Here is a 72089-nt window from a genome sequence, read left to right as displayed (position 1 = left end):
ATGTATAAGCATCAAAAGCATGCAAGACAACAAAATATAAACCTATAACATCCCCTACCTCAGTAGAAAAGTGTCTCTCTCAAATCCAAGGCAAATCAACACAAAATGGCAAACCCTTCTAGGGTTATGAAGAGGAGAGTGAGAGGAACAAAAAGTGTTCCAAGCTTCATGGTCTAAGATGAGTGGAAGGCCCTTAAAAATCAAGGTCAAAGCTTAAGGCTCTAAGCTTCATCCATGGAGGCTAGGGTTTTCCTTACAAGAGAGGGAGAAGAAGAAATAATGTGTGATAGAATGTGAGTGGAGGAATTAGAAATCCTCCACTTACTATGTGGTCTTACACCATGGTCAACACACACTAGTTTGGTCAATTGCATAAAAGCCCTTCTTTAAAACCATAATCCCAAAGTGGCGCAAAAGGAATTTGCAAGACCAAATTTGGAGCATACACTTGTCACAAATCAATGGCTTCATCCTAGGCTTAATCTCAAGCCTACACTTGTCAACCACAATGTCCTCAATGTGCAAAGAGAACAAAAGGAAAGAGTATACCGGTGCAATTAAGGCAAATAATGGCTGGGACTGAAGTATCCAAAGTGGGTGGCATGGCCCCCCCAAACTTGGGATTTACTATGGTCCTGAAATTTGGTACTCGGATAAATTCATCAGAAAACAAAAGGGATAATCAGTGCACAGTGAACATGTAAGTATAAATGGGATAATCAAGTAGTGAGAGGGGTATAAGGGTGGTCCTGAAGATTGTGTGGCATTCTCTCTCACTGTAGTCACTGTGATGCACCTGATGGAGTCAAACAGACAGATATAAAAATATGATAAATGACATCCGTAACAAAAGTATATATAAAGAAAATAAAGTATAGAGTACATCAAAAGAGCAAAGTCGACATATCCGGCTGCAAATAATATATAGACAAAAATGAAGTATAGATCACAGAGGTGTAGTATGAAAAGATAGAAGAAATTAGGAATCTCAGGTGAACGAGGCAGGACAGGCAGGGTGAGCTCCGCGAATATCGTGAGATAAGTCTCAAAGTGCAGTCATGACATCCCTGTGAAATGTAGCAAAATCAACTCAGTGGGCCACAGCATCGGCTCGAATGGCAGTAGTATCAGCTCTGATAGCAACCACTGTATCCTCTAGAGCCTGAAAACGCTATCCAAAGCCGAGGGTTTGACTAAGAGCCTCACGTACGAATGAATCAGAAGAAAGATCCTGAGTCTGCTCCTCCTCGTGTACTGGCAACCCAGCTGGAGAGTGCTACTCTGCATCATCTGCAGGTTGCTCTAAATCAATATCCATACGCTCGATAGCCGGATCAACTGGTGCATCATCCGCTGCCGGGTCTGGTGCTGCTGGCTCCTCAGCCTTTAAACCGTCTAAATCAAAGTCCTCTGCCGCATGAGCTGCAGCCTCCTCTAATCGGGTAATAATAGCGTTATAGCTCTTGTCCCGGTCCTTCTTCAAGAAGTGACAGGAACTTCTCTCAGGGTGCTCCCGAGGATGGAAAGGATAACGCTGATCAATCAGTATCTGGGTGATGAGGTGGCCAAATGGGAGAGACTGAGCCATTCTGGGCTTCTCCTTGCTGATATACTCATCGAAGAGCTTCCTCATCACGCTCCAGATGAGCGCGAGAATAGATACCCAGTGGCCTGTATAAAATGCATAGAGGGCTGTCAGATAGTCTCCTCACTGCTGAATCTTGTGCACAGCCATATATATGTTCCGAAAGAGAACGGAATCAAAGAACCATAGGTCATCTGGAAGATAAGTACGGGTGGCAAAAGTCTCGCCATCGGCATGGTGACCTATCAGAAATACTGCCATGTCGGCATAGGAAGGCCTGTATAGCCTCGGATAAAGCTCCTGTAGCTCCGAAGGGCATCGATGTGGACAATGGCATGATCTGGCTAGTGTATCCACAGTAATAGTAATCTAATGGCCATCTATGGTAGTGACCAGCTCTGCCGTGGTACATGGGGATGGTCAGAGGTTCTGGAAGAACATCCGTAATAGCCGCGGGTGGACTGCCTCAGTAACTGGGGCAAGAATAGCTGCAAGGCCCCTCTTGATAATATTATCAGAAGCTGATCAGGTCAGCACCGATCTGGAGAAGAAATATGTGTCGAAAACTGACTCATGGTCCACTGTCATCTGTGCATATCTAGGCGCAGGCCTGTCACGCTCTCGAGCTGGCTAAGCTGGCTGGTGTGGTGGAGATGGTAATGGTGAATGCTCAGCCTCAGCCTGTGACGGAGATGGAGATGGTGTAAATGCAGGCTGAGCCTCAGATGTAGATGGAATATGATCAACCTCAGCCTCACGAGAAGGTGACTGAGGTAGAGTAGGCTCTAATGGCTCTTCCTGTGCAGGGTCATGGTCATGAGAAGGACTAGCCTAGGCATCGAAAGTGTGCCTGCCCCGGCGGTGATAATGTCCGCGGGCTACAGTCTTACGCTTAGGCATGGCCAAAATCGAGGAGAGAAGTAGAGATGCGAAGGGGGTGATGGAATCCGAGAAAAGAGAGAAGTCAACACTCACCGGATCTTGCCGGAGGTTCGCCGGAGAAGATAATGAAGATGAGTGCACACTGGCGACGGGAATGAGGGACTGACGGTTTGGAAGAGGGTTGGATCGATCTAATGAATCGATCTTGAGACCCTCGGGTTCTATTTTTAAACACTTTTCCCATCCAGTTCGATCAATCGAACTGTGATTTCAGATCGATTTAACTGTGATGATCTCTCTTAAAAGTATTTTTGGAATTTTAAAATTTTTGAAAAATTAAAAACTAAAATTAAAAATTAAAAAAAAAAATTAAAATTGAAAAATAGAAAATAATTTTGGATTTTTGAAAAAGAATAAGAGTAAAAATAAAATAAAATAAAATCTTTTTTGGATTTTTGAAGTAAATAAAGTAAAATCTTTTTTTTTTTTTTGGAAAATAAAATCTTTTTGGTATTTTTCGAAAATAAATTAAAATAAAATAAAATAATAATAAATAAAATAAAATAAAAATATTTTTGGATTTTTAAAATTAAAAAGTCAAACAAAGTTAAAGGTGGTAAGATGAAGAACAGAGATCGACCTGAACAAAATGTTCAATCGATCAGACAAAGAGCAAAAATATGCAGGTTTTTGGTTCAAAAATTTGGCTGTGTTGGAACTCAAGATCGATCGAACTTTGAAGTTGGATTGATCTAAGGCCTTTTGATCGATCTGAGAATAAGTTCGAACGATGGGACAGAGAGGTGATTTGAATGCAGGTTGATGCAGGTCAAAAAAATTTCTAAGTGTTGGATGCAGGTAGAAGTTCGATCAATCGAACTCTCATTTGAGATTGATCGAACTTAAGAAAAATGCTCAATCACAATATAAAAGCTCATGCAATCCTAACCACAGTTCCTAGCAATGCATATGAACCAAAAACAAGTATCTAGACTTCGCAAAAAATGAAATTAAAGATAGAAATGAGGGAGGAATAGGGTTTTGACACCCTATGAACACTTTTGCTAGTTTTTAACGTCTCTAGCAAGACATTGGGCTCTTTTAGCCTAGATCAAAGATCTTGTTGTGCATCTCCTCCTTGTTGGGGTGATAGATGCTTTGAACTCCACCAAACAAATGGTTCTTTGAAGAACTTGTTGAATTTAGCTCAAAAGAAACTTTTGATCCCTTGTCAATGCAAACACAATCTTTAGGCTTTCATGCCCTTTCAAAGCACGAATTTGAAACAACATTTTGAGAATGCAAGGTTGAAGATGATCCTTTTGAAGTTTTGGTCTTACACAAAAGCTCACTTCCTTGACATTGAAGATCATAGCATTTATCTACAACATTAACCTCTCCTTCATATTTGTCAAATGAATTGGGTGTGGGATTGAAGATATTCAACTTCACCTTCATGTGGCCAAATGAGATCTTCATTATCCCCGTCCTATAATTGATGTTGGCATTAGCGGTTGCCAAAAAAGGACGGCCAAGGATAACGGGAATTTGGCTTTTAGGAGTGGGGACCGGTTTTATGTCAATGACAACAAAATCAACGGGGAAGAAAAATTTGTCAATCTTTATCAAAACATCCTCAATGATACCCCTAGGCTTCTCAATGGATCGGTCGGTAAGTTGTAAAACTACCGATGTCGGTTTCAATTCACCTAGGCCCAATTTAACATAAACCAAGTATGGAAGAAGGTTAACACTTGCTCCTAAGTCAAGAAGATCCCGATTAATGATATGATCACCAATTATACATGATGTGGTAGGTGAATCGAGGTCCTTAAACTTGGTAAAGTGTTATGTTGCAAAATTGAGATCACTTGCTCGGTCAAAACCACTTTTCTTAGTGCTTGGCTCTTGTTCTTCCGCTTTTGGGTGCACAAGTCTTTCAAGAATTTGGCATAAGCCGGAATTTGCTTAATTGCATCCAAAAGTGGAAGATTAACTTTCACTTGCTTAAACATTTCCATTATTTCATTGGTTTTTGCCTTTTGCTTATCTTTTGAAGTGGATCCTTTTAAGGCATCCGGAAATGGAACTTTTGGCTCAAACACTTTTTCAGCATTTTCTTTTGAAAACTCTTCAACACAAGAATTTTTCAAATCACTTTGTTTCAAATCATTTTTCAACAAAACTTTTTTAAATTCATTTTTTGGCAAATCTTTCTTCAAATCATTTTCAAAATCATTCTTCAAATCATATTTTGAAACTTTCTCATTCACAAGATCATGTATATGCAATGAAGGAGGAATGGGATGTGAAACGGGACGGGTGATAACTTGAGGTTGCACCGGTTCACTCTCTTCATTGAACTTTTGGACTTGATTGTCCACAATCCTATCACTTCACAAGGTAGTCACCGCATTAACATGTTCAATAGTATGGCCTTCCGATGAGGAATAGGTTTCCACAACACATTGTTGCTTAGGTGGGACATTCATAGGCATATTTCCCTTCTCTCTTGCATTAAGGGTGCTTGCTATTTGCCTTACTTGGGTTTCTAGCTTAGCAATGGATTGAGAGTGAGAATGAGGCAATTGTGTGTTTGCCTCAAAAGTGCCCAAAGCATTCAAAACTTTTTCTTCAAAGGCGGGACTTCTAGCATTTCCTTGGGAATAAGATTGGTTGGGAAAATGAGAGTTAGCAAATTGATTCCCTTGTGATTAATAAAGTCTATAACCTTGGGATCCTTGGTTTTAAAGTGGAGGTGGAATGTACTTCCCTTGAAAACCGCCTTGGGAAGGGTTTGAGCCCTCTCCTTGGTTTTTCCAAGAGAAGTTCAGATGATTTCTCCAACTTGGATTATAATGAGTACCATAAGGATTGTTCCCTTGGTTCACAAAAGCTGCATTGACTTGTTTATTTGGTTCATTTTGCACTTGTCCGCGAGAACAATGAGAAGTAGAATGAAGAATACTAGAACAAGTCATACATGTTTCATTTGATGCACGATGAGAATGGTTAGGGAAGGAAGATACTTGGTTCACCGAGTTTTGGTTAATCAAAAATTGATCAAACCTTTGAGATAAAGACTTCATTTCGGCAGCTATTTCATTTGAGTGGTCGACTTGATATAAGCCAACACTCTTCCTACCTTGTGAATTTCTATCATTCTTGGATGATAATGTTTTATGCAAAGAATTTTCACTCATGCTCTCATAAAGACGCCACACGTCACCCTCATGCCTATCAATGTAAAAGCCACCCATGGAAGTATCAACCATGCTCTTATAATTGTCCAATAAGCTCTCAAAGAAATATTGAACTAATTGCCATTTGGGCATGTCATGATGTGGAAACTTCCTAAGCAATTCATTAAAGCGTTCCTATGCCTCATGAAACGTTTCTCCATCCCTATGTGTGAATTCTCTAATGGAAGTTCTCATGGCATTGGTCTTAGAAACCGGATAGTACTTCTTCAAGAACTCTTGTTGCATTTCTGCCCAAGAAGTTATTGAAAAAGGCCTAAGATTGTTAAATCAATACTTTGCCTTATCCTTTAAGGTGAATGAAAAAGTTTGAGCCTTAAGACCTCTTCCGGCATATCCGTATATTTTACGGTGGAACATACTTCAAGAAACTCATCCAAATGCTTGTAGGGTTCTTCACTTGGAAGTCCATGATAATTAGGAAACATTTCAATGGTTTGTGGCTTGATTTCATAATGATGTGCTCTAAATTGAGGCAACTAAATGCATGTTGGTGCATTATATTCATTAGGCACATAGTGATCTCTTGAAGCAAGTGGAGGATTAGCAATTTAAGGTGCAACATGGACACCTTGATTTTGATTTCCTTGAACGATGGGAGGTTGTGGAGCATAGATTGGCCTCGGCATTCCAAATGGAACTTGGCCTTGTTGTTGTTATGGTTGGTGAATGAATGGCCTTGGCATGCCTAATGGTGCTTGAATGTTCTTATGATGCACATTTGGATGGAAGATACCTTGTTGGTCTATGTGACCAAGGTCCTCTACATGCCCTTCATTATGGCCTTCCATTGATGTAATGGATTGGGTAGAACTAGAACATCCTCTTCCCCTAGGATTTCTAACTACGGATTCAAGATGCAAATCAAGAGGGACAAGAGTTGGTCTTAGTGATCTACGACCATGTATGCACAATGTAAAACACACAAACACACTAAATGAACAAGCACTTCAACTTCACAACAATTCAATGAAACTTCCTCCACAAACACTTAACCCATACTCTTATGCTTTAACAACAATGATGCAAAGAACAATAATGAATGCCTCCACGCGGGCCGACGATTTAACAAAGGGATTGAATAAAGAAAGTCTCACAAAGGTCCTTTAGCACTTCAACTCCAAATTTAGCTTAGCTTAGCATTTTTTTTAATTTTTAGCCTTTTTCTTTTCTTGCTTAGCTCCTTTGTTTGAATGCTCATTTGCTTGCCTCCTAGCTCAATGCTCTTTGTCAATGATGAACAAATACAATAAGTAACAAAAGAAAAATAAAAACAAAGTAAAGACACGATCAAAGGAGCACTAATTCCTAATTGATTCCACAAATACGACGTTGCCTCATCCCTGGCAACGACACCAAAAACTTTGGTCGTCGTCCTACACCATAAGCTTAAGAGTGTGCATTAAGGCGAGGGCCGAGTTTTACATTTATGAAAGCCACTACTACCTTCACTAAAAATATAGTTAGGGTGAGTAGGGATCGTCCCAAGGGACTGGAGTTGAATTTGGTTGTGGAATCACAATTAGGGTTAGTAGGTCGAGTGATTAAACAAATAGTTGGTTGGTTGATTAAACTAGAGAGCAAATTAAACTAAATAATTGAATGCAATAAAGAGTAAGTAAGAGAGAGAGATCTTGGGGTTTATAGGTCACCACCAAACAATAATTTTCTACACCCTTAACAAGTGACTAATGAGGGAAATGTGTGTTGCAATATTGATATGTGTGTGTGTTTAGTTGATTCAATTAGCAAGGGTGACCAATTAAGTATATATTGTCTAAGCAACATGTGAAAAGCACAATATATCTAGCAAGTCATTAATCCTTTCATTAAGCTCACAAGCCAAATACACCACAAGGTTAGAGACATATGCTACTTGTATTCAAAAGTATGGAACATCAAACAACAAGCATGGATTGTCCTCCCATCTAACAACTATACTACCACTACACTACAATTAAGCTAATAACATGAAATTAAACTAATTAAGCTAAGGGAGAGGCACAATCCATCAAGAAATAAGCATGAACCATCAAGAAAATTACAAGAGCCTTCCATTAAACACTATGTTTTGACAATCTCTAGATCTATGGCATTAATACACATAGACATGCATCAATAACATAAGAAATAGAGACAAACACATGAACATCTATTCTAGCATACATAGACATATAGATAGAATGAAATGATCAATTGTAGTATTAAACCATATAAATCATTGAATAAACAAGATTTTTATATATATATAAGTGCCAAAACATGTATTACAACACTAATCCCTCAATAATACACAAAATCAAAATGTAGAAAGCATGTTTGGGGCTAACTCTAGCCCCAAGAGGATGTCTAGCCACTCATGGTAGTGCTTCTCCAACCCTCAAGGGCAAACTCCATGGAAGTAATCTACTCCTTGGTTGATGAAGAGCTCCCAAGCTTGTGTCTCTAGCCTCCTCCTCCCTAAGAATAGCCTCTATTGTGATAAAATCAATCTAAGTGTGTATATGTCAAAAAGTGTATCATATTCTATATATAGGTAGGTCAAGTGACACACAAAATGAGCTGGGGTCGTGCACAAAATATTCCACAATGATTGGATAAGGATAGCTTTCAATGAGCTGAAAATTTAACTTTTTTTGCACTGGAGGAAGTTCGATCGATCGAACGTTGGACTTGGATCGATCGAACATAGCTGAGATCTATCGAACTGAAGTTGGATCGATCCTCAATGGCGGCGCTTTTTGGATAAAAACAAATCTAAGATATTTCGAAGATATTTTTGGGAAAAGGACAAAAGTAGTTGGTAGGGTGGTACAACTAGATAAGATCAATCATTTGGATAAGGACAAGGTAGTTCGATCGATTGAAGAATGATGTTGAATCGATCGAACTTTTGAGATCTCTAAAAATGTCATCATAGCTCTGATCCATCTTGAAGTGCTGAGATCGATCATGTTAGATCGATCGAACTTTGATCTGAGATCGATCGAAGATGTTGAATTCCACCTTTTTCTTCCTTTTGCTTCCACTTGGCTCCTTTCTTTGATTAATCTTAGAATTGCTTCAATTAAGCTCTTATTTGGTTGAGTTAGCTTATTTTGGAGATAAGTGCCTGAAAATGGAAATAACACGAAATCAATCTAAAATGGTAAAGTAAGATAGATAAAGGTACTAGAATGCCTAAGCTTAAGGGATTTAAATACGCACATTTCAGCGCTCATCAGTTGATTTTGTGTTCAAGATCGTGGATGAAAGGAACAATATCATCTCTTTCATTCTTTTCAAGTCATTCTTTTGGAGGATGATTTCATTGTTATAAGTGAGGCATCAAATGAGAAAATGGAAAAAAAGGTCAATAAGGATGTTTCATATCCGGTTTTTTATTCTTTTAATTAGTGAGTTGGCCCAACGTCTTGCTAGAGACGTTAAGCACTAGTATTCGTAGAGTTTTCAACACTATTCCTCTCCCATTTCTTTTTATTATTTACTTTTATTTTTCATTTTTGGGTACATTATTCTATCCATTTTTCAATCTCTATTTTTGTTACCATCATTGGGGCTTAGCATAGGATTTTCTGCACTTTCATGTTGAAAATGGACATTTTGTATCTGTTCAATCGATCTCAAAAGAAGTTCAATCGATCAAACTCCATACCTGCTCCAAATCATCTCTCTGTTTGATCGTGCGAAGGAAACCTGCATATTTTATCCCTTTGTCCCATCGTGCGAACTTGTTCCTAAATCGATCTTAAGTTCTTCGATCAATCCAACTTCATCTTGGATCGAACTGCACTCTCAACACTTAGAAAAAAATTTGAACCCAGAAAACCTGCATATTTCACCTCTCTGTCAGATCGATCGAGCATTTTGTCAGATCGATCGAACATGTCTGCAGGTTTTTGCATGTTCAATCGATCGAATCCTTCTTAAGATCGATCTGTGCAATGTTGTTTTGACTTTTTCTTCCCTTTTTGAATTTTGAACTTGTTTATTCAAAGTGGCATTCCGTCTTGCTAGAGACTGACGAGGCCGCTTGTATACGTCAAAATAATGTAGTGAATGTGCGGTTCAAGAAAAGCCTTTTAGGTCAAGTTTATATTTATAAAAACCACTACCACCACTATTACTAACGTAGCAAGAGTGAGTAGGGATCGTCCTAAGGGATTATACGTGTTGGAAATTAACTTCGACTTTAGTGGATCACAAGCTTGCAAATGAGAGATTGATTGTTTGAATTAAACTAAAATTCAATTAATTAAAATGCAAGAAAAGTAAACTAGTGAGATATAGGGATTTAAGAGATATGAAGAGAGGACTTAGGGTATTAGAATTACCACTAAGCTCATGTAATTAACTACTTGCTTTCTATTAATGAGGACTATATTGTTGTGAACAAAATGCGACTACCAATTGCAATATTAAGCATGGATCATCAAATTCATATATGAATTGTCTACCTAACCGACAAATAAACTAAGTGTAGAACAACCCATCAAATCTAAGCATGACCCATCAAACTAGTCACAATTGTAGCACACATCAATCTAGAGAATCATGGAATTCGTAATAATAAGCCATGGAATATCAAATCAAGTATAGATTGTCTACTACCTACAAGCATGAATTAAATTGTAGAACAACCCATCAAGCATAAGTATAATCCATCAAATTAATTGATAAACCCATTCAATGAAAGCCCACGCTTAGCCATCACTAGATCCTTAATTAATTACACACAGACATGCAACCACCATAGAGAAACTAGTGTAGAGATCAATTCCTAAATAATCACACATAAGACAACATGTAATCAAATAGAGAATTAATAGGAATAATTAAACCATAGAAATCATAAAAATATACCAAGATTCATTAAATTCACAAGGCTAGAACGTTAATCACAACAATATATATAAATCCCCAAAAATAGAAATACAAGGGTTTAGATTACACAAGACTTAGGGCTCATCCAAGCCCTAAGTGTAAATCTAGCTAATCATGGAAGAGGTGGATGTGGTCATGAAACCCTCAAGGGTAAGCTCCAAACATGGCTCCATCTTCTTTTTCCTCTTCTTCTTCTTCTTCTTCTTCTTTGAAGTTCTAGAGAGAGAGAGAAAGTGGATCTAGAGATGGATTCTTGAGATGAGTCGCCACTTCCCTCTTTTCTTCTAACCCTAATCTCTAACTTTTTTAGAGAGAGAAATTAAAATCACAATGTAAAAGTAAAATAATAAAAAGCTCCTTTATAAAATGGGTCACTTCCCTATATATAGAAGGTCCTTTTCTTAGTCATTAAGTCAGAAATATAGCCCCAAAAATATCTAATCCCGTACTATGTGGTAGGTAGGAGTTCGGGAGTGCGCGGAAATAAGACAGCTCGCTGCAAGCACATTTTCGATCGATCTCAGAAAAGTTCTATCGATCAGAGAAAAGTTCGATCAATCAGAGAAAAGTTCGATCGATCGGCGTTCGATCGTTCTTACTTTTTTCGATCGTTCTCACTTGGCAGCTTTTCAACATCAACCTCTTTTTGCTCCAGATCAGTCTCCTTTTGCTCCAAATCATCACTAAGACTTAGTTTGACTCCAAAAAGGCCTTAAGAAATCATTTTTAGCCCGTTTTAACATTATTGACCTAAAATAGACAAAAACACAAATAAGTACTAAAACGGGTAAATAAAAATAGATGAATGGACTAAAATACCCTCGCTTAGGGGGTTTAAATGTGCACTTTTCAGCGCTCATCACACCCCCAAACTTAAATATTGCTAGTCCCTAGCAATGAACTACAAAGTAAATGAATGAAATGAACAACTAACTAACTATAAACTAGAAAGCAATAAATGGATAACGCCACTTTCGTAGGGAACATGATTGCATTTAGCAAATGCAACAAGCCTTTTAAACTCCTAGGTTACCCCTACTGGACGAGTGAAGTCTCGTGAGGGTTTCCAGAAATGATACCCACAAACATTAAACTCATTCTTTCAAAAGAGGCACCAATATTGCAAACAAGCATTGGGAGAAAACTACCTCAACTATGCAATTTTTCAACCATTTCTAAGCAATCTCCCAAAATTTCAACATCAAGCAAGCAAGTTTGGTCCTCCACACATCAAGAGAATGATCATGTAAATCAAAACAACTCTAGAATCCTTTTTGAGTGGACCGGCATCAAATATGTTGTTATCTTAGCTAACTAAAGAAATTATCACATCCTTACCCTCAAACTAGCACACAAATCTAGTACCGATCATCAAAACAAATAGTGGACCTTTTATTAAAACTTTATTCATCTAGGTGCGCTTATTTTTTTTTTTTTTTTGGGATCAAAGATGGAAGTATGGTGCAATGTGTTGATCTATTAAGCTTTCTAGCGATTCATGAGGTCGAACGTTAGGTCAATGACTCCCAAACTAGACGACTTTAGGGCACTAGGTATTTAAACACCCCTAAGGAATTACAAGTTCAAATCAATTAGGCTACAAATCAAGACAACCTCCATCTAATTATTTCCCACTTCTCACCTTTTGAGAGAAGTCCTTACTTTTTTATTACTTTTGTAACTTTTTCTTTTTCCCCTTTTTTTTTTTTTTTGAATAAACAAGTTCAATTATTAACCTAGAGTTTGGGCCCTCCACCTTTCGGCGTGAGAAGTTCAGTGCTTGATGAGGCTAGAATCCCGGCTACTTAGTGAAAAGGGGTTGTTATTTACCTTTATCAAGAATGAAAGTTTTCAATGCACTACTAGCCCAATTGGGATATAACCAATTCAATAATCAACAAAGCATGTACCCCACAAATAAATGCTAGTGTGCGCCTGTGCTAGTGTAAAATCCTAGAGTGAATCTCAAAACAATCACAAAATCAGGATGATGTAGACCACAAGTGCAAGCAAGATATTAATCTTTCGAAAAATTTACTCCTAAATGGCATCCACAAGGCATACAAGGAGTATTGGACTCTCAAGTCAAACAATTTTTGAATTTTAAGCAATATAGTCCTCAAAGAATCAAAATCATCGCTAAAATGGATCCCAAATCTCAATCATGCAATTAAGTCTCAACTTAAGTAGAATGCAACAAAGTCACCTTACCCCCAAACTTAAACCGCACATTGTACTCAATGTACAACGAGAACAATGGAAAAGATAGAAAGAGTATACTGTGGTGGTGAAAGACATGAAGCCCGGTAATGATCCAATTCAAAAGACGTCTCCCCCAAACTTGGAATCAACAACCTACTTGAATAACCACACTAGCAAACTCACATCAAATATCAAATGGGATAAGAATAATTAAATCATGCATTTTAAGGCAATATAATACAAGATGAAAGAGAGATATGAGAAAAAGCCCTAACTTAAGCATAAAAGTAGCATGACTACACATAAGGGCACAATGGTGAAAAGTTTTTATATTTTTCTTTTTATGAAAACAAATATATACAAAATGCAAGAACAATAAAGAATAAAATGCATGAACAAAATGCAAAAAGAAAAATAAATAAAGAAAAATGCAATGAAAGAATATGTACAATGCAAGTATATACAAAATTTTTTTACTTTTTTTGTTTTTCCATATTTTGTTTATGGCATAACAATTATGTACACACACACAAAAATAAAACAAATAAACATGCAATGAATGAAAATGCAAGGAAATAAGGGATGCAATTTGTTTTTATTTTTTTGAAAGTATGTACAATGAAACAAAATAAAAGAAATTTGCACAATGATTGTTAAGTTTAACGTCTCTAGCAAGACGGAATGTCACTTTAAAAGATTGTTTTTTGTTTTTGATTATTATTTTTTTTTTTAGACAAAACAAATATGTACACAAATAAAAATGAAAAGACAAGTAAACAAAAATGCAAGGAAATAAAGAATGCAAAGAAACAATAATAATAATAATTAATTATTAATTTTTTTTTTTAAGAAAAGTAACTAAATAAAATAAAACAAAATGTAAAATAAAACAAAATAAAAATAGAAAGAGGAAAAAGTCAAAAATTCAAAGGGGTAAAGCTGTGATCGATCTTGACTTGGATCAATCACACCATGATCGATTTATGCTCGCACGATGGGATAGAGAGTATGAAATTTGCGGTGCTTTGAAAAATTTTCTAAGTATGGAATCTCGATCGATCATGAGGGCTCCTGGATCGATCAAATTTACTTGGATCGATCGAACATAAAGTTCAAATGATGGGACAGAGAGCTGAAATATGCAGGTTCAAAATTTTTTTCTAAGTGTTGAGACTGTAAATCGATCCAAGATGAATTTGGATCGATCGAAGAACTTACGATCGATCAGACAGAGAGCTGTAATATGCAGGTTTTCTTTGCTCGATGGGATAGAGAGGTGATTAGATGCAGGTTGGATGCAGGTATGAAGTTCGATCGATCGAACTTCTTTTGAGATCGATCGAACAGATACAGAATGTCCATTTTCAATATGAAAGTGCAGAAAATCCTATGCTAAGCCCCAATGATGGTAACAAAAATAGAGATTGAAAAATGGATAGAAGAATGTACACAAAAATGAAAAATAAAAATAAATAATAAAAAGAAATGGGAGAGGAATAGAGTTGAAAACTCTACGAATACTAGTGTTTAACGTCTCTAGCAAGATGTTGGGCCAACTCACTAATCAAAAGAATCAAAAACCAAAATATAAAACATCCTTATTGACCCTTTTTTCCATTTTCTCATTTGATGCCTCACTTATAACAATGAAATCATCCTCCAAAATAATGACTTGAAAAGAAATGAAAGAGATGATATTGTTTCTTTCATCCACGGTCTTGAAAACAAAATCAATCATGGTTGGGCTTGCCCCTTTGTTGTGTTCTTGAAATACATTCAAATGATCATTCACTTTGGTAATTGGTGAAGCATTGTCTTTCAAAGACTCATTTGGAATATCAAGAAACATCTTCTTTTCATCCTTCTTCTCTTCCTCAAAAATAACCATCTCCTCACCTTCCAAGTTAACTAAGGAGTCCATTAAAGAGTTCACTTCATTTTTGGAGCTTTCAAGGTCAAAATCACAATTTTTATACATTTCAAAAAGGCATGTCTCAATAGGGTCTTTGGAGAAAATAGAAGGAAGGTCCTCTTTAACAAGTTACTCCTCCTTTTATTCCTACCTCAAGTGTGGTCAACATCTCCTCACTTTCTAAAGTAGCAATGGTGGAGATAAAATCATAATCAAAACAAGGAAAGTCCTCATTAATCATATTATGCTCTATTGGATTAGCCACCAACTCACTTGCCACTTCCTCCTCTATACAAGATAGAGTGCTAGGCATTAGCTCACTTATTTCATTTTCCTCTTCACTTTCATCATCCTTATCTGTATACATTAAAGTTCTTGCTATTTTTTCATTTGCCTCTTCCTCCTCCTCTTGATGAGAAATAGTACTTGCAATTTGCTCAACTTGAGCTTTTAACTTGGCTAACATTTAAGAATGAGAATTAATAAGTGGAGCTTGTGAAATATGCACATCAAGTAAAGCTAATACTTTTTCTTCAAATCCGGGTGAGTACCTAGAAGGTGGTGGAGTTGGTTCATCATAAAATGGTAGGGGAGGGTAATAGTCATAAGAAGGATTAAATGAGTGATCAAGTCCATAATAAGATAATGCATTAAATGAATTGGACTCAATCTCATAAGGATTAAAATATGATAGAGGAGCATAAGGTGAAGGGATATAATTTCCCCCCAAACTTCGATCAAACAATTCCTCCATTCACAATTAAAATCCAAATGCAAGAAAATATTAGCCTTAACAAAGACCTATGCTTGAACTTAAAATAAAACAATATAATGAACCTCAACAAGGGTTATCTCAAGCATGCAAAGAGTGCATAATTAAAATACAAGAGTTCCAAGAATTTTTCACAAAGGTCCTTAAGCAACTTTAAATTTTAATTTTAGCTTTAAGCTCCAATGATTGCTTCAAGTTCCAAAGTTTGCCTTCCTTGTAATCAAGTACCTAATTGAACAAATAATAATTAGAACAAGAGAAAAGAATATACACAATGAAAAATAAAATAAAAATAGAAGCAATCAAATGAACACTATTGTATAGTTTAATTCCAACAAAACCGTTAATCCCCGGCAACAGCGCCAAAATTTGACGAGGCCGCTTGTATATGTCAAAATAATGTAGTGAATGTGCGGTTCAAGAAAAGCCTTTTAGGTCAAATTTAAATTTATAAAAACAACTACCACCACTACTACTAACGTAGCAAGAGTGAGTAGGGATCGTCCCAAGGGATTATACGTGTTGGAAATTAACTTCAACTTTAGTGGATCACAAGATTGCAAATGAGAGATTGATTGTTTGAATTAAACTAAAATTCAATTAATTAAAATGCAAGAAAAGTAAACTAGTGAGATATAGGGATTTAAGAGATATGAAGAGAGGACTTAGGGTATTGGAATCACCACTAAGCTCATGTAATTAACCACTTGCTTTCCATTAATGAGGAATACATTGTTGTGAACAAAATGCGACTACCAATTGCAATATTAAGCATGGATCATCAAATTCATGTATGAATCGTCTACCTAACCGACAAATAAACTAAGTGTAGAACAATCCATCAAATCTAAGCATGACCCATCAAACTAGTCACAATTGTAGCACACATCAATCTAGAGAATCATGGAATTTGCAATAATAAGCCATGGAATATCAAATCAAGTATAGATTGTTTACCTACCTACAAGCATGAATTAAATTGTAAAACAACCCATCAAGCATAAGTATAATCCATCAAATTAATTGACAAACCCATTCAATGAAAACCCATGCTTAGCCATCACTAGATCCTTAATTAATTACACATAGACATGCAACCAACATAGAGAAACTAGCGTAGAGATCAATTCCCAAATAATCACACATAAGACAACATGTAATCAAATAGAGAATCAATAGAAAGAATTAATCCATATGAATCATGTAAGAAATAATTCCCAATTTAATCACACATGGACATATAAATAAACTAGAGTATTAATAGGAAGAATTAAACCATAGAAATCATAGAAATATACCAAAATTCATTAAATTCACAAGGCTAGAACATTAATCACAACAATATATATAAATCCCCAAAAATAGAAATACAAGGGTTTAGATTACATAAGACTTAGGGCGCATCCAAGCCCTAAGAATAGATCTAGCCAATCATGGAGGAGGTGGATGTGGTCATGAAACCCTCAAGGGTAAGCTCCAAACATGGCTCAATCTTCTTCTTCCTCTTTTTCTTTGAAGTTCTAGAGCGAGAGAGAGAGAGAGGGGGGATCTAGAGATGGGTTCTTGAGATGAGCCTCCACTTCCCTCTTTTCTTCTGACCCTAATCTCTAACTTTTTTAAAGAGAGAAATTAAAATTACAATGTAAAAGTAAAATAATAAAAAGTTCCTTTATAAAATGGGTCACTTCCCTTTATATAGAAGGTCCTTTTCTTAGTCATTAAGTCAGAAATATAGCCCCAAAAATATCTAATCCTGTATTATGTGGTAGGTGGGAGTTCAGGCGCGCGCGGGAATAAGATAGCTCACTGCCAGCATATTTTCAATCGATCTCAGAAAAGTTCGATCGTTCTCACTTGGCAGCTTTTCAACATCGGCCTCTTTTTACTCCAGATCAGTCTCCTTTTGCTCCAAATCATCACTAAAACTTAGTTTGACTCCAAAAAGGCCTTAAGAAACCATTTTTAACCCGTTTTAACATTATTGACCTGAAATAGACAAAAACACAAATAAGTACTAAAACGAGTAAATAAAGATAAATGAATGAACTAAAATACCCTCGCTTAGGGGGTTTAAATGCGCACTTTTCAGCGCTCATCAGAGACGTTAAACTTAGCACCCATTTTGCATATTTTTTGCATTTTTCGTTTTTCTTTGCATGTTTTCACATAAATAAAAAAATAAATAAAAAATAAAAAATAAAAAAGTTTTTATTTTTTATTGTTTTGTTCTTACATCCTTTCTTACTTTTTGTTTTTCATTTCTTCCATTGTACATATTTTTTCATTTCATTTTATTTTCTTTATTTTTCTTTTTCTTTTTCTTTTGTTTTGTTCATGCATTTTATTCTTTATTTTTCTTGCATTTTGTATATACTTGCTTTTATTAAATGAAAAATATAAAAACTTTTCACCATTGTGCCCTTATGTGTCGTTATGCATACTTAATGCTTTAGTTAGGGTTTGATCTCATATCTCTCTTGCATCTTATGTTACATTGCCTTAGATTGCATGTTTTGGTTATTCTTATCCCATTTGATATTTGATGTGAGTTTGCTAGTGTGGTTATTCAAGTAGGTTGTTGATTCCAAGTTTGGGGGAGACCCTTTTCATATTGGATCATTGCTGGGTTTCATGCTTTCACCACCGCAGCATACTCTTTCCATCTTTTCCATTGTTCTCATTGCACATTGAGGATAATGTGCGGTTTAAGTTTAGGGGTAAGGTGTCTTGTTGCATTCTACTTAAGTTGAGTTTTAAATGCATGATTGAGATTTGAGATTGATGTTAGCTATGATTTTGATCTTTTGAGGACTATATTGCTTAAAATTTAAAAATTGCTTGACTTGAAAGTCCAATACTCCTTGTATGCCTTATGGATGCCATTTAGGAGTAAATTTTTCGAAAGATTGATATCTTGCTTGCATTTGAGGTCCATATCATCCTGATTTTGTGATTGTTTTGAGATTCACTCTAAGATTTTACACTAGCACAGACGCACACTAGCATTCATTTGTGGGGTATATGCTTTGTTGATTATTGAATTGGTTTTATCCCAATTGGGCTAGTAGTGCATTGAAGGCCTTCATTCCTGATAAAGATGGATAACAACCCCTTTTCACTAAGTAGCCGGGATTCTAGCCTCATCAAGCACTGACCTTCTTGCACCGAAAGGTGGAGGGCCCAAACTCTAGGTTAATAATTGAACTTGAAAAAAAAAAAAAAAAAAAAAAAAAAAATATGTGAGGATTTTTCCCAAAAGGTGAGAAGTGGGAAATGATTAGATGGATGTTGTTTTGATTTGTAGCCTAGTTGATTTGAGCTTGTAAGTCCTTAGGGGTGTTTTAACGCCTAATGCCCTAAAGCCGTCTGATTTGGGAGTCATTGACCTAACGCTCAACCTCATGGATCACTAGAAAGCTTAATAAATCAACACATTGCACTATGCTTTTATCTTTGATCCTTAGGATTAAAATAAAATAAAAAATAAAAAAATCGAGTGAAAAGAATAAGCGCAACTAGATCAATAAAGTTTTAATAAAAGGTCCACTCTTTGTCATGATGATCGGTACTAGATTTGTGTGCTAGTTTGAGGGTAAGGATGTGATCATTTCTTTAGTTGGCTAAGATAGCAAACATATTTAATGCCGGTCCACTCAAAAAGGATTCTAGAGTTGTTTTTATTTGCATGATCATTTTCTTGATATGTGGAGAACCATATTTGCTTGTTTGATGTTGAGATTTTGGAAGATTGCTTGGAAATGGTTGAAAAATTACATACTTGAGGTAGTTTTCTCCCAATACTTGTTTGCAATATTGGTGCCTCTTTTGAAAAAATGAGCTTAATGTTTGTGGGTATCATTTCTGGAAACCCTCACGAGACTTTATTCGTCCACTAGGGGTAACCAAGAGGTTTAAAAGGCTTGTTGCATATGCTAAATGCAATCGTGTTTCCTACGAAAGTAGCGTTATCCATTTATTACTTTCTAGTTATAGTTGTTTAGTTGTTCATTTCATTCCTTTACTTCGTAGTTCATTACTAGGGACTAGCAATATTTAAGTTTGGGGGTGTGATGAGCGTTGAAAAGTGCGTATTTAAACCCCCTAAGCGAGGGTATTTTAGTCCATTTATCTATCTTTATTTACCCATTTTAGTACTTATTTGTGTTTTTGTCTATTTCAGGTCAATAATGTTAAAATGAGCTAAAAATGGTTTCTTAAGGCCTTTTTGGAGTCAAACTAAGTGTTAGTGAGAATCTGGAGCAAAAGGAGGCTGATGCTGAAAAACTGCCAAGTTGGATAGATCTCACCCAGAACAATCAGAAGTTGGATCGATCTCACCCAGAACGATTAAAAGTCTGATCGATCGAAAATGTGCTGGCAGCGACATATCTTATTCCCGCGTGCCCGATTTCTACCTACCACATAGTTGCGGGATTAGATATTTTTGGGGCTATATTTCTGACTTAGTGACTAAGAAAAGGACCTTGTATTTAAAGGGAATTGAACCATTTTGTAAAAAAGCTTTTTATTATTTTACTTTTACATTGTAATTTTAATTTCTCTCTCTAGAAAAGTTAGAGATTAGGGTTAGAAGAAAAGAAGGAAGTGGAGGCACATCTCAAAATCCATCTTTAGATCCACTATCTCTCTCTCTCTCTCTCTAGAGCTTCAAAGAAGAAGAAGAAGAAGATGGAGCCATGTTTGGAGCTTACCCTTGAGGGTTTCATAACCACATCTACCTCCTCCATGATTGGCTAGATATACACTTAGGGCCCTAAGTCTTTTGTAATCTAAACCCTTGTACTTCTATTTTTGGGGATTTATATATATTGTTGTAATTAGTATTCTAGCCTTGTGAATTTAATGAATCTTGATATATTTCTATGATTTCTATAGTTTAATTCTTCCTATTAATTCTCTAGTTTATTTACATGTCTATGTATGATTAAATTAGAAATTATTTCTTACATGATTCATATGGATTAATTCTTCCTATTGATTCTCTATTTTAATTACATGTTGTCTTATGTGTGATTATTTGGAAATTGATCTCTATACTATATTCTCTATGTTGGTCGTATGTCTATGTGTGATTAATTAAGGATTTAGTGATGGTTAAGTATGGGTTTTCATTGAATGGGTTTGTCAATTAATTTGATGGATTATTCTTATGCTTGATGAGTTATTCTACAATTTAATTCATGCTTGTAGGTAGGTAGACAATCTGTACTTGGTTTGATATTCCATGGCTTATTATTGCAAATTCCATGATTCTCTAGATTGATGTGTTCTACAATTGTGACTAGTTTGATGGGTCATGCTTAGATTTGATGGGTTGTTCTACACTTAGTTTATTTGTTGGTTAGGTAGACAATTCATACATGAATTTGATGGTTCATACTTAATATTGCAATTGGTAGTCGCATTTTGTTCACAACAATGTATTCCCCATTAATAGAAAGCAAGTGGTTAATTATATGAGCTTAGTGGTGATTCCAATACCCTAAGATCTTTCTTCATATCTCTTAAATCCTTATCTCAACTTAGTTTACTTTAATTGCATTTTAATTTCCTTGCATCTTAGTTTAATCAACCAATCTCTATCTTTTGCAATCAATTGATACATTAAAGTTGAAGTTAAATTCCAACACGTATAATCTCTATGGACGATCCCTACTCACTATACTTCATTAATTGTAGTAGTGGTTTTTATAAATGTAAATTTGACTAGAAAAGTTTCCAAAACCACATTCATATTTTAACCTTGCGAAGCGACCTCTCGCATTAAAAAGTCCATTTTCTAAACACTTGGAAAAGGGCTCATCAGTATATAGCACATGGTAGCTTACCTACCCTTTGCCCCAAAACAACACCCATTGCGAAGTCAAAAGCATCACACATAATCTCAAATGGTAAGGACCAATTTGGAGGTTGCATGATGGGAGCGGATGATAGAAGAGTGCGAAGTTGATGAAAAGTATTTAGGCATGCTTTATCAAAGACAAATGGAGTCTCCTTTGCAAGAAGGTTGCACAAGGGTCTAGCAATTTTGCTAAAGTCTTTGATGAATCGGCGATAAAAACCGGCATGTCCTAGAAATGAGCGGGTTTCTCTCACTGTAGTAGTTGGAGACAATTCGGAAATCAGCTCAACTTTCGTTTTTATCTATTTCTAGTCCTCTTTTGAAAATGACATATCCAAGCACGATTCCTTCTTGAACCATGAAATGGCTATTTTCCCAACTTAACACAAGATTAGTCTCACAACATCTTTGAAGTACTTTTTTGAGATTTTGGAGACACGAATCAAATGAGGACCCAAAAACCGAGAAGTCATCCATGAAGACTTCTAAATACTTCTCCACCATGTCCGAAAGAATTGACATCATACACCTTTGGAAAGTGGCAGGAGCATTGCACAATCCAAAAGGCATCCGTCGATAAGCAAATGTACCAAAAGCACATGTGAATGTGGTCTTTTCTTGATCCAATGGATCTAGGGCCACTTGATTGTACCCTGAGTAACCATTTAGGAAGCAATAATATTGTTGCCCTGCCAATCTTTCCAAGATTTGGTCAATGAAAGGCAATGGAAAATGGTCTTTCCTAGTGGTAGAATTCAGTTTTCGGTAATTTATGCAAACACGCCATGAAGTGGCGGTGCGTTTCGAAATAAGATCACCCTTAGCATTTTCAACAACTGTGATTCCTGACTTTTCGGGAACCACTTGAGTTGGACTAACCCACTTGGAATCAGAGGTACGATAAATGATTCCCGCATCTAGAAGTTTCACAACCTCCTTCATGACAACTTCCTTCATATTTGGGTTCAATCTTCTTTGAATATCCCTAAATGGCCTTTCATCCTCTTCCATGTTTATGCGATGCATATAAATAGAAGGGTCAATGCCTTTTAGGTCATCCACACTCCATCCAATGGCTTCTTTGTTAACTTTAAGTACTTCTAAAAGATCATTCTCTTGGTTATTTTTAAGATTTGAAGCAATGATGACCGAAAGAGTCTCTTTTAGGCCTAAGAAGGCGTATTTGAGATTGGATGGAAAAGGCTTAAGCTCAAGAGTAGGAAAAGAGATGAGAGAAAGAACTGGTGGAGTACTAGAGAGTGAAGGAAGAGGTTCTTTCTTACTTTTCCAAGGTGGGAAATCCAAAGTGGCCACAGAGTCCATCAAAGCATTCACCTCACTTATGGATCCTTCTATGTCAAAACCACAACTTTTAAACATTCCACAAAGCCACATCTCAAGAGGGTCCTTAGATAGAATAGAGGGGAGAGTTCCTCTATAATTTCATCCAAAACATCCACTAAGAAATACTCGTCTTCATCTTTGGGATGTTGACTCGCATTGAAAATATTAAACTTAACCATTATGCTGCCAAAAGAGATGTCCATAATGCCAGATCTACAATTAATGGTGGCATTGGTAGTGAAAGAAATGGTCTTCCTAAGATGACTGGAATGTGATTGGTAAGATTAGGGACTGGTTTAGTACCTAGTACCACAAAATCAACTGGGAAAAAAAAATTTATCGACCTTAATTAGAATGTCCTCAACAATTCCCCTTGGTTTCTTAATTGATCTGTCGGCTAATTGGATTACTACCGATGTTGGATTTAAGTCCCCTAATCCTAATTGTAAGTAAATAGAGTATGGAATGAGATTGATACTTGCACCTAAATCAAAGAGAGCTCTACGAATCTCTTGGTTTCCAATAATATAAGAAATGGTTGGAGCACCCGGATCCTTGAACTTAGGAGGAGTGTTAGACAGAATGATGGAACTCACTTATTCTATTAAAAGCACTTTCTTAAGGTCCTTTCCCTTGCTCTTCCTTTTTTGAGTGCACAAGTTCTTCAAGAACTTTGCATATGGTGGAATTTGCCTAATTGCATCTAGAAGAGGAAGATTGATTTTCACTTATTTAAACACTTCCATCATATCATGAATTTTTCCTTTTTGTCTCCCAAATGATGAAGTCTCTCTCAAAGCTTGAGGAAATAGAGCTTTTGGCTCATAAGGCTTCTCTAATTGGGGAGATGATGATGAAGATGATGGAATGTCTTTTTTGGAACCACTAGCATCCAAGGGAGTAAAAATAGAATTTTAAATGGGATGGATGCAACCACTTGGTTATATCAATTCACTATCCTCTTTAGATACCTTTACCTTATTGTCCACTTTCCTACCACTCTTCAAGATAGTAATTGCTTGAACTTGCTCATTTCCAAAAAATCCTGATGAAGGACTTGTTTGTGCTATAAATTGCCCCTTAGGATTGGTCTTAGTTTGACTGGGCAACTTACCTTTCTCTCTCACATTTAAAGAATTAGCTAATTGCCCGATTTGAGCTTCAAGCTTTGCAATTGATTGAGAGTGACAATGAAACAATTGATTATCTTTTCGAATATCACCTAAAGCTTCCAAGACCTTGTCTTCAAAAGCAGGACTCTTAGGAGGTACTTGATTTGGATTAGAGTAAGATTGAGAATGTGATGTTTGAGGATGAGAATAGGATTGAGAATTTGATGCTTAAGGATAAGAATATTGATTCACATTTTGAGGATAGAATGAAGGACGGTAACCTTGAGAATTCTAATTTTGGAGATGTGGAAGAACATACTTTGCTTGGTAACCTTGAGTTTGAGGAGGGTTTGCACCATCTCCATGATTTTTCATGCAAAGTTTGGATAATTCTTCCACCCCAGATTGTAAGTATTATAATAAGGGTTATTCCCTTGATGAGGGTTTGCACCATCTCCTTGATTTTGCTTGTTCTTGAGACTTACTTCGGATGATTTATCCAAGAGGACAATTTGAAGTATGGTGAGTGTAATTAGAACAAGTCATGCACATTTCATTGGAATGGTGAAGATAAGATTGAATTGCTGGACCTTGATGCAAAAGGAATTTATCAAAATTTTTAATAAGATTTTTGACCTCCGTAACAATTTCCATGGAAGAGTCTATTTGATTTAGAGCTTTCTTTCCTCCCACATTTGCTAGGTGACCACCCCTAGAAGATGAAGATCTATGCATTGAGTTTTCACTCATTTTTTCGAAAAGATGCCAAATTTCATCTTCATTTCTTTCTATGTAGCTTCTGCCATAGGAAGCATCAATAATGCCCTTATTAGCATCAGATAAACTTGAAAAGAAATATTGAATTAATTGCCACCTAAGAATGTCATGATGCGGACACTTCCGTAACAAGTCATTCAAACGTTCCTATGCTTCATGAAGGGGTTCTCCTTCTTCTTATTTAAATTCACGAATGGAAGTTCTCATGGCATCGGTTCGACTCGCGGGATAGTACTTTTTTAGGAATTCTTGTTACAATTGTGCCCAAGAGGTGATTGTATTTGACCGCAAGTTGTTAAACCAATATTTAGCTTTATCCTGAAGAGTGAAAGGGAAAAGCTTCATTTTAAGGACTTCACTACAAGAAAAGTGGTTATTAACTACGTGCTTTTTACCACGGGCCCATATAGCCCGTAGTAAATGTCACTTTATACCACGGGCCAAAAAAAACCATAGTTGAAAGGCATTGAAAGTCACTTTATACTAGGGCCCACGTAATCCGTGGTAAAAGACACTTTCTACCACGGGCTATATGGGCCCGTAGTAAAAAGGGAACTTTTTACCACATGTTAGACATGTGACAGAAAGTTATATATCTACTACTCGCTAAGCCCTTTGTAAAATGTGAAATTTTTTTTCCAAATATATTTTATATTTTTTCTACATTTGTTTTGAAATATTCATCACCCCTTCCAAAAATTTATAACTAGCGGGAAACCTTCGCGCCTTGTATATAATTTTTTTAAATGAAAATATAATTAAAAATACTCTTTTAGGACTGTAACTTCAAAAAAAATAAAAAATAAAAAATAAAAAATTGACTTAGTTTAATTTTTTTATATATATCAAGTATAGACTGTATCATATAACTTGAGGAACCAAAAGCTTCCTTTTCTGATCAAGCCCTAGTTTTCTCTCATTGGTATTGGATGTGTTAGGTTGTGCCGAAATCCCACTCCTCCGCCGCCGATTCTCCTTGTCCTTCTTTCTTGTATGCAGGCCGTCTTTTTTCCAAGGAATCTGTTCCACCCGGTTACCAAGCTGGGGATCAATCCCAACTATCTGCAGCCGAGCACGTCAACAAGAAAATGACTAAAATCTGCTCAGTTTCCACAGACGCTCAAATAGACGAATAACTCTGGCATCCCGGAAGCTTATAGCGCAAAGGCAAACCTTCTTGTCAGCCCGTCGCCATAGTCGTTGTCTCCATCGATCCCCTTCATCCCAAGGATTCCTCTTCTCCCCAGGTACCCCTCTCTCTCGCTTTCTCTCTCTCTATATATATACATATCTATATATCCTATAAAATTGTATTCAATTTTGATTTTTTATATACATTTTAATCTAATTTACAAAAATATTACCTTTCTTACTCCATACACAAAATACAATACCTTTTTAGTAGAAGAAAATTCCTCTCAACAAAGACTCTTGGTGACTCTATTGGATAATTCTATTTGATAGGTAACTAACTCTTGTTGAAAAATAAGATAGGTAACTGACTCTTGTTGCTTCTATTTTCACTTTCTTTACATCAAGCCTTATTTCTAAGTTGGGTTTTCATCTTTTGAATCATGCCCTAGTTCTTATTTTTGATTGTGTAAATATTACTGTATTATTTAGATGCACACTGCAATCTTCCCTTATTCATACTACTTCATAGATAGGAGCGCCAATTCATTAGGTAAGAAGTCATCACTCTATTTTTATTTTTTAATTTTTGGGTGTGTGTCTCTTCATCTTATATTTCTTTATAAATTGTATGATGCCTTATTGAAGCGGAGTGACAGCACCGAGAGTTCTTATTTTATATATGTATATATATTTCCTTTCTTTCTTATTTTTCCCCGAAGAGTTCTTATTTTAAATAAATTTTAAATTTTAATTTAAATCAATCTTACACTCTAAATTCTGGATTTCTTTATAAAAATATCAACTTTAATTATATACCATGAAAAAAATAGTAACTTCCTGCAACAGAGTCTGTTATTCCGTTGGCTAGTGAATAAGAATGAAATTGATATTGCAGTGTCCAATTCAGTTTTAACTCAATAATGCCAGTCACTATATTTATGTTGACATTGCCTGTTGAAGAGAATGCAAGACTGAGTTATATAGGCATGTCACTTTTAAAGTTTGTGATTTCTCACCTGAAATATATATATATATAATTCAATCAGTGTACATGGTTAATTAAATCGGCCTAGAGGTATGTTGTACTTAAGGCACCACCTAGAGGTTCACATGATGTAGAGGCTTTTGAAGAGAATGATGATGTGCGTTATCCTCCTTTAGATGTATCAGGACTTGACTCAGTTATCCATGATGACGATCATCCATATGTACGAGATAATTGTGACGGCATAATAGTGTAAAATTTAGAAAATTTAGGGTTGCAATATTTGGTGTGTTTTTATTTTATTTTATTTTTATGGCCCTTATTTTGTTTGTAATCTGGTCTTAAACATTAGCAAAATATGATTTTCATTGCCGGAGATTGTCAAATTCATTATTATTGCTTTTACCTTTATAGTGACATGATTATTGACTTGCCTCCTATTATTTTGTTGTTGTATGCACGTGTTTGATATTGCAGATTTTCGAGCTTGTGCACAAATAGTTTCATTATGTCTGGACTTATTGGGGTAAGCATGGATGCATTCAGTTAATGTTGTTATTATAATTTCTTTAGTGTTTATGTTTAAGTGTCACCCGATTTTAATTTCTTGTTTTCTTTTATTAATGTGCATGTATTTGAAATGAAGTCATCCAAAAGGGCTAAAAAAAGCCAAGCAATTGAACGTCAAGCGATTGAGGCTTCACTAGAGCGTACACCTTCAGGACTATGCATTTTTTATGGGGATTCAAACTCTTCACAAACACCTACTTCTCAAGTCCCTAACAATGAGAACCGAGCAACAGGCGGTACTAGAAAAAGAGGTAGGGGGGAGTCTACATTAGCTGGTATTATAGGTTCAAAAGATAAGAAGCCTCGTGTGGAGTTTGACGAGTTTGGGGAGACAATTGGGGATGTTGGGACAAAGTACAGTTCAACCCTTCCAATATTAGCACGTGGGATGGTGCCCATAACAATTGAAAAATGGAACCAACTGCCAGAAACTTTGCTAAAAGAGCTATGGGATGCCGTTCAGGTTTATTTCTTAATTTTTACTTTATAAAGTGCCACAAACTACTTTATTAGACAGTCAATTTTTGTTCATTTAAGGACAAGATTTCTGCTTAATTTTAAATAAGCAAAAATTACTCTTTTTAAAAGGCAGATTTCTGCTCAGTTTAAAGAGCTTTTTATGAAGTTATTTATAATGGGCAAAAATAGCTTTTTTAAATGACTAGAAACACCTCTTTAAATGAGCAGAAACAGAAATAAAATTTAGAAAAATAGTTTAGCAAAGTGCCACTCTTTAAGTTTCAAGTTATGGCTTGTTCTTTATATTTCTGTCATATTATTGCAGTTACTATTTGATGTTGACAATAGTGCGTCCTATGATGCATTTAAAAAGATGGGAAATGTCTGGTGCTCCAAAAAGTCCGAACTAACAAAAAAGGTGCTGGAGGTGAGAAATAATCCACGAAAAATACAACTCCTGAAGCCCGGAAATGTACCCACAATGGAGGAGTGGTTAAGATTTGTTTAGCAACGTTTATCAGAAGATCATGCTGTGAGTATATACATCGAATTATATTGTCCTTTTTACCTCTTTCTTTTCTTAATTTTTTTCATGATGTATTTGAATTAACTAAACTTTTGTATTTACAGAAGGTTAGACAGCAGATGCAAGAATTGTAGGCTAAGAATACAACCCCACACAAAATGAGCCGAAAAGGCTATGCTGGAACGGAGAGAGAATTGGTAATGTCGAAGCTTTTAATGTTTTTTTTCGTCACTGTTTAAGTTCACAATATGCTCAAAACTATAATAAAGAGAGATGATATCTACATTGATGAAGTATTATATATATATATATATATATATATATATATATTTTTTTATGTTCTTATGCAGAAAGAAAATTCGAACACGCCCGACACCATTTCAAGAGTAGACGTGTGGATTAAAGGGCACACAAGGAAGAATGGAACTTATTTAAATGACGGTCAAGGAGAAAGTGGTAACAAATGTCTCTTTTTTAATTCAAATAGTTGATCAATTATATATTTATTAACCTAAATAACGTGTTTTACAAATATTGTTGTTACAGGAAAGAATGCGAGAATTTACCGAGACTACTGAGAGTTCAGAAATTACAAATGATGCACTCACAGCAATACTTGGTGATTCACATCGAGGAAGAGTGAGAGGGTATGGGTTTGGAGTAACAGTGACAAAATTAAAATTCCAGAATGGTGCTTCCAGAAAATATGAGAAGACGATTGATGAAATGCAACAAAAATTGCAAAGGCAAGAGCAAAGGCAAGAGGAAATGCTAAAACAAATGCAAGTGTTTCAATCCATGTTTGTAAGTAATTTCTATAAATTTGATGCAATCTCTCTCATTAAAAATGATAATGTTTAATCAGGAAATCGTTATTTACTCTTTTTTTTCTTTTCAATATTGTGGTAGGCACATATTGCTAACAACCAGTCTTTTCCCAATGCTCCACCTCAAGTCTCACCTACAACAAATATGGCCAGGAAGAGGTATGAGTTATTGCATTATAATGGAAGAGGATCATTTGTTGTTGAGGGTGAAGTTTTTGAAACAAATCCTGATGAATTCCTAGGTCATGCTACTCTTGGTTTCGATTGTTGGCAAGTGTCGATCAATGAAGTCTTTGATAACGATTTATCCTTGTATAGGGCTCAGCCTCCGTATAAGGATTTAAAAGTTGTTATTGGATATAAAACTGCATGGCCTATCAAGTTTATCAAATTTGTAAGTTTCGTAGAAACATGTTAGCTATTATAAAGGAAATATTTGATATGCTTTGATTTCTTTCTCAAATGTTTTTCATTTAAGTATGTCTTTTTTTTTTCCTAATATGTGCAGGAAATTTGGAGCAGACCATACTAGTGCAGTGGACTGGTGGGCCCTTTATATCTTGCTTTTGGTAAATTGACATTTCAAGTTCTTCTCCCCTTTGTCATATATTTTTTTATTTTGAAATAATAGATTTTCTTGCATAAATGAGTTTTTTTTGATGTGGGAGAGCCTTTTCAATCCTAAACCCTCTTTCCCTTTAGTAGAGCATACCACACTCCGGGCATGAGTTTTTTTTATGACTATCTCTAGATCCCTAAAGTAAATCTCTAACCTTCTTCTCAATCAAGGCATCAATAAAATGTAGTAGAGTAAACATTGAACACCAATAATAGGAGTCAGAATAAATGATAGTAGGGTTGCACACGGTTTGGTTCGGTATGGAACCTGTCACAACGGTTCCTTAAAAATGGAACCGGAATCAAAATCATGTGTATATGCATGGAACCGAACTGAACCAGTCTTTTATTCTCGTAGTTCTTGCCCAAACCACCATTATAAACCTAAATCACACTTCATGAAGTTGGCACATCTCAGTTGGTTTAATTGTTGTCCATTTAATAATGTATATTGTTATTTATGTTCAACAAGTTCTATTGATAGGATAAGTCATTAAGTTGTATGATTTAAAAAAAAATGTTTTCTATTGTGGTTGAGAAGTTGCAAACATGCACTTTACTTTGTGGTTCTATTTGAATATATGAGTTGCACATTTGTTATTTTCTAAGAGGTTACTTTTTTATGTGATAGGGAAAAATGTAATGGCTGGATTTAGTTTCTTTCTACGCCTTGACAGTGAATGAAGATGGTTTGACAAGCTTGGCGGTGCTACTTCTTTTTGCAATATTTTGTTAGCATTTGGTTTTTTTTTTTTAGCAATGATGGAGACTTTGTACTCCAAATCATTCAATGAATGTTTTGGATTAATTATTGGCGATTGTTGTTTTTTTTTTTTAACAATGATGGAAACTTTGTACTTCAAATTATTTAATGAATGTTTAGGATGAATTTTTGGTGATAGTTGTATATATATGCCTCTGGTTGCAATTTGGTTGTGTATGTGGAGTAGGATATGAGTAATATATGTTGTTGGATGACAGGTTATCAATTTAATATATATATATATGGACACACACACACACACTTTATACCACAAGCTTAATGTGAGGCAGAACGTATCACATTAATTCTACCACGGGCTTAAACTATGGTAGTATAAATATTTTATACTATATTCAACTACGAGCACAGACTGTAGTAATAAAATGACTTTTTTACATTCAAATGAAGTTTTTACAAGGGGCAATAACCGGATCATAACTGTGGTAAAAAATGACTTTCTACTACGGGCAATACCTTGGGTTATGTCCGCGGTATAAAATGAACTTTCTACTATGGGCAATACCCAGGCCAAGCCTGTAGTATAAAAGGTACTTTCTACTACGAGTCATGTCCGTAGTATAAAAAACACTTTCTACTACGGGCAGGGCCCCGTAGTAGAAATCATCCAGAAAAGACTACGGGAGAAACTACTACGGGCGAAAACCGTGGTGTAATACTTTTTTGCTCGTATTAAAAGGCCATTTTTCTTGTAGTGCTTCTTCCGATACATCCGTGATTTTCACAGTGGAACAGATTTCCAAGAACTCATCTAAATGTTTATAAGACTCTTTATTGCTCAACCCATAGAAAATGGGGCAAATGTTAATGGTGGAAGCCTTAATCTCATAATGATGAGCACGAAAATTTGGCAATTGAATGCAAGTGGGTGCATTATATTGATTTGGAGTGTAACGATCCCTAAGGACCATTGGAGGATTGAGAGGATTGAGAAGAGGCTATGGCATTTGACCTTGCTGATGATATGCCATTTGACCTTGTTGAGGGTATGCCATTTGAACATATTGTTGTTGTTGCTCACCAATTGGGGGAACAACATTTGGCCTTGGCATCCCTAGATTAGGTTGTTGCACCACAGGATTAACTGGTCGTGGCATTCCCAAGGGTGGATGAACACCTTAAGGATTCACAATATGAACTTGTGGTGGGTGGTGCACACCGTTATGATCCACATGTCCAAGATCTACAATGGGATCTTCAATTGGATCTATTAGGTCTTCCATTAAAGGTGATGGAAGATCAAAATTTGGAAGATTAGGATGACTATCCCTAGTACTACCTTTTAAATGCCGAAGAGAAACTTTGAGATTTTGATTTATAGAAGCAAGAGGACAATTAAGTGATCTACGACCATGCATGCACTACAATAAGTCAATACACCAACACTTCAATTTTTCAACCTCCACATACGATGTTCCCAAACTCCTCAATAATATCAATGCACTTAAAACAATTAAATGCCTCTACAAGGGCCAATGCCTTCTACAAGAAGGTATACTTGGACTTAGAAATAAAACAATTCAATTTAAGCCTCTAATTGGGCTGTCCAAAGCATGCAAGGCAGTAAACAATTAAGCACAAAAATTAAAGAGAAACTTACAAATGGTCCTTAAATACCTTTAAAAAAATTTTAATTGCTTCTAAGTCCAGTGTTTGCTCCACTTTGTTTCAAGTACCTAATTAACAAATCAATTGAGAAAATAAAAATTAAAATGACTTAAAAGTAGACAATCAACAAAGAACTAATGTCTAATTCAATTCTTTAAAACCGTTAGATCTCCGACAACGGCGCCAAAATTATGATGCGACCGAGCGTGTGCACAAAATAATGTACATCACTTTAGGTTTAGAAATAATGTCAAGTGGGCATCATATTTTATAATTTATAAAACCACTAAACACTTATACTATGAAATACGAAGCGAATAGGGATCGTCCCAAGAGATCTAAACAATTATTGGTTTTCGGAATTGAATTCTACTTTAGTGCTTTTGTGATTGCTAAAAAGGGTTTTGTTTGTGATGAAAACTAATTTTAAACTAAATGATTACAATAAAGAAATAAAGTTTAAGAGATTGGAAAGAGACTTAAGGTGTAGGATTCACCACTAAGCACATTCCTTAACTCACTAACTTTCAACTAATTGGAAAAATAATACTATGTAATCTATATGTGGCTAACAATTGCAATGAAAAGTGTAAACTATCAATTTCAAGCATGAATCAACTACCTAATGACAATTAAACTAATTGTAGTGCAATTCACCAATTCAAAGCATGATTCATCAATTCAAGTTACAAATTTAACACACATTAATCTAGAGGATATGTAATTGTAATAATAATTATGGATTTGAAATAATTGTATGGATTGTCTAACTGCCTAATAATTAAATTGCAATTAACTAATTTACCTTAAATTAAACTAACCAAACCTGAAATTAACCTATTTAAACTAGACATTAACCTAATTGTGTAGTACAACCCATCTAATATAAGCAATTTTTATCAAATTAGAACACAATTACATCAAATTAATACAATGCATAGCCATCACATGATTCAATTCACAAAGAAATCAAGTGTAAAGATCAATTATCATTCAAAAACATATAAGACAATATGAGATTGACAAGATAATCATTTGAAAGAATTATTATATATATATATATATATATATATCAAGGCTATAACAAAAATTACATAAATTAAATCCCCAAAATAGGAAAAGTGAGAAAAGTTAGGTTACATGCTTAGGGTTTATCCAACCCTAAGTTGAAGAATTAGCCGCTCATGGTTGATGGATGCAAGATGTCAACAAGCCCCATCCTTCGATTCATCTGGCTCCTCTTCTTCTTCTCTGAACTTTTCTCAAGAACCTTAGCTTTCCTCCTTTTTGTGTTTTCCAGAGAGAATATCGATATATCGATTACAGAAAATAAAAACTTAATCATAAAATAGTAAAAACTCTCCCAAACTAATGGGTATTGGTTTTCTTAAGTATAAGCCTTATTGGAGACCAATAAGTTACAAAATAAGCCCAAAACAAGAAAATCTCGTAGCCAAGTAAACATAAATCCCGCAATGCTGCCAGGGGATGGGGGATCGATCCCCCAGCCTTGGGGATCGATCCCCTAGGGGCATTTTTAGTTCTGTGAATAGTGGGGGATCGATCCGTTGGAAACTTCCTTCAAGCCTTATTTAGCTCCATATTGGCCCCGGGCTAATCCGTTTGATTCTTGATCTTTGGGAACATCATCAAAGGCCCGAAAAAGGTAGAATTGACCGTTTTTGATGGCTGTGGCCTCTTTTTGTCATTTTCTGAACTTTTTCCAACTGTCATTGCTTGACTCCAAAAAGGCTTTAGTGAACCAAAATTAGTCCGTTTGAACCTTATTGACCTGAAATTAACAAAAACATAAATTAGAACTAAAATATGAAAGTAAGATAGATACAAAGACTAAAATACCCAAGCGTAGGTGCTGTTTTAATGTGCAACATTTAAGAACTTATCACCGCCCATCTGTAATGGCAAACACCAGTCTCGGTGATCTCCTGCAGATGAAATGGGTAGTGTTGATCCCGAAGGAGCTGTGTAATCAAATGAGTGTAAGGGAGGAATTTGGACCTCTGCGGGTCACTCTTACTGATGAAATCATCATGCCACTTCATCATGACACTCCAGAGGAGCGTTAGAATTGAAAACCAATGCCCTGTATCAATGGTATATAAAGTTGCTAGAAAATTAGCCCGCCGCTGGGTCTTGTGCCTAGCCATATATACATTTTAGTACTAGACCGAATCAAAGAACCACATGCAGTCGGCCAGGTAGGTCCGAGTGGCATAAGCATCGGTGGCAGTGGTGGTGCCATGGAGAGCTATGGCCATCTCTGCATATACTGGCCTCTGTAAAGTCGGGTAGTCAATCCCCGGAGGACATGTATGTGGGCACTGAGATGCTGTCGATAGTGTCTTGACAGTGATGCGGATAAGGTGCCCATCAATAGTGGTGCGCCCCTTTGCTAGGTTACTCAGACTCAACCTGAGGTTCTGGTAGAAAAGCCGAACCAATCTCGAGTAGACCGAGTTGGTTACTGGGGCCAAAATAGGAGACAGGCGGCTACAGTAGATCTCGTCGTACAACCACTTGGTCGTGGATGCCTGTGAAAAACATCCTCATCTATAATAAACTTATGCGCCACTAAAAAGCGCACAAACTTCTGAGCAACCTTGTCTTGGACAATAGCTGGTTGTGTCGGCGGTGTCATGGGAGCAGGTGATGGAGGTAGCTCGGGCTCACTCTCTGAAGAAGAAGAAGAAGAGTACTCAGAATTGGCCTAAGACGGCTCCTCAGTCTGGGGCCTCACCCGGCGATCATAAGTCCAGTTGGCAGTGCTCTTAAAGCTAGGCATGGCCTGCAAAAAGAAAGACACTTGCAATTGTTGTTAGTAACAGGAAATGGTATATGAGATACAGAAATGAAAGCACGAAAGATAGAAACATGCTTGTCAGATTAAGATAGACAACACAATTCTGAAAGGATGCAAATATCACAGTATAGAAACACATGTATCTATCTATGCAAATGGTAATGTAAGCCAAATATACGCAGTGAACGAACAAAGGGTATACTCTGATTCATCAAGTATTGTGAAACATGCTTGACATGACAAGTAAAGAATGCAACCAACATGGAAAACACAGGCATTGGGCATAGATGTGATAACATGGAACATAAGAGAGAGTACAAGAGTATCAATATGCAAGACAGTGAAGTTCGAATGATCATAGAAAAATGTGATCGATCCACGTTGGATCGATCATGACATATATTGGATCGATCGTGCTCTAATCGATCAGCCCACTGGTGTGATCGATCGAACCTGCTGAAAGTTGAAAAGTCACCCGTTCGTGACGTGGAAGACATGAGGCGAATCCCAATTGTCACTTGAAGGCTCGTGACCCCCTATACATCTCAACAAAGCACAAGTGGTCACTTGGAACGGCATGTGACCCCCGAACCAAATTCAGAAACAAAAATGATATATACAAATATATACACATGCTCACAATCTAAAAATGAAAACAAAATCAACTTGAAAATATTCGAATCTAAGTGTAGCAACAAATTAAGACATGTATAAACAAAAAAGAAAAATGAAACATGAACTTACCTAAATCTGAGGAGAGAAGTGGAGAGAAAGAAGAGAGAAGATCGGAGATGGAGGTTTTGAAGCTTGGAACTCGCCGGAGTCTCGCCGGAGATGAGGAAGATGGAGGAGAGCTTCGGAAGAGAGAGAAGGGCTTTGGATCGATGGAATGAACGATCTAAATGACCCTTGGGTCATTTTTTAAAAACTATTCCCGACATGTGTGATCGATTACGAGGTCCATTGGATCAATCGGACCTCGATCGTTCATGAAAGTGCTTAGATCGATCGAGCATGCAAAACGACAAACTATTTTTAAAAATTATTTAATTTTTGAAAATTTAAAATCTTTTTGAATTTTTGAAATTTGAAATTTTTTTTTTTAAATTGAAAATTGAATTTTTGAAAAGTCAAGGTCAATAGGAAGAACTCTGAATGATCGGACACTGATTGATCGAACCTCGATCGATCCAAAGGTTCAAACGATGGATAGAGACCTTAAATATTCAGAGAATTAACTGCAGAGATATTCGATCGATCGAGGATGCTCTTATGATCGATCGAACAGGCACTAAATGCCTAATTTGGAGATGAAAATGCACACATTCCCTATCAAAACCTCAAAACAAAAATGGATGATCATAGATTGTATCTAGATGACGTAATAATAGAAAGTAAAAAGAAATGAGGGAGGAATATGGTCGAAAAACCCTATGAAGCACCAGTGTTTAACGTCTCTAGTAAGACGTTGGGCTCTTTTAGCCCGGATCAAAGATCTTGGTAGGCATCCCCTTCTTAATGGGGTGAACGGAACTTTGAACCCCACCTAACAAACTATTCCCTAAGGAACTTGTTAGATTTGGTTCAAATAGAGTTGATAGCCTTTGGTTAACAAAAATTTGGGCTTCTATGCTAGTTCAACACTAGATTTGAAAACAATTTATTTTGAAATCTTTTTGTAAGGCAAACCATTTGATTTTTTTACACCAAGCAATGACTCGTTTTTTTTAAATTCATTTACAAAACATTTTTCAACAATACATATGTAATGACACGAACCCGTGGGTCCAAACCATTAACCGGGTCCTTACCCGAACCCGAGGACACCTAAGTCAATCCACTTCATGCCCAAGGTCAATACGTCATTATTATGACTTAAATATGTACCAAGAAGGCTTTAGTCAACTTTCCAAGGCTTGGGATTAATTGTACCAAAGAAGGAAACAAAAAGCTACCAGCAGCCACAGTTCGGTCAGCCGGAATGGAGAACCGGTCGACCTAAATAATTCCCCCAAAATCGGTCGACCGAAATGAGGTTTTGATTGGCTGGAGTACAAAGTCCCGAGGCTGTGAGATGAATCAATCGACCAAAGTACACATTTCGGTTGACCAAAATGACTCTACGAGCTGGTTCTTACTACTGGACTTGCTAAAAAAGTAAAAAATGAAAAGAGGCTTTGGGTAGGAACTTTGAAATTGATTCTAAAACTTGCTCTAACAACTGAAAAGTGACTTTTTACATTGCATGGATAGAAAACATCAACATTTTATTACAATGCAACATCTTTAATCCAATTCATCCAAGAAATATAAATAGTCTTTATAATTAGCTCAAAATACATCAGAATAGAGCCAATTACTCATAGTTATATTACAATTTGAGACTTTACAAAATATACATCAAAATACAATGTAGTACAAGGAAGATCCTTTCCAACTCAGCCTAGGCTCGTGAAAGATCAACACCCACCAACTCAACCCCGTGACCTAAAAAATGTTAAATGAAGGAATGAACTAAAAGCTCAGTAGGTAGTGCCTAAGACACACCTCTTGTGACCCCATGAATCCAAACAGAGTATAAAAATGAGAAAAACGGGATCATGCCATACTGGGGAAAAGACTTAACAACAAAATTAACAACAACGAGTCCAAGTCGTAAAACAAGCCATGCCAACATTTACCATCATACATCTAAATTCAAGCTTAATCACTCAGCATACTTTACAAGAAATTCCATAAAAATACACTTTCATTCAACAATAGTCTAGCATGTCAAACATATAATCTATGAAACAATTTCACATAAACATGCTTCCTACATCAAGTCTACTGGCCACTTACACATTCATCATCCACACATATAGTATCACATAGAAGTTCATATCATTAACAATAATATAATGATTTTTCATGGATTAATCACAATTAAGCATGTTATACACTCAATGTAGAGAAAACTCACAAAAATCAAAGAGTATTTGTGGATTAGGACATCCCTACCTCAAAGTGATGAAAAATCCCCAATTTCCAAGCCTAAAACCCTAAAATTCAAAAATTCTATGGTGGCCAAATAAGCAATTGCTCCTATCAATGCGTAGATCTCGCCGAGCTTTCCGTTTTGCCGCAAATGGCACCAAAAATCTGCAAATGGTTAGAGAATAATCAAACTTTGAAGTTTTGAAGGAAAAGGAAAAAAAAAAAAATGAAGAAGAGAGTGAAAGAGAGATATAGCCAGGAGAAGAGAAAAATGAGGCCAAAATGGCCCGCCCACTAAAGGAATAAGTGGTGGGTCCCACCACTTTAAAATATCTTTTCTTTTTTCCTTTTAACTTTATTTCCCCACCACAAACATATGTATACACTAACCATATAAAATACCACATAAACACATTAAATAAAAAAAAATGAAATGCAAATGGACCTAACCAAAATCCCCGTACGCGACAATTCTGGTAGCGGGTCCCACTCGGGACCGTCTGGCCCGAAAATAGAAAAATGCCGAAATGGCAATCAATGCATTTTCAAGAGTCCTGAATTCAATGGAATTGCCCAACCAACTCTCGAACACACCTGGCACACCCCACTGTGTCCGGCACGCAAAACGAGAAAAGACAAAAATACCCTCGAAAAATCAGAAAACTGTAGAAAATGAAAAATGGAAAAAATTGGTAACATTACAACATATATCTTCATGTTTGTCCATGGAGTTAGGGATTGGATTAAAAATGTTCAACTTCACTTTCATATGACCAAATGAGATTTTCATTATCCCCGTCCTACAATTGATGTTGGCATTAATGGTAGCCAAGAAAGGATGCCCAAGGATAATGGAAATTTGGCTCTTAGGATTTGGGATCGGTTCCGTGTCAATGACAACGAAATTGACCAGGAAGAAGAATTTATCAATTTTAATCAAAATATCTTCGATGATACCCCGGGGCTTCTTAATTGATCGGTCGGCTAGTTGCAAAATTACCGACGTCGGTTTCAAATCACCTAAGCCCAATTGAATATATACTGAATAGGGGAGAGGATTCACACTCACTCCTAAATTAAGAAGAGTCCGATTGATAACATGGTCACCAATAGTGCATGAAGTGGTTGGTGAACCAGGGTCTTTAAATTTTAGGAGAGTGTTGTGTTGTAAGATGGAGCTGACTTGTTCGGTTAGAACAACTTTTCTTGGTGCTTGGCTTTTGTTTTTCCTATTAAATGTGCAAATATCTTTCAAAAATTTGGCATAAGCCAGAATTTGTCGAGTTGCATCCAAGAGAGGAAGATTGATTTTTACTTGCTAAAACACATCAATGATTTCATTTGCCTTGCTTTGTTGCTTTTCAAGAGAGGTGGATGCTTTTAAAGCATCCAGAAATGGAGCCTTAGGCTCAAAAGCTTTTTCAAAAACATTATTTGAAGCATTTTCAACATTGGGGTCTTTCACATTCAATGAGGGAGGAATAGAATGTGAGACGGGACGGGTGTTAACTTTGGGTTGCACCGGTTCACTTTCTTCATTGGAAACACCAACTTGGTTGTCAATAGTGTATGACCTTCTGAAGATGAATTGGTCTCCACAATAAATTGTTGCTTTGGTAGGGGATTCAAAGGAATTTTTCCTTTCTCGCTTGCATTCAACGTGCTAGCTATTTGCCCGACTTGGGTTTCTAGCTTTGTAATCGATTGGGAGTGAAAATGAAGTAATTGAGTATTTGCCTCCAAAGTACCCCAAGTGGATAAAACTCTCTCTTCAAATGTGGGACTTCTTGAATTACCCTGAGAATATGATGATTGGTTTGGAAAATGAGAGTTTGAAAATTGATTTCCATTTGATGCTTGGTAAAATGAATGATAACCTTGGGAACCTTGGGTTTGCATAGGGGGTGGAACATACCTGCTTTGGAACCCACTTTGGGGAAGGTTTGAGCTTTCCCCTTGGCTTTTCCAAGAAAAATTTGGATGGTTCCTTCACCCAGGATTATAGTGAGTGCCATAGAGATTATTCCCTTGGTTAACAAAAGCGGTATTTACTTGCTCATGGTGTTCACTATGCGCATGTCCATGCGGACAATTGGAAGTAGAATACAAAACACTAGAACAAGTCATGTATGATTCATTGGAAGGATGATGAGCATGATTAGGGGAGGAAGACACTTGATGGGCCGAATTTTGGTTGTTCAAAAATTGATCAAACCTTTGGGATAAAAACTTTACTTTGGCGACTATATCATTACAATTATCAACTTGATATAAGCCTACATTCTTCCTTCCACCTATATTTCTACCATTTTTAGATGATAAAGATCAGTGCATTGAGTTTTCACTCATGCTCTCATATAAGCGCCACACATCATCTTCATGCTTATCAAGATAAAAACTACCAATAGAAGCATCAACCATATCCTTATGGTTGTCCGACAAACTTTCAAAGAAGTATTGAACTAATTGCCATTTAGAAATGTCATGATGAGGACATTTCCTAAGCAAATCATTTAATCATTCCCATACCTCATGAAACATTTCCCCATCCCCTTATGAGAATTCACGAATTGAAGTTCTCATTGCATTGATCTTAGACACCGGATAGTAGTTCTTCAAGAACTCTTATTGTATCTCTACCTAAGTAGTTATAGAAAAAGGTCTCAAATTATTGAACCAATATTTTGATATATCTTTTAGGGTGAAAAAGAAGAGTTTTAACCTCAAAACTTCTTCCCGCATGCCCGTGTATTTCACGGTGGAATAAACTTCAAGAAATTCATCCAAATGCTTATAAGGTTTTTCATTTGGTAGCCCATGGTAATTGGAAAGCATTTGGATTGTTTGTGGTTTAATCTTATAATGGTGTGCTCTAAATGGAGGGAGTTGAATGCTTGTTGGTGCATTGTACTCATTGGGCACATAATGGTCTCTTAAAGCAAGGAGATGATTCACAATTGGTGGCTCTACATGAGCCCCATGATTTGCTTGAATAACGGAAGGTGGGGGTGGTGCAAAGAATGACCTTGGCATTGCCATTGGAACTTGGCCTTGTTGTTGTGGAATAAAGGGTCTAGGCATACCTAATGATACTTGCATATTATCATGTTGTTGATGCACATTTGGGTGAAGAATGCCTTATTGATTGATGTGACTAAGGACCTTAACATGGTCTTCATTATGTTCATCCATTGATGAGATGGAGCCACTTGAATTACCCCTTTCCCTTGGATTAGGAACAATTGATTCAAGATTAATATTCAATGGGACAAGAGTAGGATTCAAAGACCTACGACCATGCATGCACAATGCAAATCAAAATAAGCAACAAATCAACGAATAGCAAGTAGCAAACACTCCTCCTCCGCAACAAGTCAATTAACAACAAACCTTTATATATATCGATCCCATACTCCCATGCTTTCAACAAATGTAAGAAATAATTTGCCACCACGCGGGCGATTTAACTAATGAAAATAAGAATTGCCTCCACAAGGGCCTACGATTTAACTAAGTAAAGGAAGTTAGAATAGCTCACAAAAGGTCCTTAAGCAACTTCAAAATATTTTTAACATTTGCCTTGCTTTGCTTTACAAATTTTTTATTTTTAGCTTTTAATGCTTTGTTTAGCTTAGCTTGCTTCTTTGCTTTGAAGTTCCTTTGCTTCACTTTCCTTGGCTCCAAGTACCTAGCCAATCAAGAACAAATACAATAAGTAAACAAAGAAAAATGAAGTAAAATCAAGATCAAAGGAGTACTAATTCCTAATTAATTCCAAATACGGCGTTGCTTATCCCCGGCAACGGCGCCAAAAACTATGGTGTCTCCCCGAACGTGTGCACAAAATAATGCACAACACTTTTAAGTTTGAAAATTAGTGTCAAGTGGGCACCATACGTTAAATTTATAAACTGCTTAACACCTATACTATGTAGTATGAATGAGAATGGATCGTCCCACAGGAAAAGCAAGGTACTTTGAAATCAATGTTGGATTAGTAAGTCGAATGATTAAAAGAGTGGTTTGTTGGTTATACTACAATTTAAGCTAAAATAATGCAATGCAAAACAACTAAACAAATAAGGTGTAGAAAATGAGAGAGGATTCTTGGGATATAGAGTTTACCACTAAGTCTTTTCTTCCTAGACATTCAATATTTGATATATTAGGGGGATTAAATGTTGTAAAAGAAAGTGTGTGCCATTAATTGAAATATTAAACATGGATGGCCAAAAAGCATACATTGTCTAATAAATCTAGTGAATAGCACAACATATCAAATTAAGCCATTAATCCTTCCATAAGCCCACAATTAATGCACATTCAATAATTTAGAGAAATATACTACTTGTACTCATAAGCATGGATCATCAAACAACATGAATGGATTGTCCACCTATCTAGGAAATTAAAGTAATTATACTACAACTATACTAATGACATGAAAATTAAACTAATTAAACTAAGGAGGTGGCACAATCCATCAAGAAATAAGTATGAACCATCAAATATACCACAAGAGTAATCAATTAAGCACTCTGCCTTGACCATCACTAGATTTATAATATCAACACACATAGACATGCATCAATGTCACAAAATCTAGAAATAAGCAGATGACCATTCATTTTAACATACATAGACATACGAATAGAAGTAAAGGATCAATTGGAAGTATTAAACTACACAAATCATATAAAAGTAAGATTTATATAAATATGAGGTCAATACAAGAATTATAACACAAATCCCCACTAATTACAAAGCATCAAAGTCTAGGAGGCATGCTTAGGGCTATCTCTAGCCCCAAGAGAATAGTTTAGCCACTCATTGATGCTACCATCCAACCCTCAAGGGCTCTCTTCATGGTTGAATTCATCCTCCTTCCTTGGTGTTCTTAGTAGAAACCTTAGAAAAGTGGAAGACCTTTCCCAAAATGTATGTTCTCTCTTTAATCTCTAGCCAATTCTCTCTCTCACTCACCACCCCTTACTAAAAATAGCCAAATTCCTTATATAAGTAGCTTAAATGTCACACCCAATGGTCAGACCTCTTGCACTAGGGCCTCCAAATGATTGCACCACGAGCACACTTTTAACTCGGCTTGAAATTTTTTTTTGCGCGTAATTTGAGGCAGTTTGATCAATCATACTGTTGCTCTGAGCAATTAAAGTATGGTGGTACAATTATTTGGATAAGGACAAAGGCTGAAATATTTTTGGAAAAAAAGACAAAAATAGTTGTTGAGGATAAGATCAAAAAGGTTCGATCGATTGAATAAAATGTTGGATCGATCGAATAGGAAATTTTCCTGAGGATAAGGACAAATAGTTTGATCCATCATGGTAGGGTTAGAACGATCACAATGTGATCGATCATAGCTTGGTTCGATCGATCGAAGAGGAATTTTTCACCACTTTGCTCCTTTCTTCCACTAGACTTTAGATTGCTTCTTTCAATGCTCTAATTCAGCTGATTTGACTTATTTTGGGGATAAGTGCCTGAAAAGGAGAATAACATGAAATTAGACTAAAATGAAAAAATAAGATAGAATAAGGTCCTAAAATATTCAAGATTAAGGGGTTTAAATACGTGTTTTTCAACGCTTATCACAGAACAACACCCACTATGCTTTCAACTTTGATTTGTAAGAGAACATCATGTTAGAGAAGTTATGTTAGTAAGGATAGTTTATTTATATTTTTTAATCTTTGGTGAGTTTTGGTGTTAGGCACTTAAGAAATTTTCACGTTTTATTTTACAAAGTGCACTATCACACCCGAATTGGTCGCACTTTAACGCAAACGGCTGCAGTTTTTGTTTCCCAAATTGTGTTTATGAATAAAATGTCACAGGCGTAGTAGTACCAGTCACGTTTAAAGTAGAACCGATTACACTGGTCAATTTTTAAATTCACGTTGCTAAATTTAACACTAGTCTCATGAACCGATTGTGCCTAAACGGAACCAGTTGCATTCTCCTAGAACCAATATAAAAATTGCAATTATAGTCCAACTTGGTTTTCTTTTTGATCAATTTTTGGGGAGATATTTTTTGCACTAATTTGTTTTGGTTTCCAATTATTTTTAGGTCTTCCTAACATTTATATAATCTGTTTTTTACTCCTAAATTTCCATGGCTTTTTGGAAATTAATTTATTGAAATGAGCCTTTGAGAGAGATTTTTTTGGTCACAGCCTTTATATAGGTTTTGCCCCTTTAAATGTCAAAATATTGATTACAAGTTCATTACTATCACAATTTACGAATTCTGGTGTGCTCGGGGCACTTTAGAATTGATCAAGGGTAGTATAGTCATTTACCATGAGTAAGAGCTCAATTGATGTTGAGTATGGAAGGTACATTGTAACACAGATCATATTACAGGGCTACATTAGCCATTTTCTGGTGCACTATATGTATTCTGGATCATAGGGCAATTTAGGGGCATTTCAGTCTTTTTACGGGAGTGCATGTACATTTTATATCTATCTACAATGCTGCATTGCATTTTACAGCACATAATTATAAATTGATTGTGTATACACAAGTTGTAGTATTCATTTCTCTATATATTGACAATTGCCCTACAGAAGGGTATTTTGGTCAATTGTATATGAAGAACAATTGCTTGACACATGTCCAGTGGTCTTAGAGTTAGAGAATGAGGTCTGATATGCATTTCTTAGGCATCAAGTTTGATTTATATAGCCGATACATGTATATATATATTAATTGTCATTTGTCGGTGCACTAAAGGACAAAAATTGCAAAGGTGGCAAGGGCATTGTGGTCCTTTCACAAATGATTAGTTGGCAGTGCTATGTGTATTTACTTTTTAGGGTAGGATTTCAACTCTATGTATCCTATATATATTCTGTTATAGCAATTGAGCCTCTAAGCCTTTTGTGAGCACCCTAATAATCTACATTGTGACATACACACGAGACACTAAGAACAATGACCATTTCCTAATATTTGAGAACAAATTTGTGAGCTAATTCATCTCAGAGATCTATATAGTGTGTGTGAATATTTGAAGATGATGTACACGGCTGTGTGTTGTTGGTTTGCTGGTGCAAAATGCTTGTTCAGAGGGTCAATTCAAGCTTGAGACCATTTATGAGGTTCCTAGGGGTTGAGGCAAATTTGTTTCACTATTATACATCTACATAAACCATTTTTGTATCTGTTTTATTGATGCAGTAGCTTTTGATGTCTCAAAAGACCTATGTTTACTTGTTGTTTTCTAGTTTAAGCCTTCTGATATGAGCTTATATATTTGATATCTTGCTATAAGTTGCACTCCTATCATCTGAGCAAGTTTATATAGTTGAATCAAGGTTGTTCAATTTGATTTTTGCACTGAGAAATGGTTATTTGTGGTTTTGACATCTCAAACCTTCGCCATTAGGGTTTTCTGCAGAATTAGGCCTTATTGAGTTATAATTATGTTATACCTTGCTATTATCATTACGATCATCATCTAAGTATGTGTATGTTAAAGATATAAGGTTGAGGAAACCAAATTCTCGTCTATGTTGATACGAATTTCCAATTTTACCCCTCAGATCACAAAACTTGCAGAATGAAGTCGTGTTGCTGATGTTTGATACTTTAAACTATTTATTCACTCTGATAATTTGTAATAGCTTAATTATTGTTGTTATACATCTCTTATATTGTATGTGGTAAGCTATGAGAGCTTATAGGGTTTAAGCAGAGTTACTTAGTACAAGGGGAGTGCTTGTGAGCATATGTATGTGAGCTAAGGTGTGTGCAGAGAGTGAGACAGTTAAGTGCATTTCTTCATGCATTACAACTAGTGGATTTGCACTGGCAGATGCCAAGAACTAAGGTTTTTGATCCCTATTGAGAGGGGTTTTCCTTATAAACATCTTTTGCCACTATGGTTGTGATTATGGCTTGCATACACTATATCAAACAGGTTTCATAAGTACTTGTGAAATCATAAAATTAACTCAGTATTGTGAGAAGTTTTGTAAAAGAACCAGTTCACCCCCTTTTTTGTTCATTAATTGGTATCATAGCTTTGATCTGTTGTTCAAAGGTTTTAATCAACCTGCAGAAAAGATCTTGAAGAAATGGATGAAAGGCAAGTTACAAACAAAACACTAGGGTTTAATGAATCAAACTATGATTCTTAGAAAACCATAATAGAGGCCATCTTGATGTCTCAATCTTATGATGTATGGCATACTAAAATAGCTAGAATTATGGTTCTCAATCCAAATAATCCCTCAGCTGATGATAAGACAACCTTAGAAAATGATAGAAGAGAAATGTACGTTCTATTTTGTGCTCTTAAGCAGTAACAGTTCACTAGAATCAAGAACTACAAAACAGCTAAGGAAATGTGGGACTCTTTAAAGGTTGCTCATGAATGAAACAATGTGATCAAGGAAAACAAGATTTAACTTTTGAAAGTTCAATATGAAGCTACAAGATGGAAAAAAGGGGAAGCTGTATTTGAATTTGTTCAGGATCAATGAATTTGTCAACAATATAAAGGCTATTGGTGAAGATGTAAAAGACTTTGATGTGTGCAAGAAGATCCTTAGGTCCTTAACTCCAGGGTTCAATGCAAAGGTCGCCATTTTTGAAGATAAAGACATGTCACATATAAAAATTAATGACCTACAAGCTTCTCTCACAGCTTGTGAAATGAGAATTGGAGTTCTCACTCAACAAAGAAGAGAAGCAACTCTTAAGACTAAAGAAGTTGTTGAAGAAGGTGAACATAAATCTGATAAAGATGATCTAGAAGAAGATAAAGTGGTTTACCTAGCCAAAAAGTTCAAAAAATTCAGATTCAAAAAGTAAGCACAGTCTCAGAACCAGACTTACTATAGTTGTGGCAAAATAGGTCACTATATGGTTAACTGCCCTAACAACAAAGGTCAAAATCGAAAAAAGCCTGATACTTTCAACAACGTACGGAGGCAAGTTTGAAAGAAATGAATTGATTTCAGATTGGGATACAGCTGTAATACACCTAATTTTTAGAGAATTTAATTTATTATTTTAATTTCTTTTTTAATTATTTTATTTTGCTAATTGTTATTAAATGATTAAGTGACTATTTGATTAATTTGGTTAATTAGATTATTTTAAATTATTTAATGTGCATTACTTGTCATTATTTGCTTATGTGCAATTTGCTTATTAATTAATTAGTTTATTTTATTTTAATTAATCATGGTTTAGGCTTGGAGTTATTTGACCCAAAAGAATGGGTTTGGGCTAATTGGAGAAGGAATAGATAAGTCATATAGAATTATGACCCATGTGAAGGTGTATATATAAATATATATGTGTATGTGTGTGTGTATGTTAATATATATATATATATATATATATATATATATATATATATGTATGTATGTATATTAAGTGGATATTGATTTGGTAAATTATACGTGGTGGGATTTATTATTATTATTATTATTTATTTTAGTTAGACTTAGGTTAGGATTTGGTAAATTATACGTGGTGGGGTTTTATAACATGAGAGTTTGTGGATTTTGGTTTGCATTGCTGACTTGAGGCCTTAAGTATGACGGTACCTAGGACATTGTTGTCAGAGTTTTTGGATTGGCTAAGATGGTCTGGTCAGACGTCTCTAAACTATGCCCCAACCCTCATAGAATGTCAGGTTACTACAGTACTTTTGGTAATGATTATTTGCGACGTTGATGCCATTTGTATCGAGGAATTTCACGGGTAGACTTAGTGGGGGGATATGTCATGAGCTAATCCTATATACTATCAATGATACCGTATCAAGTTGTGTGTTGTGGGTGGGTGCTAGTTACCGGTAATGCTACCTTACTGACAAGTATGTTGTGGGCGGGTACTAGTCACTATCAATGCTTTCATACATTCGAGTACAATGTCGGCGGGTTCTAGCCACTAGTCATGTTACCATGTTGTCGTTAGCCAGGTGCTTTGATTCGACGTGTTGATCCATTTGAAGATACGTTAAAGATTAGATGTTCGGTCTTGTTCTTCTTCCTTCATGTGGTTTCACGATGTAGGGTGTTATATCTTGAGGCTTGATAATGTGTCCTAGGGATGATGACTTGTGATTGTGTCCTAGGTTGGTTCTCCTTGGGATGTGCCTTGATTTTAGGGACGAAATCTCTTTAAGGAGGGTAGGTTGTAAAAACGGGTTCCTTTTTTTGATTTTTTTTCCTTTTTTTTGTGACATTGGGATACATGTATGGGATTCTCAGGATTCTTTTGAGCCTTTCTTCGAGTCCTGGATTCTTAGAAATGCATTGCGGACATTTTTCCCCATTTTCAGATTTTTGACCCGGGAGGTCACCGTGTGGGTCCAGGATGGATTTTTTGGCTCTGGATTATTTTTCGATGCCGTTTCTTTTGTTGTATATTATTTTAGACACTGGTATTTTTACTTGAACGGTTTTTATCCGTTTGAGCGTGTTTTGATGACTTTTGCTTTTCAGGATAGTGTGGGGCCACTCGTGGGATATTTTTGAAAAGTATAAAGGTGAGAGGAGAAAGAGAAATCAATTTTTCTCTCCCTTTTGGCCGGATCCTCTCTCCTCCATTTCTCCTCTTTTCTATTCTTAGATCTTCTTCTTCTTCTAGCTTTTGATCACTTTCTTTCAGGGATGAAGCCAATGAAGGGGGGGCAGCCTGGTCCCGTCCTCTATAATATATGTAATATTTTTTTTATATTTTTTCTACATATATGAAAAATTCTATGCAGTGCCCCCCCTAAATTTTGTGGTTTCTAAAATTCTCTCTTTATTTTCTCTTTTACTCTTCAAATTCTATAAATTTTCTTAAAAAAAAGGTTGAATTTTCATTCATCAATTGAAACTCTTAACTTTTTCCTTGTAAAATTCTCTCATTTTTCTTTCCTTTTTCTATTTCTAGTTCTTAAAATTCTTCTTTTTAACATGCATATTTGAATAATTTTATTCTTCTTCTTTTGTATTTTATATATGTTATGTTTATATATATATATATATATATATATATATATATATATATATATTTACACGGTGTCCCCCCTGACTTGAAATCCTAGCTCCATCCCTGCCTTCCTTTGTGATTCGGCCTTTGCCGTATAAGCGCTTTGTGTTGGCATTGGTAAGGCTTTGCCTAGCATCCGATTAGTTTTCCGTTTGGACCATTCTTTAGTTTTTTGTTTGAGCTCGGGTTTGGATTTGGAAGGTACCGCAAGAGGATTAGTTGTTCTCCTCGTTGTCCCCAATGTAACCCCGAAGTTTCGTCCCATTTGGAGAGTTTTCGTTTTGGCATTAGTTGAGGTTTTCACATCAAATTGAGATAAGGGTATCTTATGCTAGTAATTTACACTTTCTTTGAGTCTTATGGATGTGGGGAGGTGTAAAGCATGCTTATTCGCTAAATGTATATGTGAGCCATTGTTATTTGATCATATATGTGATATATGCAATGTTAAATGATTAGAGATGTGATCTTTATATTGTCTTGGACTTGTATTGAGTTTTAAAGATGTTGAGCATGATAGGAAGGGAGGGAAATTGAGTATTTGGTTGTCATATATTTGCCTAGACATACTCTATGTGGAAATTGTGACTATAGGGATATTTGGGTGCATATGTGGTTATATACACTTGGAGGACTTGATTAAATGTCTACTTGAGTAATTAGACATTATTCTAGCATTGTGAAATATTGAGTTTATTTTCATCATGCATAGATCATGGCGTGTGTGCCACTTTGGCTATAGGTTCATTATGGTATTCATTAAGTACATGAGTGCATGGGTGTGTAGCACGATATTCATGATTTATTTGATGGATAGATGCTACCTAAGTTTTAAAAAGGGGGCTTGGTGCCCAAGGGCTGTGAGCCCCTATGTACATTGGTCAATGGGGTGTGGTGGTGCACCAATTCGTTCTCATGTGCGGAATATGATTTCCAACATGCGTTACAACAAATATTGGTATTAGGGACACAACTTTTTATTGCTAAATACGAACAATTTGTTGTAAAAAACTTTTTGCAACAAAAAAATTTTGTGGCGAGGTTGTCCCTATAAGCCCGTCACAAAAGGTTTTATGCAACAAAAACTTTTGTTGCAAAAAAGTTAATCTTTTGCAACGAGAAATTTACTTGTCACGAAAGATACGATGATTAGCAACAAATAATTTGTCTCCATTTCTCCAAAAATTTGTTGCTTAATACAATTCCATTCCAAGAACTTTTGTTGCTAAAGGACTTTTGTTGCTAAAAAGTTAATCTTTTTGCAACAAGAAATTTACTTATCCCTAAAGAGATGACAATTGGCAACAAACAATTTGTCCTTATTTCTCCACAAATTTGTTGCTTAATACAACACCAATCCAAGAAATTTTGTTGCTAAATATACAATAATTTGCAACAAAACTAGGTTGTTTCTAAAAATATATCTATTTGCAACAAAACTAGATTGTTTCTGAAAATATATCTATTTGCAACAAAATTGAATTTGTCACTAAAAGATAAAACAATTGCAACAAAAATATATTTGTTTCCTAATATAATGCAATTTGCAACAAAAATATATTTGTCACCTCATGTAGTGCAATTTGTAACAAAACTACCTTTGTCACAAGTGTTGATATTTAACAACAAATATTTTTAATTACCAATTTTTTAAAATTTGTGAATAAATGCATTAAAAATCATAATTTGGTTTTTATTTTTTTTTTGTTTTCTATAATGTTTTTCTTCCTCACAATAAACTAATTTATAAGACATCTTTTTTTTTTTTTACTACTACCAAACATGTCAATTAAACAAATTATCAATTACAAAATATACAATCTAATATTTTACAAATGAAAAGGTAAAATACTATTTCATATATCCAATCATCCATACATATTCTAAATATGGGATCAAGACGAAATTCATATACATAGAGAATGATTAAACCTATATCCAACAATATTGGGAGATCCAAAAGTGAATTTTTCCTAAGCCCATATGAAACAAAAAACATAATCAATGGGACAATAACAAAAACTAATACCTCTACATGTAACCTGCCAACAATGGGGAGATGGGAGATCGATAAATACAATCCCTTGTAAGAACCAAAAGTACAAAAGTGAGTTTGTTTTGAGCCCAATGAAACAAAAAAATAGTCACTGGGTCTACAACAAAAAGATGTCAAAAAGCTAATAAGCCCAGCTACCTACAATCTGCCAACAATGGGAAGATGGGAGATCCATAAATCCAATCCCATGTAAGAACCAAAAGTACAAAAGTGAGTTTATCCTGAGCCCATATGAAACAAAAAATATAGTTAATGGACCTGCAACAAAAAGTCAAAAAGATAATCCCAACCACATGCAATATGTTAAAAAATATAAAAAAATTATGATTAGTTCAAAACACTACAACAAATTTAAGTTTCTACAAAGTCTTCTTTCAAGGCCTTTTTTACACACTAAGAATGCAAAAATACAAACCAAATAACAAACCACAAGATAACAAATAATTATTAAAGAGCACAAAAAAATATCTTAAACAATTCACATTAATACAAAAGCCAACATGTTTGGAATGATTACAAATACATTAACATGTTTGGTCTTCAACTATTGATGGACTTACAGTAGGTGTTTGTGGGTTCGATTATCTTCTTCCTCTTTTTACACCTAACTTTACTCTTTAATTTAGAAAATGGGCACCTATTTTGGCTTCATCTTCTTCTCCATCACCATCAACACCATCTCTCTTTCTCACACACAGAGTCAATATAAATATACACACATGCTAATGGTGTAATGATGAAGGTTGTGATATTTCTCTAATTTCATGTGAGCACACATGATTCCTTAATTAGCTAGCTGAAAATTAGCTCTCTACATGTGCTCCATTGCAAATTGAGAAATATTTCTATATTTTTGGGAGGAGATTAATGAATGTAAGGTTGAAATATGTACCTAGCATGACAGAACCCACTAAGGAGCTGGTCCACTACACCTACTACAGAAATTGGTCCAATGCCTCACTAATTTCTTTGTAATTACTACTATTGACCTAACAAAATTTAAAAATCTAATTTATTTATAATTACTACTAGCGACTTGACACAATTCAAAAATACAGTTCACTGTAAAGTATTCAAGTCTTTCTAAAGGCAAAGTGAGCTTGGAAGTGAATTAAATTTTTTACTTTTTTAAAAAAAGGACTACTAAACTAAGAAAGAGCATCAAAGTTTATGAACCAACTATTTAGTAATACATCAAGACAAAAAAAAAATAAAAAATAAAAAGAAGAAGAAGATCAGTTGTATTAAAGAACCAATCGTAAAACAATGCCTTTTGCTATAGTTCAGTTCATTGTATTACATTGAAAGGACAGCACAAGCAAAGTCTCATGCATGCTCCTTCCATAACTAACTAAAATAAACTTGACTAATCCATGATACTCTTAAAAGACTGATGTTAAACAAATCAGACTTCTCATGTAACCCCCATCATTATTCAATTAGAAATTTCTGTCCTTTTCTTTCAAGTTTAGCTTTCTTTTTCAATTCTTTTAGAACTGTCAACAACATTGGCACTGGGGATTTTTGTAAAATTCAACCAAAAGTTGTAAAAACAATAATATACAACAAACAATTCAAAGTAGCTGTTCTCAATTTTGAATCTGTACACCTACGTTTGTCACCTAGAACTTTTGCCATTGCACCAAGTAATGGCCCCTCTATGTAGACTATATCTTCTTTCAAATTGCAAAACAGATTTGTCTTATTCATATTTTTGTTAGTGGTTCTCTTTGGTCTTCTCTAATTGGTGCTATAACTTTTTCTAAATACATTCATTTCTCATTCAGCCATGTCATTTTTCCCCCCAGTGGTCTAAATCAAATTATCAGTTCAAAAGTATGCTGAATTTGTGGACAAGTTTCTTAATGGCCAACATTATTAGGCTTAGGAGACTTTAAGAAAGAGATACTATCATGCCTCAATTTTCAGTAGAATCTAATATTTTATTTTAAGTGAACCTTCTACCAGTCATCTATTTTGGAGACATAACAAAAATTATCTGCAGATTCTACTTTACTTAGAATTTCTGATTGCACTTTGAGTGAACCTTCTCTAAATCATGTGTCTAAGGCTTTCTGGAAGGTTCAATATTTGGCCTTAAGAGATCTCATGTGCAGCAACTCTTAAAAAATATGGGTCTCTAATCTTTCTGGAAGGTTATGACATGTCCAATTATAATAATGAAAATGTCTTAAAACTTCCTGGTTGTAACTCATTTATTATTCTTATGGATATAACATTTAGGTCGTTGACAAGGTGAATGGCTATCTTTTCCCAAGGGAGAATATCAAGGCTCTAACAAATCTTGTATTGCAAGTGGTATCAAAGGGAAGATTATCACCTCTAGCTCACAATGTTGCATTGCTTGGAAAATATTCTTCTAAAAACTTAATGGTTCAAGAAACTGTCGAAGTTTATGCTTCGCTATTAGAAAATGTTCTCAAGTTCCCATCTGAAGTTGCAACTCTCAAGGATGTTAGCGAAACTTATGAAAGATAATTTGTATATATATATATATATATATATATATTGACAGTTAACCCTAATTTCATAAGAAAAATGATAAGGAAATGTAAATTAATTATGCTTACCAAATATAAATAAAAGGAATTGTGGTTTACATTCAATTATTCAAATCACTTACCCAAAAAAAAAGAGGTAGGTAAAGTCGGACTCTAATTCTAAAACAATGCATGAGCGGTCAATAGGCTCAAGGATTTCCATGCGTATTACTAGGACTATATATGTAACAAGATCACAAACACCACACATTACAGTTAATGGACACAAAAGAACATCAATGCTTGTAGTTTAGTATTTAATATTTATGCTCAAGAAATAAGTATAATGACCTAAAATTTAGGAAAGTACTCTAGATACAATCATGCTACATATTATTTAATTAGAATTCTCTTTAATGGAATGCTTGAAGCAAATGGTGATTTTGCCACCTAATTAATGGAAAAGCATTTCACTTCTATGGCAATCAACTATAGAAAAGTACCTTATTGTTAACTAATTAATTTCAACAGTATATTTCATTCAAGTATTTTGAAAGAGACAAAACTAAAATTAGAACTTAGAGAGATACAATGACTGGGCTGCTAAGTGTTGTTTATTCTGGGATCTGATTCAAGATAAGTGCAGCATATGGGTTCCTTGCCTGAATAGAGTCTACCAAACTAACACTAAAACAAGAAAACAACCATCCAAGCATAATCAATCACCACCAAAGAATCACATGCACAATTTTCCCAATACCTCAACCAGTAAACAAAACTATTATCCTTCTAATAACACAAAAAAAAAAAAAAAAAAAATGCATTCTAGCAAATATCAAATTCAGTGTTTGCAGTAAAGTTTTTAATTTAACTTACTAAGCAAGATGATAAGCCTCCCTAGTTGATGAGTCCCCTAGAGCTTGTTGCACCAATGCTGTTAAAGATGTGAGTTGAGCCTGCAAAGAGCTTATTTGGTCCCCCATTCTCTCTTCTGTTACTTTGGACAAGTTGATTTGATCCCCCAATCGCTGTTCTGTTGCCTCAGCCCTTCGATTTGCCTCTTCAGCCCTTTGTGTTGCCTCTTCAGCCCTTTGATTTGCCTCCTCAGCCCTTTGATTTGCCTCATCAGCCCTTCGATTTACTTCATCGGCACTACGCCTAGCATCAACAACATCTTCACGACTTCCCCGTAAAGAGACAGTGGACATTTCCCCATGACCAAGCCCACGAACATATGACAAGGTTGAACCAACTATTTGAAAGTAAATCTCGTTACGGGTCAACTGTGTAAAGGAATTGGATACACTATCTGAATTTTCTTGTTGATTGACCTTTTGAATCATTTTATCCTGCATATCTATACAAATTGGTACGTAAGTAATTAATAAATACAAAATAATAAACTAAAATTTACCAGTTATGCGTATACATACATAGAGACCCTGACAATGTTGGGTAACCCTGTAAACTCTAATTAAATTTGTGTTAGGCTTTAATCACAAATTATCATAAAACCCTAGATCTTAGAACTTCAATTAATTTCACATCCATATAACGCATAAATAAATATAGTTAGATATACATACCTCTATTCATGATATCAAACCTTGTTGAGATTAAATCCAACATCCAGATCCTTTAACTACGAACCAATCTGCAACTCTGATCAACAGCAAAGACGGAAACTAGTTTCTCTCTCTTGGCCTTTTGCACACAATAACCTTTTACATGTTGTTTCAATAATCGTACATAATTGATGGAGTATATGCACTTTTATAAAGGCAGAAAGAGGACCAATTTTCCTTTTAGTAACATAATTCTACTTTCCATCAAAGTGAGGAATTAGAAAGAAAACATTTCTCCAATAAGTAATTACCAAAAAAGGTAATTATAAGTTGACCAAGAATAATTAATTAATATCTATTTACTTAGTCACCAAGTAATATGTCACATGTCTAAATCATGTGGGCCACAATTAAATAAATAATCTTACATTCTCCCACTTGGCACATATGATAACTTCTGTAGTGGTTTAGTAAAATAGTCATTAGTATGCACAATAAATCAAATTAAGATATTAATATGGTCATCATAAATACCATGGTAAACAAACTACCAATGTGAGTCATAGCGGTTGTATGTCACTAAACGACATAGTCCCTTCCATGTACCACAACACTAGCAACCCATTTAACATAGTCTATAAGTGAGAAGCATCAATAAAGGTCTAGCAATAATGTCTTTTCTAAGACTATTCTTGTTTTCATCATTTAAAGTAATACAAGCATGTACATACATAAATTAACAGGAAATATCAGAAACAGATTTTAATGAGCTCAAAATGACAAATATATATAAGCATTGTTAAGCAATCCACAACAAAAATAATAATTAACTTTGATTACATTCAATACCCATTCTTTCAACATGCCTTATGAATGTCTTGGGTGGTAATCCTTTTGTCAATGGATCTGCAACCATAAGCTGTGTGCTTATATTTTCAAAAGACACTCATTGTTTCTGAACTTCTTCTTTAACGGTAAGATATTTCAGCTCCATATGCTTAACGCTATTGGAATACTTATCGTTTTTAGTAAAGAAAACAGCTGCGGTGTTATCACAATAAATTTTCAGCGGTCTGGAAATTGAATCCATAACACCAAATCCCGAAATAAAGTTCCGCAACCACAAACTATATTTGTAGCCTCAAAGCATGCTACAAATTCAGCCTCCATAGTTGATGAAGCAATAATAGACTGTTTTGCGCTTTTCCATGATATTGCCCCTCCAGCTAAAAGGAACAAATAACTAAAAATGGATCTTCTACTATCCACACATCCAGCAAAATTTGAGTTTGAGTAACCAATAACCTCTAACTCACCAGTCTTTCTAAATGTGAGCATATAATTCTTTGTTCCTTGTAAGTATCTCATAACTTTCTTTGCAGCTTTCCAGTGATGCATTCCTGAATTGCTTTGGTATCTGCCTAGCATTCCAACTGCAAAACCAATATTTAGACGAGTGCAAACCTGTGCATATATAAAACTTCCCACAATAGATGCATAAGGAATATTTTGCATTTCTTTTCGTTCTAATTCATTCTTTGGGCATTGCATCAAACTAAATTTATCCCCTTTCTGTATTGGAACAATACTAGCGGAACAATGTTCCATACCAAATCTCTCTAGAATTCTCTCAATATATGTTTTCTAAGACAATCCTAACAATCCACGTGACCTATCACGGAATATTTCTATTCCTATCACGTAGGATGCCTCACCCATATCTTTTATGTCAAAATTCTTAGAGAGAGAATTTTTAATTTCATGCAATAAACCAAGATCACTATTAGCAAGCAAAATATCATCAACATATACAATCAGAAATATAAATTTGCTCCCACTAATCTTCTGGAATATACACTGATCAACAGTATTTTCTTTAAAACCAAAAGAAGTAATAGTATCATTAAACTTAATATAACATTGTCGGGAAGCTTGTTTAAGTCCATATATTGACTTCTTAAGTTTATAGACCATGCGTTCTTTACCCTCTAATCTGAAGCCTTCAGGTTGATCCATATAGACTTCTTCCTCTAAATTCTCATTTAGAAAAGCTGTTTTCACATCCATTTGATGTAACTCTAAATCATAATGAGCTACAAGCGCTATGATAATTCTAAAGGAATCCTTCTTAGATACAGGAAAGAAGGTTTCTTTATAATCAATGCCTCCTATCTGAGTGAAGCCCTTGACTACAAATCTAGCTTTATATCGTTCAATATTGCCATTAGAGTCGCGTTTAGTCTTAAAGACCCATTTACACCCGACTTGTTTAAATTCTTCAGGCAATTCAACGAGTTCCTAAATTTTATTTTGTTCCATTGACTTCAATTCCTCGTTCATGGCATTAATCCAATTAGTAGAATTATTACTATTAATGGCTTGTGAATATGTAACCAGATCCTTACATATCCCTATATCAAAATCAGATTCATGTAGATATACCACATAATCATCCGAAATAGCAGGTCTCGTTTCTCTTTGAAACCGTCTTAATGTTATTCCTTGTGGTTCTTCTATAACTTCATTGGTGATAGTTTCATTATAGAGTTGTTGATCATTTAATTGTTCTTCGTTGTTATACAATTCAACAACTGGAGAAACAATTATTTCTTTAGAAGTTGTGGGTAAAGGGATTTGTACCCTAATTTCTTGAATGATCATATTCTCATTTTTATCACTCCCACTGATTTCACCATCCTCAATGAATCTGGCATTACCGGTTTCAGCAATTCTTGTACTATGTGTAGGACAGGAAAACCTATACCCTTTAGATTTTTCTGGGTAACTAATAAAGTACCCACTAACTGTTCTAAAATCCAATTTCTTTTCATGTGGATTATAAATCCAAACTTCCGCTGGGTAACCCCAAACATGCAGGTGCCTTAAACTAAGTTTCCATCTCGTCCACAATTTAAATGGAGTTTTTGAAACTGCCTTACTAGGAACCCTGTTTAATATATACATAGCAGTTCTAAGAGCATACATCCACAATGATATGGGTAACGAGGAATTACTTAACATACTCCTAACCATTTTCATAAGAGTACGATTACACCTTTCAGCTACACCATTCTGCTGTAGCGTACCTGGCATAGTGTATTGAACACAAATGCCACGCTTTTTAAGGAATTTAGCAAGCGGTCCAGGGCATTGACCCGTTTCATCATACTTTCCATAATATTCACCACCTCTATCTGATCTTACTATTTTTACTCTTTTATCTAGTTGTCTTTCAACCTCATTTATGTATACTTCAAGAGTATTCACTGCTTGAGATTTTTCATGCAACAAATAGATATATCCATAACATGAAAAATCATCTATAAATGTGATAAAATATTTTTCTCCACCAAAAGATAGAACATCAAAAGGTCCACAAATGTCTGTATGAATAATTTCAAGAGGCTCTATACTTCTTGTCGCTCCATTCTTTGTGTGTTTGGTTTGTTTACCTTTAATATAATCTACACACACAATAAAATCAGTAAAATCTAGATTCCAAAGAATTCCATCTTTTACTAATCTTTTTAACCTTTCATTGGATATATGACCCAATCTTTTATGCCACAAGAAAGATGAATTTTCATTAATTAAGCTACGTTTAATTCCATCATTATGATTCAAGGTCAAAAGTGTTTCAGAAAATAAATCATCAAGCTTTATCTTGTATAAACCATCAACAAGAATACCAGAACCAACAAATTGGGATTTTTTGAACAAACTGAAACATCCATTACCAAATTTAAATGAAAAACCATCAACATCAAGTTTGGACAAAGAAATCAAACTATGGGAAATTGAAATAACATAAAGAGTTTTAAACAAATCTAAATGAAATCCACTATCTAAAACTAAACAAAATGCCCTAATGGCTTCAACTGGAATGTTCTCCCTATTCCCTGTGAACAAGAAATCATCATTTGGATTTATGGTTTGGGTTGAAAGGAATCACTGCATCGTATTGGAAATATGAACATTAGAACCTAAATCAACCCACCAAATATTAGAAGGAACTTCAATTAAGTTTGATTCAAAACAAACAAAAGCCAAAGACTTACCCTTCTTTTGCAAACCATTCTTTACGTTTCATACAATCTTTCTGAAAGTGTTCAGATTTGTTACAAAAATGACATTTATCATTCTTGCGTTCCTTCTTTTGAGTAGCTTGATCAGAATCCTTTATTTAGGGTGTTGCTCGCTTAATGCCTTTTCCAGGCCTTTTCCCAAATTTCTTTCTAGCTTCTTGAGTCATGAGATGAACATTATGATTATCTTGTTGCTTAAGCCTTCCTTCCTCCTGAACTAACATACTGGCCAATTCATTCACATTCTACTTATCCTTAATAGTGTTATAGTGAATTTGAAATGGCCCATACTGAGTAGGAAAAGAATTGAGAATAAATTGAATGAGAAAAGTCTCATCCACATTCATCCCTAAAGTTTTCAATTTCACAACAAGATTAGTCATGTCAAGAATATGTTCATGCATACTATAAGTACCATCAAAACGCATAATAGTGAGGTCAGCCATTAATTTCCCTGTAAGAGACTTATCTGCAGTACGGAAACGTTCTTTAATATTTTTTAAATATTCCTTAGCACTATCAGTTTGGGGAAGAGTTGTTTTGATATTATTTGCAATAGTCATTCGCATAAACATAATACTTAATCTGTTCGATTTCTCCCAAACTTTATGGAGAGACTTTTCTTCCTCACTACTTTCACCAGTAATAGCAATAGGTTTCTCAATATGAAATGTTAAATCAAGATCTAGCACACCTAACGTGAACTGAACTTGCTCATACCATTCTGAGAAGTTAGTCCCATTGAGAATTGGAACAGATGAAGCATGTGAATTCACTGAAACAGGAAAAGATACTGCAATAAAATAATCATAATAAGGTAAATGCTCATAACATTAATACTTTGAGATAACAACACATATAAAAATAAATAAATACATTGTACAACTATGGTACTCCTTTGGATAGTAACCACAAAATATAAAAAAATGATGCTTAAATGTATTTATTTATATATAACTTCATTGGTGCACTAATTAATTAAATAGATAAGTTACCTTTAGATATCCTATATCTACCCAATTAAAAAATTACATACAACCCCTTAATGTTTATTTAATCACTTGAAAATTAATTCCCTTTGAGGAATTATTTCTAATAATTGAATAAACCCAATATTCATGAATTTTACAAAAAAAATTATAAGCATCATTATTCATAAAATATTGTAATTATGTCTACCACTAATATTAATATCCATTAATCATTATGGTTAGACCACTTTAATAGCTATCAACCTTTCTATAATATGAATATTTAATTATCTAGTGATAAAATCAACATTAAGTTACCCACCACATTATACACATAAAATTTACAAAGTCAATTAATTAAACTACTAGTGGGTGTCCAAAAACTTCATAAATATATGTACTGTAATATATATTAATAAACATATATTTAATCAGGTATAAAACATCATTATAATTCACAACCTCAATTTATGCAGCGGAATAATAATCAAATATGTCAGTAAATCGATCATGCACGAAATAGCAAAAAAAAAAAAAAAACAATCTCTTTTGCTTTGACGTTGTGATAGTAAACTTAACATGCATTACCCAACAGGAGACAAGGACACTTGGTACACACATGCTAAAAAAAAAATTCACTTTTGATTTGTTTTTTTTGTCTCATTATGATATGTGTGTATATATATATAATACAATCACCCAGATTCTTTTCAAACTTTCAACAAATACATATAATATATATGTTAAATATACAACTTCAACTTCTGTCATCATATGCACGAAATTATTGCAGCTTTGTCACACCATCCTCATTATGTTTATATAACCATCAACAAAGCAATAAGGTTTTTTTAACCAAAAAAAAAACAAAGCAATAAGGTTCGGATATTGAGGCATATTATAATAAGTCAACAAATCTGAATAAGAGATATTGATTACTTTATGAAACAATATCAAGAGACAAACTGATCACATTAAACAGATTCGTCACTTAGTCACAAACGGGTACACCAATTAAAAAAACAAAATTGATCTAGCAGGCGGATCTCTATTAAAACAGTGTCCCAATATATAAATTTAAATTATTAAATTATTTAATTTTAATTTAAACTCACACATATTATTTATGCAAGAATAATAGAAAATAATTAGTTCTAAAACTACGGGCTCTGATACCACATGTAAACTCTAATTAAATTTGTGTTAGACTTTAATCACAAATTATCGTAAAACCTAGATCTTAGAACTTCAATTAATTTCACATCCTTATAACGCATAAATAAATATAGTTAGATATACATACCTCTATTCATCATATCAAACCTTGTTGAGATTAAATCCAACATTCAGATCCTTTAACCACGAACCAATCTGCAACTCTGATCAACAGCAAAGGCAGAAACTGGTTTCTCTCTCTTAGTCTTTTGCACACAATAACCTTTTACGTGTTGTTTTAATAATCGTACATAATTGATGGAGTATATATACTTTTATAAAGGCAGAGAGATGACCAGTTTTCCTTTTAGTAACATAATTCTACTTTCCATCAAAGTAAGGAATTAGAAGGAAAACACTTCTCCAATAAGTAATTACCAAAAAGGTAATTATAAGTTGACCAAGAATAATTAATTGATATCTATTTACTTAGCCACCAAGTAATATGTCACATGTCCAAATCATGTGAGCCACAATTAAATAAATAATCTTACAAACCCGTGTCCCATCCTCCCTACAGTGTGTTCAGTGATAAAATGTCACCATGTCTGGTTCTTCTTCTGTCTCCATGTTTCGCTATTTCAGTTAAGATAATCATAACCAAATATTATTAATTTTACATTTGTAAATTTATATAATTATAAAAAATAATAGAACATAGGAAATAACCATTTCATAACGAAATGTGACAAATGGCTTTGAGCCACCACGGTGATTTGTTAGATTCTTTGCCTTGTTTGCTTTATTGATAGTGCTCCTATTCTGCATTTCATTTTAATGAATTGTCATTACCAACCTAAGCTTACAAATATAACATTACCATATGAATAGAAAAAGAATAATGTACCTGGAATGTCGGGGTCATGAAATTTTTACATATAGCTTGCCAATCCCCAGGACAAACATTTCTATAAGGCTTTCTCCTAGCCCTCTCTACATCATCTCCGAAAGATTTAAAATACATGTGCATGCGATTTTTATGTTCTCGAAATTGAGCTGCAAGCCATTTGTCAAGTCCATTTCGGATGCGAGAATTGTCGAGATCAATCACGAAATTTTCCTGAAATAAAGTAGATATATGAGAATACTTGCTTAAATAACTTAAGGTATATAAAAGAATTCAAAAACAAGACATGTTTTGTAATATCATCTGAATAACACAATGTTGGTTCAAGGCGCTAGTTGCACTGAGGCGCTGTAGTTCCCTTGGAGCCTAGGCGAGAGGCGCACAGTGCGTTTTATAATATTGAATCCATCCTCTTTTTCTTTTTTTTTTGTTCTACTAAGTTATATATATTTATGCTCATCGATTTACCATACCGATGATATCCGTGAATTTATTTCTAATGAAATTAAAAGCTTTATTTACTAGTATGTGTGTGCAAACAATTAAACATCAACAACAAAGCTTCCGGCCAAGCAAGCAACATCGAATTACTTTCCTTTTTCCTTCAAATAGCAAACTAGGTTCTGATTTTTAATCAATTCAGATTGGTTCATGCAAACCAGCTTATGGGTTGTTGAATTTAGGTAATTTGCTACATGTAATTATTTTCACAGATCTTTTTCTTGTTTTTAAATTATTTTATGTGTTTGATTTTTCACTAGAATTTCTCAATATCTTCTTGAATTTAGTTGATTTCAATTTCAAAATCAATGATATATATTGGTTTCAAATTCTGATTCTGGAAATTGTTTGTCTTTTTTCTTTTTCTTTGATAAGCAAAATGTTTGAAAAATAATTTAAGATGTGGGTCTAATCCAGGCCTCGAAATCAAAGCCTAGAGATATCAGAGGGAGCAGACATGATGAACCTTCATTCTCTTTGCACATTACCATGCTTCCTTCAAATAATGTTTGTCTCTTTACTATTACAATAGGTCCTCCATAGAAAGTTGTAGTAGTAACAGAACACATTTGACCTTTTTCAGTCTTTGGGCATTAATTTTAATCATGTCTAAGAACCCATTTGTAATAACCATGAGTAATATAGATTAATATGCTGATGTGCATGGCTGATAATGGTGGGCTGCTGCTTTGATTAATTTTCATTAATGATGGGTTGGGTTGCTTGATTTTTATTGTTGCATTTTAGTAAATGTGTAAAAAAAATTTATTGTTGCATTCTTGGCAACGAAGTTGAACATTGCAATTCAAGAGTTATAATTTCTTTCTTTTATATTAATTAATGTTCCCATTGCTTCTTAGTCATCACTACAATTTCATATTATATTAATTTTTTTATTTTAAAGTAAATCAAACAAGGTCACGCATCTTTTCGCGTAACTGATCTCAAGGATCCAAATCATAAAAACTTGAAAGAACACTACTCACTAAACATTGAAGTAGATATTTGCCGCCAAGATTTTGTATGGACTAGTTGAGGCTAATATATGTTCAAAATTGATGGTTATGTTCTTATTTTGCAAAAGATAATGGCTTCCTTTGAAGTTAGTGGTTTAGTTTTTTATTTCTCGTTCACTTTATTATATTAGATGGATGGTTGTAGACATGGTACTTGACTTTATGTTTTTGATTTAATGAGAAGTAACATAATGGATTTTGGTTATTCTCTTTAATAAATACATGTTATGTTCTTATGTATGGTTATGTAATATGATGTGTGAATTATTTTTTCACATTGGAGATAGGCTTAATTTGTGATATAGATTAACAAGCGCAATACAAGAATTTTTGTTTCCATTATAAAGCAAGGATGAAATACCCAATTTTGGCACTACCAATGAAGGATTAAACAAAAGAATGTACATGAATGCATAGTTTTAAATGTAACATATGCTAATTAACATATAACTGGTCTATGTTTGAACACAAATTATACTCAGCCTAACTCCCACATTCCATAATTTCACAAGTTAAGATGCATGTAATCATCAACTAACCCATTCTCATATAATTTAATTAATTCAATTATATAATATAAGCACCTATATGCATATAAATGCTTAGATAAGTACAGGAAGGTACTAATCAAATAGAACTCTAATTTACTAAGGATGATGTCATTGTCCAAATCATAATTCCCTTGCGACTGACTCCACACACTAGGTACAATTATGCTCATGTATGTGTGAGTTATATCTAACATATGCAATAAGGAAATAATTTAAACAAGTATAACCATATATATATATATATATATATATATATATATATCCATTATCACTCACACCTCAGTTTCATATCTGTCATGATACCATATATAGCTATAACAATTAATAACAAGATATTAGCAAGTATAACCGTATCAGCATATTCACCTATAATTGTTATCACAAATAATTTACTAATATCTATCTTTGGTAATAGATGTAATTAGCCTATAATATACTAAACAATGGAAATTAAAATATAGTAATGATCTACTTGCCTGTTACTTCTTCACAGGTTGTATTTCCTCCAAAAGATCTCCCTTCAAATTCCACTCCCTTCCTGATTAATCATGAACTTTCTTCTCTGGCTAAATCTCTTCCTATATAGAAACCTTTTTATTATCAGGCGACAATTTAAAATTAAAATACTTATCTGCCTAACAATCCCATTATACACACACACACACGCGTGTAATGCATCGTTAATATAATAGGTACTATATATTAAATTAAAAATCGCCCTTTTTTCGTCCGACCTCCTCCTCCTTATTTGCCATAGGGAAGCTAGGGTGCAGAAGAGGCCCCGAAAATCATAAGTTGTTGCGCAATCTCACCAACTTCAGAAAAGAAATATCAGAATAATGGTCATTAAGGTCTGGAATGGGCTTGTTGACTATAAGTTAAGGGATTTGGGCGCTTGGCTTCTAGTTAAGCTTCAAAAGGATTCTATATATACTTTCAGTTTAGAGTTCAAAGAGATAGAAGGGATCCAAGATCTCTTCCTTACTTAAGGAAAGGCCAAAGCCAATTCCAGAAATCACAAACGGGCATGGGCGATTCGGATGTTTATCTTTCGATTTTGCATCTAGAACGGAGGTCTATGGTCAAGGAGTCCGTTAGAGCCTCCGAGTGGTCTGAACCCACATGCCTTTTCTTGCTTAGGAGCTACTATTTCCCTCCTCTTCTGATACACACTAGATTTAGAATTTCATCTAGTGGATGTATATATAGCAAAAAATATCTTCCTTTTATATGTGTGTGTGTGTGTATAGCAAGAGAAATATAGAGAGAAACAAAGACCTGGTAATTGAGCCTACAATCTGATGATGATAAACTAGGGCATCGTCTTCATCTTGAGAAGGAGAGAACAGATCGATCGAGTGAAAGATTGGGGCTTCCTTAGCTTCTTTTTCTGTATTACCTAACCTCCAAACCAGCGAACATACGTTGTGAGCTTTCCTCCCTTTCTTGTGTTGGTTTCCCTCTTCTCTTCTTCCACCTCTACTGACCCAATTAATGGATTCATCTTTCGTTGAAAGCTTGACAGAAAGCAGAGCATATATGATTTGTGTTGAGAAAAGAGTAGAGTTAAATTTCTCACACTTAATTCACGTGCCACCAAAATGTTTGGCGCTAAAATTTCCCGCAAAAAATTTGGGTAGATATTTTGGGCATTAGAGACACACCACACCATCCCTAAAAGGTAATATATATATATATATTAATTCTTTTGAGAAAGTTAAAACTAATACCCCAACTTAAATTTAATTATTTATTTTTACTATGATGATGTTGAATTTTTAGGATTTTTTTTTTTTATTAATTATTTTTGAAAATTACTCTCACTATTCCAAAAATATGTATATCTTTTGAAAAACTGTGACTCATTAATATTTTTTAAGGAAACTTTGAATTTGAAGCATGGACATAAACATGTGGGACACGAGTATGATACCTTTGTGAGTCACAACTTCCTAAAAGGGACATCTATTTTGGAAAAGAGGGAGTAGTTCTTATGAAACCATCTTATATCATCAACTATATATATATAAAGCACAAACATGGGATACGAGTACGACACAATAAAGATTTAATGTTTGAAAATTTTAATTATTATCTATTAGACTTCTAAGTTTAATTATTTTGTATAAACAATGTATTTAATTAGTATATAGTTTATGTTTTAACTCTGTCCATTATGCAAAAAATAAGAAAATTAATTTTCAAAAAGGAAAATTCTTTGTTGGAAAAGTTATAAAATATTTAAATTTCATTTTAAAAAAAAGACTATTTTTTTAATCTAGGACATCAAATTCATAACACAATGGAGTTTTGTTTCGATAATAAATATTTTTCAATAATGTTTGTTCGGTAGGAAAGAAACAATTTGGCTAGGAGGGAGAGATGGATGAGATCAACATCCCTAAAGAAGATAGTGTCATTCCCTATTTTTGTTCATCAATTGGATGTAAGAGAAGAGAATAAGCTCGATTACAATTTAGAGTAAAGTGCCTTTACACACCCATTTGATAATATCCTTACAGTGCACACATATATATCAACCCCCTCTTGTATACAAAACACCATTGATCAATTTGAAAAAAATATGCAAATACATACCACCAGACATATTAAAGTAATACATTAACCAAATTACCCTTATATACACAATTTTCATATTATTTAAAACAAAATTACATTTATGGAATAACCAAAGAGGACAAAATCTAATATGACCAATCTAACATTTTGGTCACTCTATGTTAACATTGTTGGGTTCCAGCGATTTCATGAGTTGTCTGGGATAGCAACTTTTGTCACTGTCAACTATAGGCTGGTCGCCAACACCGGTACCAACACTGACGACCCACATTCGCATAGACTGTCGTCTCTCTCTCTCTCTCTTTAGACTTACTGACTCATCGAGAACTATGTACGTACCCACGCATATGTTGTCCAAATATGATATAAGTATACCATATACTATAGTATTACTATTTAAATATTATGTAAAAAAAAATAATGTATGTATATATAATTATTATTATAAAACAATAATAATATATATAATAAAATAATAATATATATTTTATTATATAATAAAATAAAACTATATAAAAATAAAAGAACCATAATAGGTCGAGACTATAATTTGATTCTATATCCTTAAGACAGATTCGCCCTGCTATCGTACTTACAGACTCAATAGCGTTTATCTCCTAAGATGCAACGACCTTTCTTTCTTCTATAACAGCATTGCGAACTGAAGAAATGGGCGAACCGACTTAGTGTAGTACTCTCTCTTATTGTAATACCCCTGATTTTAAAAGGATAGTCTCGGTATTTTTAAAAAAAAAAATTATTTTAATTGCATTTAATTATTTAGTTGATTTCTTGGCTAATTGTTTACTTGTTTAATTGATTTAATTATTTGTTAAATGTGTTAATTGATTTAATTGTTTAAATGAAATTGTGTGTGATGATGTGTATTTATTTAGGAATTTAAATATATATATATATATATAAGGAAAGTCATATATATTTATATATTACATATAAAAAGGATTACACATAGATTATACGTACCATATATTTTAGTTACCTTTTTAGTATTTAGATTTTATTTTATTTTTATTATTAGTTTGGCTTAGATTGGGAAAAGGATTAGTGTTATTTTATTTGACTATAAATATATAATTATAGGGTTGTGACAGAGGTTAGAAAATATATTACGTACTATATTTTAGAGAGAGAAAGAAGGAAGAGGAAGGAAGAGAAAAGGAAGAAGGAGGTTAGGGTTTTTATCTAATCCCTAAAGGCAAGTTCTTTTCTAACTCTTCTCCTTTGATTCGTACCCTATGCATGCTCGATTAATTCTAGATTCTTTAAATAAATTGATTAGATTACTTTGGAAGCTACAGTTCGTGTGTTTTAGTAATGAATTTGTGATGAATTTAACTCTTTACGGAACTGGGTATGGTTTGTTGGTGGTGTCATTATTAGTATTTTTTTTAAACATGAATTTGTTTGCATGAATCAGTTTATTACATCTAAAATGAAATTAGATTCTTTTCTTGATTTCTTTCATAAACTTTACATGCGGAACGAAAAAAAAAAAAAAAAAAAACAATGGCTTAAAAGAATGAATCAGTTTGTTACCACAAATAGAATTCCTTTTGCATAAACTAAGCACGCCGAACGAGAAGGAAGGGATATGAAGTCAAAGGCTTTAAATAATGATGCAGCAGTTTACTTTTCTAATTTAAATTTCCTTCTCTTATAATGATGCATCAGTGTGCTTTCTAGTGTAAATTTCGTTCTCCTCTAAATGACGCGTGAGGTTGCTTTGTAAATTTAAATTTCGTTTTCTTTTAATAATGCATTAGCTTGTTAATTTTAATTGAAATTTAATTTTTGGTTAGGTGGGTAGGAATAAATCTTGTATTCATGGAAAATAATAATAATAAATAGTTATGCATTAAACAGTTTTTAAATATATATATATATATATATATATTTATTAATGTTATAATATTAAATTAATATATTTTTGATTGATGAATCTGAATTAAATATTTATTTAATTTAATTAGATTCATTAAGAGTTGGAATGCATGTTTTAAGTGTACATGCTAAGTATGGAATTTAATTAATTTTAGAAAGGATAAATTAATTAAATATTGTTGGATTTAATTAGTTTAATCAATTGTTTAGATTTAAATTAATTTAATGAGTACATGGGGATGTACAATTTAATTGAGATGCATGTTAAATTCTTGTGATGTAAATTAAGTGCATGCTAATTAGAATTGATATTTTTGCTGAAATAAATGCAAAGGACGTGTATAAGATTTATATCATATTTATTTGGTTTATTAGATGTAAAAATATATATATATTTACATTATCCTTGGGTTGGAAACTGTTATTTGGATATGTTATGGATTAATGCACCATTATGGGATGGGGGCATATTAGGGACGGATTAACTTACGAGTTAAGTCCTACCTATTTTTAATAAGGGAACGGATTAACCATAGTGTTAAGTCCTACTTATTCGTGTCAGGTCAACGGAATAGTTGGATGACATAGTATTGAAATAATAATTGAATAGTTTATTTTTTATGGTTGGATAGGACGGATTTTAAATATATAATTATACACCATGATATGAGCTTGAGTCTCAGGATCAGTGGTTAGGGTGCGTATATTGCTAGGGATGTGTAGCTAGATATAGCGTAGTTGTGTACCCTGGTAGGTCTAGGTACTCATGCCCACTATATGTGCGTTTTGCATGTTGCCTACTATTCAGGTTGAGACAACTCTATAGTCTAGTGAGGTTCCTTTAGTGTGTGTATATATCTATATATGGACTATTTAGTTATTGTTGAATTAATTAGGATGTGTACGTGTATCGGGTCTCTGTTTGGGATGTAGTAGATTAGAACTTGTATGTGGGCCTGACCCACCATTATTTTTCAGGTGTTCGTCAGTTCCAGTCTTAGAGATTGTTCGTGCCGAGCAGAGACAGCCATTCATTCTTCCGACTCTACGTAGGACTCTTCTTCATTAGTAACTTATTATTTTTTCGATTCAGTTATGTCAGTTAGGATATTATTAGGGGTCCACAGTATGGATTCCCGAGTTGTAGTTTAATTAATTACTGGTATCAGAAGATTGGAGGATTTTATTATGGAATTTTAATCATTATTTATTTGAGGATTTTTAAATAAGAATTTATTATTTAGTTTTCCTTTCAGCTTATCTGTTTATTTTTAATTCATCTTGTATTTCAATGCTTGTTTAAATATTAATTGTTTGATATCCCTTGTATTCTGTGCTCGGACTTGATCACCCGTGGCTCTAGAATCGAGGGGTATCACAGTTGGTATCAGAGCACTCCAGGTTCAAGAGTCTCTAGGGATCTATCGTTTTAAGACTTCCGCGTAGCGTATTCTTTTATTTAGAGCCTAAGATTAGGATTCGTTGTATTCTTTACGGTTCGGTTAAATCGTACTAATGTCTGTCTTTCTATGTTAACAGAATGGTTAACGCTAGAAGAAGACGGGACAATCAGAGAAACAGGCAACGAAGGGAGGCGGCTCGTAGGCAGCGTCAGGAGGATGAGGGTCAGTTCTACGAGGAGCATGAGGAAGTTCAGCAGACTCGGGATCAGGGAGGAGATCCAGAGTTTCCTCCTCACATCAATGACCTTATTGCTCGGGCTATAGAAGCAGGGGTAACCGCTGCACTTCGGAATCAGCCTCAAGTACAGCCGGCACCATTACCGGCACCGGTTGTTCGGATTGATACTTGGGAGAAGGCTAGGAGTTCTTTCACAAAGGGGAGCCCACCTGAGTTCACAGGCTCCACCGATGCGAGAGCAGCTCATCAGTGGAAACAGGACATCGAGCGACATCTTCGCTTGGTTCAGTGCACGGAGGTTCAGAAGCAGATGCTTGCTACTTTCAAGCTAGTTGGGGATGCACTACAGTGGTGGGAGTCAGTTACCACCGCAGCGGAGAGGATGGCATTGACTTACGATCAGTTCAGTGCACGCTTTGATGAAAAGTATTTCCCTTATGCAATCAGGCCAGCCATGAAGACTGAGTTTCTTAATCTGCAGCAGGGGAACATGACAGTAGCGGAGTATGAGCAGCAGTTCACACGCTTGTCTCTCTTTGCACCGGAGGAGGTGGATACAGAGGAGAAGAAGCGCAACAGTTTCGTCAAGGGACTGATGTGGTCTATCAAGAGAGCTATTACGGGTAGTCCAGCCTATACTACTTATGCTCAGGTGGTAGACGCCGCTCTACAGCAGTATCAGTTGACCGTGGATTTTAGACAGGCCAAGGGTGAGAAGCGGGGTGATCGAGACTCTGCTAATCAGTCAGCTGAGAAAGGAATGGGAACGGACACCGACAGAATGACAAGGGCAAATTCCAGGGACATCAGCCTTGGAAGAAGCACAAGGGTGGTTCAGATGCTCAGCAGAATGGGGCACCTATTCAGAGGCAGCAGAATGGGGGACCACAGGCAGGACAGGGTCAGCCACAGGCTAACCGACAGAGGAGGCCATTTGGTACTTTCCAGGGTAGTTGCTATACTTGTGGAGAGTATGGTCACACTTCCAGGCAGTGTCCTACAGTAAGACAGGGACAGAGACAGGGACAACATGTGCAGCAGGGGCAGAGGGCACCAGTGCCTTTACCAGCTCCACAGGTTCCACGGATTCAGGGACAGACATATCCAGCTTTACCAGCGCCGCCGCAGCCTCAGGGACAGGCATCGCAGCAGTTACATTATGGTAGGGTGTACAACCTCATGCCACAGGATGTTCGGGCACCTCGGGCTATTGAGGGTAAGTTTCCTATTCATGGTTTACATGGACGTGTTTTATTTGATACTGGTGCTACACACTCATTTGTAGCTAGGACTTTTGTTGCTTTATCTGGGATGAGGACGAGGGTATGCACTAAACCTCAAGGTATTTCTACACCATTGGGCGATACAGCCATTTTACATGAGAGTGATGGGCCTGTGACACTAGATATTGGTAGACTCAGATTTCTAGCCAATCTATTGGTCCTGGACATGCACACTTATGACGTGATACTTGGGATGGATTGGTTATCGCATTACCATGCCCAAGTTAATTGTTATGATAGATCAGTTATTTTCACTATACCTGGTCAGGACATGTACGTCGTCGCTATGCCGCGTTCTAAGGGGATCACTAGCACCTATTTGTTTCATATAGAGGAGGAAACGGATGAGGGGACTACTGTATTATTGGATAACATACCAATTGTACATGATTACCCGGATGTATTTCAGGAGATTCCAGGGTTGCCGCCTAGTCGCGAGATCGACTTTGTGAT

The 72089-nt window shown here is 34.9% G+C and overlaps 1 protein-coding gene, 1 long non-coding RNA gene, 2 other non-coding genes and 1 pseudogene across 9 annotated transcripts; 3 read left to right on the top strand and 2 right to left on the bottom strand.

Moving 5' to 3' along the window:
- Positions 1 to 24696: 24696 nt before the first annotated feature.
- On the top strand, positions 24697 to 24803 carry LOC132287523 (small nucleolar RNA R71). The gene has a single exon (XR_009473055.1). It is a non-coding gene; the product is annotated as a small nucleolar RNA R71 (small nucleolar RNA).
- Positions 24804 to 25450: 647 nt separating this feature from the next.
- Positions 25451 to 30619, top strand: LOC132283872 (uncharacterized). 5 transcript variants are annotated; one of them, XR_009472155.1, is made up of 11 exons: positions 25451 to 25840; positions 27190 to 27238; positions 27359 to 27745; positions 28067 to 28273; positions 28372 to 28464; positions 28618 to 28723; positions 28814 to 29071; positions 29177 to 29253; positions 29413 to 29488; positions 29603 to 29663; positions 30344 to 30619. XR_009472155.1 is itself a non-coding variant. In XM_059785908.1 (10 exons), the coding sequence occupies exons 6-10, from the start codon at positions 28703 to 28705 to the stop codon at positions 30366 to 30368; spliced, it is 420 nt and encodes a 139-aa protein (XP_059641891.1). In that variant the 5' UTR covers positions 25451 to 25840; positions 27190 to 27238; positions 27359 to 27745; positions 28067 to 28273; positions 28372 to 28464; positions 28618 to 28702; the 3' UTR covers positions 30369 to 30619. The 5 variants fall into 5 exon arrangements, 3 of the variants coding, with proteins under 3 accessions (XP_059641891.1, XP_059641889.1, XP_059641890.1); XR_009472154.1 differs by having other exon boundaries at positions 29337 to 29488; XM_059785908.1 differs by lacking the exon at positions 29413 to 29488 and having other exon boundaries at positions 28814 to 29049.
- A 9758-nt stretch (positions 30620 to 40377) lies between these two features.
- LOC132287415 (small nucleolar RNA R71) lies at positions 40378 to 40484 on the top strand. Its single transcript, XR_009473016.1, has one exon. It is a non-coding gene; the product is annotated as a small nucleolar RNA R71 (small nucleolar RNA).
- Positions 40485 to 50749: 10265 nt separating this feature from the next.
- LOC132282475 (uncharacterized) lies at positions 50750 to 62375 on the bottom strand. 2 transcript variants are annotated; one of them, XR_009471774.1, is made up of 4 exons: positions 62163 to 62375; positions 59850 to 62077; positions 54356 to 56477; positions 50750 to 51236 (listed from the first exon to the last, which is right to left on the bottom strand). It is a non-coding gene; the product is annotated as an uncharacterized LOC132282475 (long non-coding RNA). The 2 variants fall into 2 exon arrangements; XR_009471775.1 differs by having other exon boundaries at positions 50750 to 51199.
- Positions 62376 to 63061: 686 nt separating this feature from the next.
- LOC132287594 (small nucleolar RNA snoR100) lies at positions 63062 to 63167 on the bottom strand (annotated as a pseudogene).
- Positions 63168 to 72089: the final 8922 nt, after the last annotated feature.

This window comes from Cornus florida, unplaced genomic scaffold (assembly GCF_030987335.1).
Source record: "Cornus florida cultivar Cherokee Brave unplaced genomic scaffold, ASM3098733v1 CherokeeBrave_3.0.0_Hap2_Chr11, whole genome shotgun sequence".
Taxonomy (NCBI): Eukaryota; Viridiplantae; Streptophyta; class Magnoliopsida; order Cornales; family Cornaceae; genus Cornus; species Cornus florida.
This window is presented reverse-complemented; position numbering and strand designations above follow the sequence as displayed.

Coding starts and splice junctions, on each gene's coding strand:
- LOC132283872 (XM_059785906.1), top strand. CDS start 28,703: ATGACGGTCAAGGAGAAAGTG. Junction 28,724..28,813: donor TGACGGTCAAGGAGAAAGTG/GTAACAAATGTC, acceptor TTGTTGTTACAG/GAAAGAATGCGAGAATTTAC. Junction 29,489..29,602: donor CTATCAAGTTTATCAAATTT/GTAAGTTTCGTA, acceptor TAATATGTGCAG/GAAATTTGGAGCAGACCATA.